The 72,089-nt window shown below is 41.1% G+C and overlaps 1 protein-coding gene and 1 long non-coding RNA gene across 3 annotated transcripts; one reads left to right on the top strand and one right to left on the bottom strand.

Annotated features, from left to right (window-relative positions):
- The first annotated feature begins 22,655 nt into the window (after nt 1-22,655).
- vvl (ventral veins lacking) lies at nt 22,656-67,319 on the top strand. 2 transcript variants are annotated; one of them, XM_089085432.1, is made up of 3 exons: nt 22,656-26,473; nt 63,907-64,165; nt 67,139-67,319. In XM_089085432.1, exon 1 carries the CDS (start codon nt 24,014-24,016, stop codon nt 25,370-25,372), a length of 1,359 nt encoding a protein of 452 aa, XP_088941558.1. In that variant the 5' UTR covers nt 22,656-24,013; the 3' UTR covers nt 25,373-26,473; nt 63,907-64,165; nt 67,139-67,319. The 2 variants fall into 2 exon arrangements, with proteins under 2 accessions (XP_088941558.1, XP_088941557.1); XM_089085431.1 differs by having other exon boundaries at nt 22,656-26,854.
- LOC105425183 (uncharacterized) lies at nt 32,579-42,722 on the bottom strand. The gene is made up of 2 exons (XR_967618.2): nt 41,933-42,722; nt 32,579-35,503 (listed from the first exon to the last, which is right to left on the bottom strand). It is a non-coding gene; the product is annotated as an uncharacterized LOC105425183 (long non-coding RNA).
- Nucleotides 67,320-72,089: the final 4,770 nt, after the last annotated feature.

Here is a 72,089-nt window from a genome sequence, read left to right as displayed (position 1 = left end):
TGTCGTTGCTATCAGTCTATAGCCTTTATAAGGATATGAAGAATAAACGAAAAAGAGAGAGAAAAAGAGAGAAAGAGTCTCGAACCCTCGATCGCGCCGCTAGGAAAGTGTGTCCAAATGATAAAAGAATATCTGCCGTTATAAAGGGAACGTGTCAAATTTCGTTGCATTCGAGGGGGAGTCGTGGGGTTGCCCTTCGTTGATGAAAGAGGTTGGAAGGGGGTAGGACAGAGAGGGACAGAGAGGACAAGAGAGCATTTCACGTTCGTAGAGAGAATTCAAAGGCGTGGGATTTCACCTGCATAAACGCATCGCTTTTGGCGAAAAAAGAAAGGAAAAGAGAAGAGGAGAGGAGGATCCTGCCACTGTCCTGCCGGGGTGACGTCTCTCCTCCCTAGGTGGCAGACCCATAAATAGTCCGGTTTTAGGTATTTAAGCGATAGATCATGTTTTAAACAAAAGTCGCGTTGATCCGCGCTGCAGGATGCATCAGAGAGGGTGCAGGGGGTGAGAGCGAAAAGAGAAACCATTGAAAGGAAAGAGATGGCACGAGAGAGGGGGGGGGGGAGGGGGACAGTGAAGGCACGCCCTCGCTTTTGCGTTGACCCGATATACCGGGCCGATCCCATAAATCCTTCATCCAACACCGACCGCTTCCATCCACGCGGCTGTTTTCTAATATTTTGATTTATGCCGCTTTCGCTGGGCTAATTTAGCGGCTTTTATCCTTTATTTGCGCGTTTAGGGGTGAAATTTGTCCCTCTGACGTGTTGCTTCGGGGGTTACCATCCGGGAGGGCAGGGAGTTATTCCCAGACCCCAGATCACAATGCTCGAAAACCGGAGGATCGCTTTCCGACGTGCCATTGTGTTTACATGCGACGTATATTTTTGTCCGCCGGCGATGCATCGCGGAGGTAACTATTGGGAGAGATGAAGGAGGTAGTTGCGAAACTACTACTAACGTCAATATAGCATACTAAAATATTTTCTAGTCGGTGAGGCAGAGCTCTTCGAAAGGCAGGGATGCATCCGAGTGCTTCAAATCCTCATCTTCACGATCCAACGCTGTCTCTGAATGCATTTCTATTTAGCGACATGAACATGATGATTGCACACATAATTTCGAATCGTTCGGACGTGGGAACCATAAAATACTACATTGTATAATTAAAAGATTATTGAGCGTAGTTGAAATCAAAAAGTATAAAGACGTACTAAATTTATATTCAGTGATCATTTCTATTAAATGAAAATGATTTTTATTTTTTATTGTGTCGAAGTGTAAACCGTTGATATTTTTAAGAAATTAATAATAAAATTCGTTTAGTCTCACATATTTATTTCTAAAAATAACAATTTGTTTCGAGTCCACGAAAATTTTCGTGATTAGTTTAGCTGAAGCAAATCAATAGATATTGATTTATTTAATTAGTTAAAAAGAAAAATTTTGGATTTCTTTGATTTTTCTTAGTAAATTAAATATTGTTTAAAGAAAGTTTACGTTGTTTTTTTTAGCATGATATTCAAATCGACCATTCTATTAACTAAAAATAAGCCGGGAATGAGTATCCGGTGCGAGGGTAGAAACCGGAGCACATTAGAACGGAATAACAAATCGTAAATTATTCCCGGTAATGTCCGGGATCCGCTTTCGTTCCGGCATCTCGGGTATTTAGATTTAGATATCACGTGGACACGTTGCAGAAGAAAAAAAAGGGAAAAACGAGGAGAGTGGAGAAGTCTGTCTTTCTCTTCGGCGCGTTTCGCAATCTCCGCGCTAAACTTCCTGAGGGTCCACGTGGCCATGCTATTGTGTCACGATGGCACTAATGATTCGTTCTGATCCGGTATGGCCCCCTCTTGGAGACCGCTTCCGCAACAACGAAGTCCCGCGACGTTAGAATGAATTGCACCAGCTTAGAGTGATTCTGACGAGGTGGCAACAATTTTTAGAAACGATGTATATTCTTGAATAATATTCGAAATACTATACATTATGAATAAATTTACATTGAAAGTAATATACAAATCATATTTTGACGATATGAATGCATTTTATAATAAATTATAATAAATTTTAATATATTATAAAATGCATTATTATTATTTTATTTAAATTATTTAAAACAAGATATTATTTTATTATACACAGAGAATAAAATATATATATATATTTTTAATAGATTCTTATAATTTAATTTGTAATATTCATAAAAAAAAGTTTTAGTTCGAACATTTATTGAACATTTCTTTATTATAGGAAAATTAACTTTAGATTCATGAGTGAATCTTCTTCTTTTCTATCGTATTTTTAAAATATTTGAAAAATGTCCTATTATTAATTGTTTCAAGTATCAATTGATAAATTGTGTGATAACATAAAGTTATCAATGAATTGAGTGTTCGTTTACTTTCGTGTGGTGTTCGAAGGGTGACTCTTTTAACAACTCGGGGTGGATGACTGGATGCTGAGTTGCCTACAGAGAAGTAATGGCTCGGTAATATGACGGGGGAGAAACACGCGCCAACCGGAAACGATTCAATCCAGGAACGGGGTCTCCTTTCACTGTTACTGTTAATTTATCGTTCGATAAATGACGCAGCTTATACTATAGCGAATAGAAGTATTGAATCGTGTAGGGATACATATATCGCTAAACTATGACAAAACTATTCCATTATTCTTATTAATACTTCTTGCAAATATTGATTTCTTATAGCGTAATATTCATATATTTAAAAAGAATATATTAAAAGATACATTTAATTTTTAACATCTTCATAATTCTAAAATTTTATTCTAGAATGTAAATTTTAAAATTATTGACTTAAAATTATTGACTTGGATATAAAAAAAAATACAAAAATAATTAATATTGCATTAGTAAATTAACAATTAATATTCATTAATAATAATGAAAATTCATTCTGTATAGTCTTCGTTTGCGGTTGCTTTTTATTTACGGCTGATTCGACGACATCTGCCTAAAAATCTTTAGTATGTCATTTTCTGTCACATCGCTGTAGGCTGTGTTCCTAAGCCGGGTTAGGATGCATTGAAGATTGGTATGACAAAATCAGGTCCACATCTTCGTTGCATCTGCCTGTCGAAATTAAAGAAAGGATTTAAGAACAATTTAAATGAAAGAGGCTGAGAGTATCAGCCAACGTTGCGTTGACAGAAAAGGGTTTATAATATTTTTATAAAGATTATATAGAAATAAATTGAAAATTGTGAGTTATCGCATCAAGGAAAAGGTTTCGTTTCGAATGAAAGCAATATATAAATAACATTCGGCACTGTTCAAGCTTAAAGCGCTAAATTGACTTCCACAAAGTACCTGATATATCTGAATAATTTTTTATGCCGGACGTATCGATTCTCCTAGTTAAAGCGTACGCGTTGTCCGAGGAGGATTAATTCCACGGGCCGATGATCTTTTATCCCTTAAACGGTGATACGGCCCGCCGACTGCCAACGTCGAGGAAAGAGAAAATTCCATTTGGACTCAGTGGAGAGCATTTCGTGGGTCCGCCAGAAGAATGGACCGTCGTTTATCAGCCGGGCGTGGGCGCACGCGGACGTCCGTAATAAATTATTTAATTAGTACGATATTTAATCAACGCTCTTTGCGCGCTCTCCGTAAATATCGGACAGGCCCCTCATAGGTCACAGAAGAATAGTAGAGGTCAATGATTGGTCGGCACCGGTGGGACCAGTTGGGTCCATTCTATTCGCCGAGGCGCTAGCAGGTACGAGTCTCTGTCGTCGATAAGTAGTCACCGTATGCATACACTTTCCATTTTGGTTTTAACGAGAACTCTCTTTTTGCGTGTTTCAATATCACGGCTAATTAAAATAAATTAATTTATCATTTATTTACTCTCATAGAAACATAATTGCTTTCAGAAAACCTTAAATGACTCTTCTTTGCTGCATTTACTATATCTTCTTAAACTTATCAACATTTTTTTCTTTCTCAATATTGGGATATATCTTTATTTCATTTGCTCATTTTCGATCTTGACGAAGAGAAATGCTTACTCATTCTTGTCATATCGATTTCCATTATGATCAGTTAATTCGCGGCAGCGCATAATCGTAAATTAAAAATGCGCTGTGAGAATGATCAGCACATCGATTATCCCGCACACTTTTCTCGACGAGTCGTTCGATCGGAGATAGAAGAGAATAGGACGGGGGAGGTTCGCGGGGGAGAGATGGGGATGGGAGGTTACGGGCGCCGCCGTGCGAGTTCCGAATCCAGCGTTGAAGCAGGAATATCGGAATATAATGCATTGGGGTCCAGACAGGCCTTGTTTATAATGGGTTGAACAAGGGTGCTAGAAGCCAGTGGGGGCTCCGGCCCCCCTAAGGCGCGGGTCTTATGGGCCCCCATAGGGACCGACGGTGTTAACCGGCGGGCAGTCTCACTGCGGTCGCTGTTTGCTCATGAGCCGCGCATGGTATTTAGGGATAACAAGAGGGCCACTTCATCATCGAGCAAGAACGACGACCCCACGATCCTTCGCCCTCTCTCTCTCTCTCTCTCTCTCTCTTTCTCTCTTTTTCTTTTTCTGCTTCTTCTTTCCTCCTCTTCTCCTATGATCGTTTGTCTTGCGCTCGCTATCGTCCTCGCCATATCCCTTGAATTAGTTCGCTTCTCTCTTCATCCTCGGATCATCAACTTTTGTCTTTCATCAACTGATGCATAAGTGATTGCTAAATTTTAGATAAAAGAATAAGAAACGAAATACGCGGTAAAAGAACTGCAATTTATTCAATAGAAATCGAATTGATAATTGATAGCTTTAGTAATCGATATTCTTCAATAATAATAATAAGAGATATGCTTACAATTTCGTAAGAATACCAATCTTGTCGATATTCGTATAACATTTTACAGTCTTGGAAACTTGGGTAACTTTAGATAGATTAAACATCGTTTAATCAGTCTAGCGATCTATTAACCATCATTCAGTTGCCGAGAGCCAACTTGGCGGCATAGCTTGACCGGACTGGCTTGGCTGAAAAAATGGATCGCTCCAGGAATAGGTCCCGCTTATGGTAATCCCGTGTTTATGCGTTGACAGTCGTTCGAGCTTCCGAAGCGCGGGGAAAGTATGCAAATCGTAGCGCAGTCAAAGATTGAATTTAATTTTCGTTGCCGACCGGTGGCGCAGCGAGGAAGAAAGGGTCGAGAAAGAACATGGGGGAGGAGGATTTCTCGGGCACCACTCCGGCGTTTGACACATCCGCGTACGTCGCGCAAGAGAGATAACCTTTCGTCACCCCGGCGAAATGCCGAGTGACCTTTCGACATCGCCGGCTTCCTGCTTCCATATGCATTAAGCCTGGACGTCGACACGGCGGCGTTGGACGACGGGTCTTTTGATATCGCGCCAGGTCGCGCGTCGACGCGACGCGACCGTTTTTAATCGACTGTGACAAATCTTCTCTAAATCGGAGCTATAAATATTGGAATACATTCGTTTTGACACTGAAATAAAATTTGATCTGTTCTTTTCCAAAATAATGAATAAAATTTTATTTTGTTAAAATGTCATAGTTTGATTCGTTTTTATGCCATGTTTTATTTTTTATTATTTCTTTTTTAATATTTGTAATACTATGTTGAAACTATGTTTATACCCATATATGTATATGTACGTAACAATTTCCAGACTATTCAATTTATTTATTTTTTTTTGTAAAAATCATAAAATTTAAAATTATAAATGTATTTTGAACAATTTTTATCCACTAGAATTATAGAAATTGAGGTATCCTTTATTTTTATTTTTCGATAAGAACCTTTTATCTATGTAATCTGTATGAAAATTATATGCAATGTACATGCTGCTTTTACGATTTGAATAAAAACAAGATCTGTTTCATTGGTTGATCGCCTTCGATGCATAAATGCAAAAGTGGACTTATTTGACCTACAGCTGGTTGCTTTATCAGCAGTGATATCAGCCTTTTCGACATACGTCGTCTAAAATCCGCGAAGTTTATACCTTCTGACATTCTAAAATTTCGTTTACCGGACATTGTAACTCGTTCTAATCCATTTCTAATTTGCATTCGATAACACGAGATCGCATGTCTATATATGTATAATCTTATTTCAGATTATTTTAACACATTCAAAATGAGATAAAGATGACATATTTTTTCTTTAAATTCTTTTATTAAAAAATATGAAAGACGAAATTTTTAAATCAATGTCTAATATCCATTTCTACTAATATAAATTAACTTTAATCTCGATTTAACTTTTTATCTTCATTTGGTTCTAAGAATTAAAAAAAGTAAACAATTTTTTAATCTACATTGATAGAAATGGACATAAATAAATAAATTGACACTTTTTTGCTATTTCTATCACATTTTATTTGTCACCATGATCGCATGTCTTTTTATCGCGAAATTATAAATTACGATTTCAAGACTTTGATTGAATAATGACAAAATTAATGGTACACCCTAATTGACACATTATGCTTTATTACAATCGATCGATAAAATCACTACATTGCAGCAATGCATCATGCAATTGCGTCGAGATAACGGGCGTCCGTAAACCGCCCGTGTGCGACCTATATTTATTCAAAATCGAATCGGGCCGAGAATTACACCAGTATTACGTAAATTTCCGTGCGCGCGGACTAATGTCGATGCGATGCGACGCGGCGACACTCGCACGCCTTGATCGAACGATCGAGATCTTCGCGGTGGTTCATGAATTTCAAGAGACGTATAAAGGAGGCGCGGTCGAGAGGAAAGAGAGGCTGGAACGAACCATTTCGACGGGCATAATTTTTCCATTTAGCTGTTGCACGAGTCCGATCGTGAGATCGTCGATTTCTGTCGGGCCAGGACTGACATGCGTATGTAAACAAACGTGTACTAATGCGAACTAATGTGCCACTGGTTGTAAACTAATGACCCGCTTAAAATGTCACCACCAGTTTGAGGGTACGAGCCCTTCTAGTAGCCATTGATTTTGATCCTTCGATTGTCACCGGTCTCGAAAGGGCGGCATTCTTCTTTCATTCTGCAGTCTGCATTCCTCCTGTAGATCACGTCAACGATCTGTCACTCAACGTTCTTACAGTCCTAGATATCGGCGATATCGTTTACGAATGGTCTGTTTCATCTCGATCGCGAGTCCATTCCCATAGAAGGGCCGACTCGTTAATATCTTCAGATCGATGAATCTCTCTCTCATAGTATTGCACGCAAAGCTCGCCGGATTATCTTAAAATGCACAAATAGTTTATCCGTAATTCTCAGAAGTGAGAGCACTCGAAGGAGTCAAGAAAAGTAATCAAGATATATGAGAAAAAAAATTTTTTTAATAGCAGTACTTTCCACTGCTATAATAGAAGAAAATATGAAAATTGATGAAACTAATAATTATATGCGTTCAAAAACGTTATTTTGATCTTTTTACATAATTTAAAGAAGTCTAAAAACATTATATAAATTTATTTTTAATATTATCCGTTTTATTCGGATAACTATTTAATCATATATTTTATTTTATTTAATGCTGTATTTTTTTGTTTTCTATTATATTATTTATCTTATAAGCTAAGCGTTAATTTTCGTTGTTGATGTAGCGACAAATTGTATAAAGCTCTCGAACGAGGTTGAATCAAGAAAATAATATCGTTTTCATCGATCACATTTTGCCAACATGTGTATCCTCGGGAAACCGAATTGTTCGTGACGATAAGATCGATATCGACGATCGAGAGATCTATCTTACTGACATACTTATCCATGATTCACCGATCATACAACTCTGAACATTGACGATCTTACCAACCCTTCGAACGACATCGACATCTTTGATCGCTAACGTGCGTGTCGAAAAATGTCGAGATGTCGAGACCGATTTTTAGATATTGCGCAAGCTATTTCTCACCGTTTTTATTAATACTCTGAGCGCGTTCCCGTGCCCCCGAGAGGAACTCCTGCCCCGGCAAATTAGGGGCGAAGCGCCATTCCACTCGTGAATCTCTTCGACCCTTCGCCCGAAAGAAGAGATGACTATCGTTTTGTTCTTGAAAGACTACCGTTGCTACTGGCGTGTCCTGCCGACGAAAACTCATGAATTTGCTGTTAATTTATTATCGTCGAGAGCAGAACTTTTCGATTTTTTTCTCCAATCAGCGTATCCGGCATCCAGGATGACTTCTCGATCTCGCAATTGAGACTCGTAATATATAGCGACTTCATTTCTAAATATTTTTTTTAATAATTATAATTATAATATAAGTAATAAGTAATCTATTATATGCGGAGAGATGTGCATTGTTATATTTTAATATTTTTTTTTGTTTTAATTCTGTGATCCGTTCAACTGTCTTTCTCAGCAGATTTTAAATGGCAGATGATTCTCGCGCGGAGGCAGGACCGGGCAAACGAGAAGGAGAGAAACTGTAGACGAAGAAGAAGAAGAAGAAGAAGAAGAGGAAGAAAAGAAGAAGCGCTCCGTGACGCGCTCGTGATTCCCTTTAGGCTCGAGCTACAGAGCATTCGCGATCCGGCGCAGCATCACCGATTCACACAGACACACACATGTACATACGAGGGGGGATAATAACCAATTATTTTCGAGTATATAATTAGAAAATTACGGAGTGAGCTCCGACACAACGCAAGGGACCCGGTCGGGCTCTCGTCGCTCCTTCTCCCCCACTCTCCCGCGCAATCTTTTCTTTTCCATCCCTATCCTTTCCCTTGGCTTCCTCCTTGGCTCCTTCGTCTTGTCTCTCTCTTTGTCCTGTGTGTGCCACCTTCGTATGTTACGCCGTCAGAATTGAGATACAGATACCACGACGCAAAGTATAGACCGTGTAAGCTCGAGAGTCGCATGTGGACGATCCCTTCATTCTCCTTCCTTCTCTTTCCTCCCTGCTATTCTCGCTGTCTTCTTATTCTCTTCTTCGTCTGCTACCAATCGTTGCTCTTCCTTCTCCTCCTTCACCTCCTGAACGCGTGTAGGTGAGGGAGTAGAGGAGGTCCGACCTTATGGCCCTGGGCTACCGGGCTTCGTACCTAGACCTTCGTACCTGGTTCATGTATACGGGGTGTTCCGTATTGAAAAATGTAAGCGCGCGCACAGATATTTTCTCCAGACATTTAATTATCGTGAAATCACGGTAATGGCGTTTCTCATTAATTCTCTACGTTATCTAATCCATATTAATTTCCTACGTAAGATTATTGATTCGAAATTGAATTAGGATATCAGATAATTATGATAATACTGCGTGTAATTTTTAATTAAATCATACTTATTATTTATTATGATATTTATTTTGATTTTGAATCCAATTTTCTATAAATGAATTGAAATGATTGCTGCAGGTTGGTCCTAACAAGACGGATTATTATTAATTATTTGAATTATCGTAAAGTCAATCGTAAAATCTATTGATATAACAACGTTATATTATTAAAATATTATTAAATGTTATTAAACGAACGTTATTACGAAATGTTATTAAAATATTGATATATATATATATATATATATAATTTTTTAACGCCCTCTATATTCGAAATAACTCACTGTGAGTCTCATAAGTTAAATTATTAATCCTAAATTTTTTAATCCTCATGATTCTTGTTAAGCGATTTCAAATTAGTTCCTATTAGACGACAGTCAACTGGATTAATCTTCAGATGATCTTACGCTCATTCTGATGCACTTGTAATTTAGAATCGACTTGTCGTCGTCCCAGCACGACTGGTCGTGAGTGGCAAAACGGGTTATTAGGCGTTTCGTAACGAAGAATCATCGCCACGGTATGATTAGAGAAGAAGCTGCTTGTTACCGAGAGGTAATCGACCGATATTCGATCGAGCCGATTACGTTTTATCGCCTTACTCCGGATTTCTCGAGCACAAATTGTGCCGACGTAATCCATGATTTGTCCGAAATCAATTGCGCATGATCGATGAAACCCCGGCAGTTGTCGAAAAATATTTTTTAATCAAATTTTTTATAAACCTAAAAATACGAGAATTATAATAAATTCAATTCAACAATAAATTTATCAGTGAAATTGGGATAATAAAATCCGTATTCTTCACGCATATAATTTTTCTCAAATATAATTGTGTTTAACATTTCTCACGAGTTATTTAAATCAAAATGAGTCCCCTAATATTTCTGATATATTTTATAAAAGTTTATGATTTATTCCACGATAGGTTACACACCCGGTACAGAAGCTTCACCACCCACTCGATCAGCAGGAACAGCCCTGGCGGATCGTGATACCCCGCGGACTAATGCCGATACTTGCATTTTGCAGATCGTGAATTCCCTCTTTTCTTCCTTGTCTGTCCCGTTCCTATCCTTGCTGTACCCAGCGCTCTTGATCTCTCTGATACTCAGATTCTTCGGAGAGAAACTGACTACCGACTACTGCTATCATCTTCATACTGCTGTATTTAAAGATCAAGAAACAATAAAGAAACATATGTACATCTAATCGACAAGTGGCAAAACCTTACATATTTTCATATTTTCTAATTATGGTATATTCTTTGACAATTATTAAGAGAGACTTGACACTTTCTTGTAGCTGAGAGTTAGAGATAAATTCTAATTGCTATTAATGTGGTTTGATTATGAAAGTCAGTTTATTCCTATCGCGCTTCGATTAGTACATTCCTTCTGATAAATCCTATTCTTACATAAGTACTTCGCATAATTTTCTTATCAAAGTCGGCAATCTCGGTGCCGGATTAATCCCCAGCGATTTACTCTACGAATACGGGTAGCATATTTTCCAAATTATATTCTACCACCGACTCGTTCCGATATGACATTCTTAATCTCTTCCGTAGAAATGTTATAAATAAATTGTATAAACGAGGGACAATTTTACGCTAACGAGTCACAGAGAGCCATGTCGATAACAGAACATTCAGATTAAAATCTTTTCGAGATCTTCTATCTGAATCATTGAGACGTAATATCCGTAACGTTTGTATTATAAATGTTACACTTATGAATAGATATCGATTGCATATCGATTGTTGTCCTCTCATTATAGACCCTTTTATTTATAATATGACCTTATAATAATATATAAATATAGATATAAATATAAATAAATATATATTTATATATTTATATATTTATATAAAGCAATATATTTTTGACGATATTTAAAAAAATATTTTATCAATAGTTTGTAAGCTTTGAAGTTACGAGAGTTAAATACATCCTTGAAAAAAAGTACATCTTCCACAACCTCAGAATCTTATCATTTCTTATCAAACGATCACTTCTATACTGATCATCTTTATAAAACAAATCGAATCGTCGCCGTTCCCGGGGGCATAACGACCGTTAAGAAGAATCAGCATGTTAAGTTGTCGAGGAATTCGACTTCTAATAACCTGCTTTCGTTTAAATTTATTGGAGCGTGTTTGTCAATTAATTACCACAATCGAGAGAGCGTTTTATCGATTCGCTACGAAGACAAGAATCGCAAATAATGATAATCGGTGATAACGGCGATATATAGGATCAAAAAACTGAAAGGATGTAATCCGCTTTTAAATCCAGAAATGAATAATAATCCTTCAATTTATATATAACTAATAAATACATTCTAAGATGTTGCAAGCTAATCTATGAGGATTAATAATTATTCACATTTTATAAAAATTTATTAGAATGATTGTAAAAAATTTTATAGGCACATCTTTTTAAAAGACATAATTTCTTTGTATTGCATGCATTTAATTTAGCGTTTCACAAATTTACTTCATCTTTCAAAAAATATGCTTCTGATTTTCAGTGTGCGCATCGCTTTTTTTTTGGTTAGTGTCAAAAAGATCCAAGATTTAAAATTCTTTTAGAAAATTTTTAATCAAATAAATTATAATCTTAGAGAACAAAATTTTACGCAACTGCTCGAATTTTAGTTTTTGAAGCTTTTTAATGTAAATATATGTAGTATAAATTAATGTAGTATATGGGTAATCAAAATAGAAAAAAAGCAGTGCATGTATGGTTGAAAAATTGATTAACATATTTTCCTAGTCATAAACAAACTTGTAGAACGATATGTCAGGATATTAAAAAGTAAAAGAAGTATATTAAAAAGTAATATGCTTAAATTTTCTAATATTATTCTATAAATTGATTAACTTCTAATTTACCCTTGTATAAGGTGTGCTTATATTGCAAATTTTCATATATTGAAGGTTTCTTATTTTTTTATCGACAATTAATTATCTCTTAAAGTACTTTTTTGAAGATATTTTGAAATTTAAAAAATCTTAAATCTAAACAAAATTATTTATGTAATTATGTATTTCAACTGAAATTTCATCAGTTTTTGTAAATTTCTGTTGAATCTTTGACTTTGAAAACGAATTCGCGACCCCAATCTTTTAATTCTAAAGATATATAACATTCAATGGGGATGAAAACGAAGAAGAAAAGAACAAAATAGAAGACGAACAGAGAGAAGAGGGGAGTAGATAGAAAGAGAGTGCGCGCTCCTTCGTGTACGTGCGTGACGTCAATATGTCGAGGGTAATAAGATGGCCGGCGATAAAGTGGTGGGTGTAGATACAAGATAACAATCAGCTGCAGTAGCTCCTGGCAATCTCATGATTACAGGCTTAGCCTCCAGTCTCTCCTTCTCCTTCGCTCTCTTTCTCTTTTTCCTTCTCTTTCTCTCTTCTGCTTGTTTCGTCTCGAAGCTACTACCTTCCTGACCGTGCCTTCTCGAACAGCGTCCCTCAACTCGTCGTTCCCTTCCTCCTCACCCTCGCGAAATTTTACGATATATTTCATAAGCGGTATAGATCGTTTGCCCACGAGGGCACACCGACATTCCCTCTTTCTTCTCCTCCTCTTTCTGCTCGGCGATCCTCGAGTTCTATTCGTCCTCCTTTCCTCTTGTAATTTCTCTCCCTTTCCGTCCTCCTTCCTCTCTCCCGACTTTCCGATTTTCGCACATCGAATATTATAGGCTGATGGTGCAAAAGGAGCAGGAGCCGTCAGGTTTTGGTACGCCGGCGTCGACGGCGATGCAGGGGTATCGAGGGGCTCCATTCCTCGGGCTCTCTTTTGACCACAGGTACCTCTTAATAATAATTTCGATCGGTAAATTGGCGTGGTGCATATTTCAGGCATCGATCGTTATCTCTCGCGAGACTGTCGGCTGCTCGTGCTCTCGCCGCGGTTCTGTTTTCGTGGGGGATGGAAGGACGACGCAGCCTCGGGGCTGCGCGCGGACGAAGGACGAATCGTTCTCGCAACTTCTGCTGCGGCTAGAGCACGAAGAAGAATCGAAACTGCTGTTATGTTACGGTAATTTTCGACGCGCTTTACAGACACGAAGAAAGATGTCTTGCGTCTGTTTTACGTTATCATTCTTCGTATGAAGATCAGAAAGATTAACATTCTCGTTATAATTCAATTAGAACTTTAGTATTTTCATGATCTCTGCACTTATCAAAAACATATTTTGTTAAAATAATATTTTTATTAACATTTTATTAATTTGTATTAACTTTTTTATATTAATACTATTCTATTAATTTCATTTATTATTTCACTATTATTCTTTGAGATTAATACTTATGTACTTGTGAATTTGTCACGTTCTCATATACACGTTTCATTCGTTACTCTTGTAGATAAATGCAGAAAATTAAGTATATAAGATGATCGTAGCAAATTGTCCTTATATTATTGTTACATCGTTTGATCAAGGAAACGGTGAGGGTGACAGGATGAATGCGTGCTAACTTTCAGCGGTAACATCGCGAGTTGGTGGCTCGCTGCATTAGGCAAGAGCTTGAGCGCGGCGCTTATCGTCTCCTTAATCAACCATACCCAAAGCGTCGAAGTTTCCGCCGCAGTTAGCGGGTCCTTAGAGTGCAAGGATCAAATAGTCCGCGCCTGAGAGAGCGTCGAGCTCAAGCGACGAGAGATCTCCTCCTCTTCTCGATTTCAAACGCAAATTCACGTACGGCATGAGGTCTACCAGACCGGCGAATCCCGTGCGAGTTTCGTTCGTTTCTGCCAAGGATCCGCGGTCGACGAAGTTAGTTGAGACCGATTCGATCTGCCGGTGATTATAATCGAATCCAAGACGCCTAATCTATTCCATGGCCCGCTCCTCTACCTCGACCCCTCATGACGCTTTAACGAACAGCTCGGCACCTTTCTGCCATCCGCTGGGAATTTCCATTCGCTTGCCTGGCTGGACACTGGTGGTGTAGTTCAGCATTCACTTATGGTGACCGCGAATTATTCGTTAATTCGAGAGAAGTGTCTCGGTTATGGATTACGATTTCTGCGAATGTCCGATGCGCGTGTAACGGAGGGATGAATATTAACTTGTGTAACCGAAAGGACATACATAATTGTTATTATTACATATAGATTTTATCAAAAATTTGCTCTTCTGTGAATGGTTTACATTGGAAGCGATTTATAAGATGTGACATTTTACAATGTTTTATGACAATTTCGTTTCGTTCGAAATTTGCACCCTACACTTATAAGGGGGATGTCAGTGATCTGGAGCAAATGCGGATGTTCGTGTGCCACACTGCGTGTCAGACCCACGCGGTGACGTCATCGCGGAAATGAATCGCGCCGGGTTCGGCGGCCGCGATCGTAAAAATTCAGATCACGGACCGGCGGTAGTAAATAAAACCATCGCTCCCTTTTCCTCTTCTCCGCCCGCTGACATATTTCTTCGCGCTCCTTACATCCTTGCACGCGCGAACTATCGATTCTTTTTCCGAGCGGCCTAACAGTTGCGCTGTGTGGCAGATCGAACTTTTTAAAGTGGAAATTCACGACGAGAGAGGAAACCCACATCTCTTCGTTCATGTCTCTTGACATGTGACTTGAAAAATCGTTTTAATCATGTGCTGATGAGTTGATGGACTCTTAAAACCAAAGATAAATGGAAATATAAAAATTATAAATAAAAATAAATTATTTTAATTATTTCAATATTGTTTAATATATGATTTCATGGATCTTATTTTCTAACGATGTACAAATTCGTTATTTTTTCTTACGATTTTTGTTTATATTGGAAGAAGTTAATTTGTCGCACTTCTTTCAAAATGCAATTGCAATTTTTATAATTATCACTATAGGCATATATATTATCTTCGAAGCGCTTTGATCTCTCTCTTTCTATGAAACTCTCAGTTTGTTCCATAGATGTCACCGTATTTATCAACGCGCCCCTTTCTCAAGCAACCCCTTCAAAGGGATATCCTATAAAGTTTCCCCTCTTTTTACGATAATACAGCCGCGCGCTGCTGCCATCTTGTTACAGTTTTACTTACTATGCAACAATCTCCCCCCTTGCCTCCTCAAATGGCACTCCCTCTTCTGTCCTCTCAAACCCTGTCCCCACTATTCGTATCGCTGCCTCCCTCCTTTCTGAGAGCACGTCAAATCTCGCTGCTCCCTCTCGCTACTCCTCTCGCGTTGCCCTTTTTCCCTTTCCTTACCTCCATGGGAGCAGATACCCACAATAGGGAAAAGCTATAGCGCACCATAAAATCCCTCATAGCGTATTTCGTATTAAAATATTAAAATATTCATTTCGGGCATAAAAGCGACCAAATTACGCCGGTTAACGTCCTCCATTCACATACGGGTGACGTGGCGTTCCCATCCGTTTTTTCTTTTTTTTTTACGACCATCACGACCTACGACACGTTCTAAATATTCGTTTTTACACACAGGCTCCACGGCGCGAGGAGTGCGTTGATTCGCAAGAGATCGTCACGCGTTTTATTTCAACGATCGTTAAAGTTGGATATCGGTGTGTGTGTGTGTGTGTGTGTGTGTGTGTGTGTGTGTGTGTGTGTGTGTGTGTAGTGTGTTTGTGTGTGTGTGTGTGTGTGTGTAGTGTGTTTGTGTGTGTGTGTGTGTGTGTGTGTGTGTATGTATGTAATCGAGTCACAACGATGGTCCACATTGTCACACACTCTGTTTTAACAGATGATCAAATTCACGCGAATTTCATGCGTGCACTCGCGCAACATTTTCCGGGACTCACGTATATTTCGGGAAAATGGACGCAACGAAATTTTTGGCGAATTTTTGGATCGGTCGATGGAAGCTGAAAAAAATTTACGCGTCATGCTCTACGCTTTCGATGACCGATGAAACGTATTTGCTTAACGAAGATTCTAGCGTATTTGCTTAACGAAGATTCTAGCGATATAACGCTGCTTCTACTCTTGTATCTTCAAGTGATTCGGATGTATTTGTATGAATTCCTAAATAAACCACCCATGACACATTTCAAAAATCTATGACACATTCCGAATTAAACGGAGCAATTGCAGATCGATAAAGATCTATCAGAACGTCGTCATGGCTTGAGTTTCGACATGTTAACAAGAAGCGTAATTGTAATTTTAAATATACCGAAAAAGATAACCCTAGCTAAGTTTTGTGTACACGTTCTATTATCATGGTCTTCCATCACGAGTGACAATTAGAAGTGCGTTGTATGCGTAAGAGTACGTTCGATATGCGTTTCTCTCTTCAAGTCCACAAGCGGATTTTGTACGCAAATACATTTTCTTATCCACTGTTATAAGCGTTGTTGCGCATTATTAGACGTCTGGCTGGAGGGTGATTATTTGGGATTTGAACGATACTTTCAAAACGTCGCAGCGCTAATTTCGATGCTAGCTCGACGCTACGTCAGCGCGAACAATTGTACTCGTATACATATTGAAATTAAGAGCGCAAAGGTCAAAGATATGTTTCGCTGCTCTGTAAACTTGTTTTGTCTTTGTATAAAGCTAAAAATATACTGTTTAATAAATAATATTGTTTCGAAAAAATAGTTTTGCTAAAAAATCCAAAAATTTTGTTAGATACAAATTTGAAAAATAATTTTGTTAGGCCATCAAAATAATTATATAGGCCATAAAAATTGTTTGCTAGAATATAAACAAATTTTGTAGTATTATTATCCTATATTATTATTTGGCCTACCAAAATTATACTTCTGATCTGTATATGGCCAAATTTTTTAATCCTTCAACAAGACTATTCTTTCCGTAATAACTTCTATTAAGTATTTGAAAATAATTTGTGTTTATAAGATTGCGATGTAATGTGATACGCATGAATGCGAGACTCTAAAAGATACTTATGTAAAATCGATAAACGTGAAATGAGGGAAAAATGGAAATTTAACGCCTAATTGGACAGAATCGATTTCATGGTGGTGTTTTACACAAATGTTTTCGCACCTTCAGACTTTTGATCGCAGAACAAGATGCATTCGGCTGGTCTGGACCCCCTCTAGATTGGGCTCCGATGAAAATGCCTAAATTATGCAAACAAATGTTCAGGTAGCAAGCTGTTTTCACATAGCCAGGACTAAACCGTTAGTTGTTTTCTGCGTTCTCTGCATCTATTCCTTTCTATGTCTTTCTTTCTCACCCTGCTGACTTTCATTTCTCTTCCTTCTTCCTCTTCAAGTTTATTGCATGCGTCGTGCGTGAAGTAGAAACCAGCTAAAGCTACCTGTCGGATCCTAAGTAAATATTTCACGGCAACATTCAATCCAATTTGACACAATGGGGTACACGAAATCGAATTAAGGGTACATTATGATGCCACGACCCACTCGATCGATCGAGACGGTCCAACGAGGAAATTTCACGAGAGCGAATAATATATCGTGAAAATAATAATCGAAAAGATAGAATAGATTAATTAAATAATAAATAAATAATAAATTGTAAAAGAAATCTCTTCGTTTAGAGCCTTTTTCGAAAAGAGAATTTACAAATTTTTAAATCAATATTTTTTAAATATTTTATATTTATCATGTTATTCATATGAATGTTGAAAATTAAACATTTTTAAAAGCTATCAATGCTAATTGTGTATGTGTGTATGTGTGTGTGTTTACGTTAATTCATTTATAAAAAAAGATTTATAAAATAAGATTTGTTTTTATTTGTCAATGTCGCAAGATGGTACAACATTATTTATAATATTTAAAATATTATTTATAATATTTAAAAAGAAACATTAATCAACAAAGCTTGCTTGACAAATCTCTCTAACTATAACCGAATAATTGAACACACATAATTTTATATTTTTCTTAATTCTAATACTTAACTTTAACACGTTCATCAACAGTAGATTGTATGCATTTTCTTTATGACGTAATAATTTTAAAAAATTTTAAAAAAGAGCATTAGACTTTCGGTCTTGCTTTTTTGACTTGTTTCGCCGGAAATATAGGATCTTAAAGAAACTTTACTTTCATATAAGTTAAAGTTTGTGCCCTTTTCTCCTCGGCCTTCTAATCCTCTCTGAACTCTCTTCCGCTTTTAGCCTTAGTATTATGCATTCAGTATTATATCTAAAGGTGAGAATGCGTGCGCGTGCGTCGTATTAAAATGCGTTGTGTGCGTCAATATCGTTTTGGTCGAACGAACGCTTTGAACGAGATCTGTCTTCGATATTTTAAACAGTGTCATTCATAATCTGTCAGTCCAATGATAGATATGTAAAGACAATTCTAATCGCTTCTCGTCTTCTTTCTTCTCCGCTTGTTTACTAGTGTTCTACGACGAAGCAGTAGCATTTATGGCAGCGAGCCACCGTGGCGCGCGTAACGAACGCGAATTTATACGCCTCGCGCGAGTCTTCTATCAGCCGCTCGTAGATCACCGTGGTGTCGGCACCACTGCGAAAAGTTGGCAGACAGCGAAAGATAAAAAGCGCGAAAAAAGGGTAGAGAAGACGGATGGCCGGTCTTTCGTTATATCTGGCTGACCAACCAGAATTAGTTGTACGGTAATGTGTTAATGCAATATGCGGGTCTTACAAAACTGTGGGAATAACTTTGCAACGTCGTAAAAATTAATACTTTAATTAATCCACTTAATCTACACATACATACACACACACACACACACACACACACACACACACACACACACACACACATACATTTGATAGTATCTTTATATAATACTTATGTAAGCATTTAATAATAGTGGAATTTCGGCTGTTTTGTTCAAGAACTCTGGAGATAAATCACGCGTACTCCTGAGTATTTACAGCAGAGGAATGGAGAAAGGGGACGAGGTGAGTGAAATTCCGGAGGCCATTCGCGGGTAACGCGGAATGCATAATTTCTCTTTCAGCGACAGAGCTTTGTGGTGCCGCTCGAGCGTGCCATGGCAGCGATAGAAAAGACACAATAAAAGCTGTCAAAGCAAAGTTTCGCGGATCTCGCGAACAACCGTTGTTGGCGGTGTCGACCATGTTCACGAAATATCGCGATATTTTGAGCATAACGGGCATCCACCGACACGGTTTCTCTGGCGCGCTAAGAGGGCCTCAGTTTTATCGTGTCGACCTAGAAACGCGCCACGGCCAACTGTTGCACTTTGTAGAAAATTATTTGGAGAATGCCTCATAGGAATTCTCCCGAACCACGGGACTCTTGACGTGCCCGTTTGCGAAGTTGTGGAATGTTTTAGCATAGCTTTTCTAACATTATAATAATGATCTCCTTCACGATCGATTTGTGAAAGATCATACCGTGTTAGAAGAAGCTGATTTCAGTATAAGTAGAATAGAATTTATTTGCACTCTAGTTTTACAGTCCAAAAAGGGGACTTTGTTTACAAAATTAATCACTTAACCACACTCATCCTTCCATACATTATTATCTATCCTGTTATACAATTATACTTGTTCTTACTACTTCTTTTGCTTTTCGCTTGCTTATAACTTTTGCTCATCTTTCCTATCCCTCCATCCTTATTTGCCTACTATTTACTTACTTATTGCTATCTATCGCAGCCTCTCTTATCACAATTCCCTTTTTGCGAAAAACTTATCTCCTCCTTTGTTTTTACTCTTGTTGTTTATTTTCCTCTTCTTTTCTTTAATTCCTTTTCCTTTTCTTTTCATACTTTTCTTAAAACTTTTACTTTTTTTTCCCAATCTAACTCTTTCTCCCATAATTTTCCTGTGATCGCCTCTGTTCCTACCTAATTCTATTCACCAATCTTTAATTTTCTGACATTCCCTTACATAATGTTCTATATTACTTTTATTAACTTTTCCTTCTCCACAAAACACATCTTCTTCTCTTCTCTCCTAACCAATATTTATTTTTTGCTCCGTCTAAATTTCCACATCTTAATTTCATCAGTGCTTCATCCCTTGATTTCAGTATAAGTAATTTTCGCTAAGGAATGTTATGAAAATAAGATAGTATTAATTATCGCTCCTTTAATTTTCTCTCGTTATATCGCTCGGATTGCGCACAAGGCGAGAAAGACAAGTATCGTGCGGGCATCTGTGTTTCTACTATTTTTTTCTTTTTTTTTTTTTTTATCGTAACGCTCGAAGCGCAGAAGAGCTCGCGTACATCTCGTACGAGAGCGATAATTAGTCGCGCTTCCTCGCACGTGCGAGTAATAAAGAATAAGAAAACGAAGGAAGTTAACGGCAACAATAACGCGAATGGCCACAGGTGCGAAGGCGCGCAAAACCAGTCGGGTAGTTGAAACAGACTACGACACAGGAGGATCCCGCGGCACACGATGATCTAACTCACCCCTCCTGAGGGGTAGCTGGCACGTACTGCATAATGCTGCTACCTGTGGCTCTTATTTAAATGTACTAAACCTCACTCACTTGCGCGTTCGTTGTCGACTCCTCTCCTCCTCTCTTCCTCCCTCTTCGTACATTTACTCGCTTTCGCTCGCTTTTTGTATTCGGCTCGTTCTTATTGATACTCCCCCCCCCCCTCCCTCACGGATCTTTCTCCATAATTAATCATCTCGAATGAGTACCTGTTGCTGTTGCGTAATCGGCAATCGATCTACCTTCGCTCGGATTCTTATTGAAAATGTTATATTTGCAATTTGATTTACGTCACAAACAGTAAAATGTCCTTTAAAAAATATTTACATAAAGTAAAGCACACATAAATATGCCACTTGCAATCTGTTTTTTTGATTCTCACAGAATTTCATATATTGAAAATATTTTTAATGCAGACGTCATGTTTTTTTATTCAAATTTTTTCCTCTCTCTGAGAATTTCGTTGGTCATAAATTAAAGTTTCACGACGCGGCGGATTATCCTTTTCGGTTTATCTTTTTTCCTCCCTCACTACGAGACGATGCGGGGTGCGGAATATCGATAACGAAGGCGCGTGTAATCAGCGAACGAGCCGAGGCCAACGGTTATCCGTACACCTGTTGCACCGCGAGCTACGCGAAAAGGAAATGAAACTGTCGACGGGGAGGATTGTACCGCGACGGTGCCTGAAAAATTGATCTTTCGTTTGCGTACGTGACGAGTATGCGATCGTCACGTTCTCATGAACGAATTGCAGGACGCAGTAGAGAGAACTCGCATATTCAGACTTGTGTGTGTGTGTGTGTGAGTGTGATCTGTTCCAAAAGCTCGGCGAAAACAATGAGGATCTTGTGATTTATGTCTTGATGGAGAGTTCTGTATGGTTTAGTTATTTTATATACTTTATGATGACTCAAATTAATAATGCCTTGCGCGTAATTCCCACATATGTAATTCTCATAGTTCCGGATATTCCCACAAGATATACTTTATCTCAAAGACGGGACTATTCGAACCGTCGCGATATCTACCGTGCCTTGTCGCACATTCAATTATTCGCTATTAAATTAGTACCTGTTGCGTGCATGCGTGCATGCGTGAGAGATCGCGACAATGATCGCCGACCGTGATCGTGAAAATTTCCTAAGGAAATCCATCGTTTGAATAACGAGATATTTGACAAAATGTATATGAATATGGAAAGTCGCATAGACGTGAGAAATTAAATGCACCTGAGAAGTAAAGTCGCGGGGAGGAATGTCACATAACGAACATGGACAGGTGATGAGCACGTCGACTCGAATCGCGCTTCTCCTAATCGCGACGGTAGGAACGAGACAGAACGGAGCTGCCGCGCAGCGCAGCGCAGCACCGCACGGTGGTGGCGCGGCACGGTGTGGCGGCAGTGGCGTGGCACAACGGCAGCAACGTCGGCAGCAACATCGGCGTTGACGGTGGCGGTGGTGGCGCTGGAGGTGGCGGTGGTGGTGATGATGGTGATGGTGGTGGTGGTGGTCATGGTAGTGGTGGTGGTGCTGGTGGTGGTGGTGGTGGTGGTGGTGGTGGTGGTGGTGGTGGTGGTGGTGGTGGTGGTGGTGGTGGTGGTGGTGGTGGTGGTGGTGGTGGTGATGGTGGTGGTGGTGGTGGTGGTGATGGTGGTGGTGGTGGTGGTGGTGGTAGCGGCGGCGGCGGCGGCAACGACGACGGCGGCAACAACAGCAGCGTTAGCGAACGAGCATCGTTAGCCAGCGAGAGCGTAGTCAAACTACAACGAGGGGGGGTCGAAAAGGACTGGCGCCTGGGGTACCTCGCCTGCCTTCGTAGGCGCGGTCACAGTAGGTTCCGCCTGATGCTGACGTATGTCGACGGCCACCTTGCGAGCCCGTCCAATTGCAAGCTGCGCAGCCAATGGTGGTAGGGATGTGCACGACAACGACGCGCATGACGAACCTCCACCACAAGCAGCTCCGGGAACCTCGGGAACCTCAGGCGAGCTGCGAGGCGAGGCAGTCAGTCGCTCTCAGCTACGACATGCATAACGCATGAGAGCCCGAGCGAGATCTTTCTAACCCGTCTCTCCTCCGTCGCCATACACACGTACACATACACATACACACATTCACATACATATACTCTCTCTCGCTCTCTCTCTCTCTCTCTTTTTTCTTATACTCTCTCACCCACACGCTTTTCCACATATACACGTATACCGTATGTATACGCACACGTACACTCATGTAAAGAGAGGGACATCTACCATCAGAAGGAACATACACGCACGACATCATATACCTACTCTACTCCCGCCGAGTCGAGTCTCTTCCGTTCCGCGATTACCGTCGTACGTCCCTTTACGCCGAGCCGGTCGGTCGGTTGCTCGCTGCTCGGTCGTCGGTCCGCGGTGGCAACCCCTGAGTGCAGTCGCGCCGTGCATCGTCATCATCGGTACGCGTCCACTACGTCGGGACCGCAGACACGACGCCAGTGTGGAGTAAACTTCGCATCGTCGTAGACATCATCGTCGTCGTCGTCATCGAGCCAAGATTAGTGATTACTCGACAAGTTTGAATCCCCACCAGGGATGTGTGACCTCGGCTGAATCGATATCCTCGCGAGTGACTTTCCGACTCGACTCGAGGGTTGGCCAGAGTATATCATAGCCAGGAAGCGAGCTTTCATTTCACGTGTGATTATCGTGCGGAGACGAGTGAGACGCGACGATAGAGCTGACGATAGAGAGAGAGAACGAGAGGAAGAACCAAGTTTTGGAGCGCCGCGGCAGAGCGGTGCTCCGATTCGGAGACGCGGAGACCCACCCCGACCCCGGCGGAGTAGCGAGGGAAAGGCGAGGGAAGTAGTATATCGACAACCCTTTCTCGTCGCAGACTCATCGATGTTTCCGTGTTGTCGCATACATGACATTTTCGAGAAACTATGGACGAAACTTCGTCGCGAGCGACGACCAGCTTCGTCTGGTATCCAGTGTATCGACGCGAACTGTGGATTGTGCGACAAGTGATCAGTGACTAAGAAATTTTCTTCTCGAGGATCAATTGATCGTGAGATGACTAGAGATAAAACATATAACTGACAACACCGGAATCTATTCTATTCTGGAAGAATCAAGGACAAGAAGATTCTATCGATAATCATTACTAATTCTCTTGAGACTTCTTTGCTTACATAATCTTTCTGTCCACTAACAAAAGTCAAGATTCAGAAGATTATTTGCGAAAGGGGTGCAAGTGAGAAACATACCCCGTGGAAGTTCCACGGCGGAAAATCACACGGGAGAGGGTTTCACTAAGCCTCTCGACGAGCGGGAAGTAGATGGCCGCTACTACGTACATGCCGGTTAGTAGCGCAGTGTCTACCGACCTGGATGGTGGTTCAGGTACAACGATCGGGATGAACATCGCCGTGGGTGGCTACTCTTCGGGCTCGCCCCGCAGCGCCGCCGACGCTGGCGAGATGAAGTACATGCCGGCGCCGCAGCATCATCATCACCATCACCATCACCATCAGGTGACGTCTTCGCCGTCGCCGAACGGACTCTCCCATCCGGCGGCGAGTCTCTCGTCGGCGAATCCCTGGGTGAGCTTACAGCCTGGCAGCGATCCCTGGGCGGCTTCGATGGGCATGCACCATACTACCCATCATCCGCACCACCATCCCCATCAGGCGAACGCGAGTCTCGATGTAAAACCGTTGACCGCGGCGGCCGCGGCGACCGCGACGGACCAGGGTATGCACCATCGGGGCCCGCATCAGTCCCCGGGCATGGCCTCGCCGCACTCTTGGCATGCACCAGTCGTCCCGTCGGCGCATTACAACCCGAGCGGTGGTGCGGCCTCGCCCACTACCCTTCAACAGTACCATGCAGCGATGAATGGCATGCTGCATCAACATCCACATCAACATCCGCATCAGCTGCACAACCATCAGACCGGTCTACCTCATCATCTGAGGGATGCGCACAATCACAGTCCACCGTCGGGGCATCCTCTGCACGCGGGCCATCCTCTCGATAGGGATCATAGCGCTGGTGAGGAAGACACGCCAACGTCGGACGATCTCGAGGCCTTTGCCAAACAGTTCAAACAACGACGCATTAAGCTCGGCTTCACCCAGGCGGACGTCGGTCTCGCGCTCGGTACTCTCTACGGCAACGTCTTCTCGCAGACGACAATATGCAGGTTCGAGGCTCTACAATTGAGCTTTAAAAATATGTGCAAGCTGAAGCCGCTGCTGCAGAAGTGGCTCGAGGAGGCGGACTCGACGACCGGCTCGCCGACGAGCATCGACAAAATCGCCGCTCAGGGAAGGAAGCGAAAGAAGAGAACGTCGATCGAGGTATCAGTCAAAGGTGCTCTTGAGCAACACTTCCACAAGCAGCCGAAGCCTTCGGCCCAAGAGATCACGTCGCTAGCGGACTCGTTGCAACTCGAGAAAGAAGTGGTCAGGGTGTGGTTCTGCAATCGGCGGCAAAAGGAGAAAAGAATGACGCCGCCCAATACGCTCGGCGACGGCATGATGGAGGGTATGCCGCCAGGTCACCAGAGCCAGGGCGGCCTTCATCAGGGTTATCATCCGCAGGATCACCTGCACGGCTCGCCCATGGGCCACAGTCACAGTCCGCCGATGCTCAGTCCTCAGGCCCTTACGGCCCACTCGCTCGCGGCTCACTAGCGTTCGCCGGGGCCTCCCCCGTTGGGCCTCGCGGTAACCTCGCAGAACTCGGCGAATGTGTCGTCAACGGCAGAAACGACGACACTGCCACCGTTCTATCATCATTACCTTCAGGCACGCACCGGCAGTTACACGACCTCGTAGCTGACCGACTCGCGGCGCCCTTTCTATCTACCGGACGGCGGCGCTCGTTATCAAGACGAGGGTACGGAATGGTGGCTCCTTCGACGAGGTTCAACGGGGTTTAACGAGGCCGAGACCGGTCCATTGGGGAGGCTGAGAAGCTGACGCGCTCGGTCGGTGATTTTTTGCCGACCTTGACCGCGCGCATAGACCCAGAAAGAGGAGGATAAAAGCTGCGGACGGAACAGACAGAATAAGAAAAATACGAAATAAGAGAGGATCATCGCCGTGAGTGTCACGGCCGTCGATGAACATCGTGGTCATTCTTCGCCCGAGTTCTTCATGGTATCTTCGTCGCCGAAGTATCATTCTCATCGTTATCGAGACTTCACCGTTCCTCGAACGGCATTGGCTATTTTTCCTCCATCGACAAAGTCCCGGTGATAAGTGAAATGTCTTCATCGTGTTTTTCGCAACGTGACGCAAGAGAAAACCCAGTAGCGTTCTCTCAAAGGGTACCATTGACGGCCGTAGTAATGACGTTCCTCCTTCGCGCGGCCAGGTCGGAGCTCGTTCGTCCGTTCGTAAAGTCTGATCGCGGACCTGTTGGCTGTTTGCTGTTGTTATTGTTGTTGTTTCATCGTCATCGGTGAACGGAAGTGATTTACTTGGCGGTCTTCGATAGGGACCCGAGAAAGAATGGTTTAATAACGAGGTGCGCGGATGCAAGGTGGACTTAGGCGAGGGTGCGGCTAAAAGGGTGTTTTCTATCTCTCGCCTGCGAACAAAGTGGGAATATCGAACACGGAACGCATCGCAAGGGTGCCTCCTCGCGCGTGCGATTCTCCCTTATCTCCCGCGGAGTCCGAAATTCGCGGCGGACGAACGGGCGTCAAGAAAGGAACATACGTAAGGAGCGAGTGCTGTGTTCGCGCGGGATTTGCTCGAAGTAAACCCGGCGTGGATGATGTAACATAAGTAAATATGGATTGTAAATAATGTACTAGATAAAGCTAGTAAGTTAAGTGAGAGAGAGAGAGAAAGAGAGAGAGAGAGAGCATGAATCGTCGTCGTCGTTGTCGTCGACTACGAGCGAGAAACAGACGCGGGAGCTGGAATAAATGGAGGAAGGAGATATAAGAGGGAGAAAGACAAGGAATAGCAACGCGACAAAGTTAAAAAAGGGACAGATTATATATATATATATATATATATATATATATATATATATATATATATATAAATGGGAGACAGGGCGCACACCGAAGAGAGATCGCGTATTGGAAAAGCGCGTGCGAAATCCTAGCGAGACAGCAAGACAGTTCCCCCCTCACGCGAAAAACCCCTTCTGTATAAAGAGTAAGTATTCATAAATATATATGTATATATGCACACGAGTCTATAGATGGAAATATATTATTATACATAAATAGAAAAAGGATATATATATATGTATATGAAAACGCGCGAAATGGCGGTAGCATTCGCGAAAGCTCTATGTCTATATATAGATCGAAAAAAACTTTAACTAGATCTTATTATTATTGTATTATTATGTTTATTATATTACTATTATTATATATTATCTTAATTATTATTACATTATTGTGACGTTCATTGTCTGGTCTTGAAAAAAATGTTATAAATGTGACACAAATCCGGCGTTAACATGGTGAATTTATTATTATCGCTATTATAATATTTTGCCACTATTATTATTGTCACTTATTATTATTCCTTATTATTGCGATTATTATAATTTTAATTATTATTATTGTCATCGTCAATGTTATCGATACCTGTATTATCCGGGAGTCGAACGCGGAGCCAAGAATCTCGTGTTTTCGCTGCTGGGTATATCGAAGAACTCTCCCTCTCTCGCTCTCTCATTCTCTTTTTCTCTTTGTCTCTCTCTGTTTCTCGTCTCGTTCGTCTTCTCTCTTGTCTGGATTGTATTTCTTTTTTTTAAAGAGCTTTGGCAGATGCGAAGCTGACATACATGGTTCATACAATACCATTTACTGAAAGTATCTTACGTCATGAAGTATAGTACTAGATGATGATAAACTATGTGATTTACATAAAAGTTATTAATTATCCGATCAGTTTATAGTACAGTGATTATGTTACAAGAAATAGTATGGGACATATAATCTCATATTCGTCTCCTGTTATTAAATATTACTGTCATTTAAATATCAGCATGACAAAAAAAGTAATAAAAAGTTGAAATATTTACAGAAATCATAGAATCGAGAAAAATCCATATTTCTCGCATGGATGATTCGTTATATTATTTTATATAGGATTTTAAATTACTATATAGATCAGTTGTGCGCTTCTACCAAATCTTTTTTGATCTGTCTGCCGATCGTTTCTATATAGAATTCCATAGAGTTTCTTTTTGCCGTTGCTGCTGCGCTCATAGTTAATTCGCACTTGTCATGCAAAAAAACAAAGATACCTGGTCAAAGGTGGCGAAGCTGTCATTTGCCGTCGGTAAAATTAAATTCATTCTGTGGTCTTTAAATTAATAAATGAACTTAGAATACTGACAATAGGCATGAGAACCTACTTTAAAATTGTTATTTTTTGTAATAATTTCGTATGACAATGTGAAATTGCATATTTTGCAATATTGTATTTTATCATTGACATAGGAAGTATGTTCAATGTTAACTCTCCAGAGATAATCTCGAGATTCTTTTTTTCCTTTGCGAAATTTAATTTATACAACTACATTTATTTAATCGAGCTAATCTTCGACGATATTTTATTCCTTAAAAAGGATCAGGTTTACATCAGTTTTACGGCAGATTTTCTTATGGGAAACAAATGTAATTTATATTTTGTGTAATTTAGATTTCGTCTCTCAAGCAGTCACACAGGTTCGAAATCGAGATGACACTGATATAATCTGCTTTTACTTTCGCATTTTAAGATTTCACTTTCTGTCTTTTTTAATGATTTTTAAACTATTCTATGCATAGGCGATTATATGTCTCTCGATACTGCATATTTAGGCACTTGTATATTTGCGACATTGCTCTCTCTCATTTGGATAATCGCATTGATTGATTGCAGTAATCGGGCGATTTTGACATTTCCAGCTCATTACAATACTTTCCATAAATTTTTATATTATCAATTAATTATTAGTCCGGAATTGCGCTCTAGATTCATCATGCATTGCATTTACGGGAGAAGAAACTTCATTATTTCTCCGACCGTTATCGCATTTTCTATTTTCTCAGTGTCGCTCTGTTCCGCCGTTATATATTTATGTATATTTTCTTTTTTTATTTTATATATAAAATCCTCTCGCCACCTTTTTGCGGCTCTTCCTTGGCGTCGTGGAACGCGTAGGTGGTCGCGCGAACTCCGTAGCGCCGACGCACACCTTCGCCTTCTCTCTAGCGATTTATTTTCCGCCTCAATCGCTGTGTGGTACTTCGTTGATCGCGCCGTACCGTGTGCCCACGCGAAACGCGGCGTCATCTCTTTTTCTTTTTCATCAGTAGACTCGTTATGCGCTGTATCGCGCAGATTCACTCGTCTGGCATCATCGGCTGCCGTTATCTATCGCCAGCGCGTCCGACGCAGGTGCTGTTTTCCGCCGGACGTATGTCCGATCAACTTTCTGCGACAACGAGAGTTAATGGAAAATTCCGGATACGAAGCGATTTTGACTTGCCAATCGTTCCGTCGCAAGTCCGATTTTACGTGTCGAAATTTTATACCAATGCAACGACGAATGATTCTTTTCCAGACGTTGTTTCGGATGTCGGATGCTTATACAATTTTTCAACTTCTTTATGGCTCCCATTATCCTGACACAGCATTCTTTAGTATGTCGCGATGAAGTACAATGTTAAATATCATTATTAATTGCACGATTTATATGTACGCTGTATATTTTTTGTCCAGAATGATTGACAAAAATATGATGGCAGGTACTAGGGACGCATCACGAGTCGGGTCACCGCCAAAAAACACATATGTCTGGCAATCGCGGTCTTATTTGAGTAAGGTGGTTCAACGAACCCGTCCGTCATCGTCTATTAATGCCGAAACCATTGCGTTGACATTACGCGTATTTACCGAAATACCGACGGTAATTTATACACTTCCGCGGAGTCGTACTTGCGTCTGGCAGCCGGGGTCGTATAACGATGCATTAGGTGTGTATAAACTGCCCGGCGCGTTAATAGCACCTATAGTATCTACTTGGCGGGCTAAAAGAGTCGTTTAGGGGCGCAAACGCGCGCCGAGGCCGCGGCTTGTAATTCACGGCTCAATTTGGGAAGAGAGAAATTTTTATGGGGACGCGATCGTTCCGTGGAGCGCGCGTCACGGGGCTTTAATAAGGAGGGCCTGCCGGGGGAACTTTACGAACGAACCAGCGTTACACCGCCACCGCGTGGCTCGCTAATCATCCGTAATTTCCGATCGTTATAATGCGCTTAACGCATCGCGGGCTATTCATTTCCGTAATACTTCGACATTTCGGTAATGGCACGGTATATCCCGGGCCCGGGTCGCCAGTTCTGCTTAGAAGAATTAGCCGCGGCTCATCTATAACTATAAATTTCGAACGTTTCAGGTGAATCTAGTCCTCAGCGGTATTATTTATAGAAAATATATAAAATCCTGCGCTTACTTAAAATCCTGCCTTTACTTTGATAATAAATGTCGCGAAATGTTACTTATGGAAAATTTATCAAAAAAATTAATGGGGCATTTCAGCAAGTTGAATAAAAAATTGTTCAGAATTTTAAATCCCGAAGATAAATTATTTTAATTCCACGGGTCACGTGCATTATCATTCGTTTATGCGTTCGTATAACCTGTATTCTCACGAGACTTTACATATTACGGCCTTGAAAATTTAGCTCATTCATTACCATCGATCGCAGCACGCGTTTCCCTTTACGGATTAACATTTCCTAACAAATCAGTTAACGTGCATTCGCCCTTCGTACTATCGTGCGAACGCTTTAAGGTCTTATCTAAGACTATCATAGTGGATCGGTAGAAGCATATTTGCCTACGAGACGAGTTTCGGAATTTTATGAGATCCGATATTACGCCGTTCATTCTCTTGCGAGGATAGAGTCCTTCTCGCATTAGCGTTGCTCGTTAGCCTCCCCGTTCGTTGGGATACAGATGTCCTCCTTTGACATAATCACCGCGCCATCATCGAGAACGAATCCAAATCCTATCCTTGTTAGGTCCATTTACCGACGTCGACGTGATAGAAACGTATTCATTTCGGCAGGTTCGCTTCAAGAAATTTCAAGCCTTATGTCGTCATTAAGCTCGCTAATGTGTCTTTCGTCAGCTTTGTATATATTACGATTTTCCCTGAATATCTTTCTCTCTTTTATTCATATGATTATTGTAAACTGACAATTAATTCAGAAGATCATCAGCTGTAGAATACGTTTGGAGAAATGTAAATCTTATGCAGCTTCGCTCGTCAACTAGAAACCGACTTTTTTATATTTCTCCACTAATAATGATTCATAATACAAATATATCTGTTCGCTAATGAATGAAATTCGAATAAATTTACCGCTGCGGTAACAATTTTGCATTCCTAAATCCCACTTTTAAAGTGGGAAAGGTTAAACTCAAGTTAAATCTCAAAAATTTACTTAAACACATCGTATGAAAATATTTCTCAGTGTTTTATTAACAGATCTTTTTTTTCATTATGATAAAGAGCTTATCTTTTATAATTAGTAACATATTAACTTTCTGCTTAAAATAGCAGCTATGCTATATATTACGTACAATAATGATTACCGCAATTATGTGTGCTATTATCAGTTACACACATATAGCTTCTGTGATTATTTGCTCAATTGGTCGTTGATGCTTATCGTCGAACTCTTTTCATATTTCCTCGATTAGCGCGATATATTTGATATGTCAAACATATCTTCGATTTGACAGGATTTATTCGCGCTTCACGAAGATCGAGCTACTTTCCGAAAAATAATTGTCCAACGTAGAATTGACATAAGAATCTTTCATATTTTCCATATTTTTTTATCGGTCAAACTCGGTGTTGGCGAAATAACATTAATGAAAACATTGAACTCTTCACCAGTACCTGTTTCCAATTTCAACGAGAAGTGCAATCTCGGTAATTTTAATCATGCATATAAATAATTACCGTTGCCGGATTCAATTTAAAAATGCTGCAAATTGATCCGTAACAGCGTAAAAAGGTTTTATGAATGTTGCAGCCGCGAATTGACACGCGACGCTCATTATTAAAATGATTCAAAAGATTTCACTTGCGCCATTTGCATATACATATGTATATTTTTTTATACGCTGTTCCGCATAATTCAATTGACGCTCGTGAATTATGAATTCCGCGTTGTGGAGATTGCACTGCACGTTGATGTTATGATGTGATCTTTTTTATTGTTGCATAAAAAGCTGTTAGCGAAATGAATATTAGAGAAATCTTTTTCCGAGAGGCGCATCGGCTGCAAACTTTTCGCATTACTTAATTAACCGCGTATTATAATAATAATAAATTGCATCATGTGTACAAATGGTATTGAATACGTTAACGGAGACGTTAAATGAAAGTTGTATGTGATATGCGCGATATTTAATTTCAATTTGTTGTTGCATGCTAGTTTCTGTCACTTTTTTTCTTCTTAATGAATAGCAAAGGAATGCACATGTAAACACACACATACACGCGCGCGCCACACACACACACACACACACACACACACACACACACACACACACACACACACCACAGAAGAGGGCGAGAGACGAGGAAGAGAAAAAAAATGAGATGCACGAGAGAAGATTTGTTGAGCCAACAAATCATTTGCGGTTGTCTTTAAATTTGTCGCAAGAAATAAAATAGCGCAAGCTCTCTCCCTGTAAAATTCGGCAATATCTTACACTGTGTTCTTTTCCGTTGTGTAATTTGATTTTGATGTATAAATATATGTATGTACATACAGGGAGGGAGGAAGCGGATACGTAGTCGGCAAAGTGATTTTGTTGTATCGACAAACGACTTTACCCACTGGCATCGGTGCGCGATTGCGGATCGCTGCGAGTGCGACGGACGCTTATAATTTAACTCTCACGCAAAAAGAATGGGCGTCCCCGGGATCGAAATTAACGGTGATTGATCGGGCTGGGTGATTTTATTGGCTGAACAAATCGGATCGTTCGTTTTTTTTCGGGCGCCGACACACAAGAGCGAGGGAGACTGATGCGAAATTGCGAAACGATGAATGAGACGCTGCGCAAAATTCGGTATTATTTTTTTCTTTTTGTAAATGCAGAAAAGGAGGGATGAGAAGGAAAAGAGCGCAAAGTGAGCGAGGAAAAAAGTAAGAGTGCACGCGTGCGATTGGTGGAAAACCATGATGTCGAATGTTGCGATCGTGGCATCGTACGACTGCTGGCGAACGTATTCGGAGATATAGAGATCGAGGAGCATGGTTGTTCGTTAAGGAAATTAAGGAAATCCTTTTCCGGACGAATCGACGCGCGCAAACGCGAAATTGGACAATTGCTAATTGGATCTTGTCCCGAGGCACGTTTGTATTTTTTTTCTTCCTCTCTCTGGAATTGACAATAATCATGATTTCGCGAAACAACCGCGCTCTTCGATTCACGTTCTATTTCGTGCAAAGAGTGAAATCGGTATAATTTTGATAAGTTCAATTTATGTTGTGCGTGTATGTATCATCATATATATATATATATATATATATATATATATATGTATATATGTATATTTATAAGACAAATATTCAAGACAAAATAATTGTTGAAAAATATTTCAAAATTATTCTGTTTGTATTTTTTTTATGTTTTGTATTAAATTTTTACTTTGTTTTTTTACAGATATTTTTCAGAGTTTGTATATCATATATATATATGACTCAGACATAAAAATTTTAATTCATATATATATATATATATATATATATATATATATATATATGAATTAAAATTTTTATGTCTGAGATAATCAAAAAGCGAACTCATGAATATTACACCGATTTCGAACCATGATTTTGCGTTTTCTTGACATATTAACGCGTGCGGATGTTGTGGATTATGAACAAGGTGTAAATGAGACAGATGTGACAGAAAGCATGTAAAGGTACATCTAGAGATATACGTATACACGAAACTGTTAAATGGTACACATCTGTAAACAATTCCTTTTTTCCCCGCGCCCTTCGTTTTCCCATGCTGTATATTATTAATATAATTAAATCTTAATTATTATTAACGTAAAAATAAAGATCTGGCGATCTGATGATGAAGACATTTTGTTAGAATGGCGGAAGCTAAATTACTATTGAATTTCAATTAATAAATGACATGAAAGTAATGTGCAACATACACCTGGCGTTTTGCTTTATTTGCCGATCATCATCACCTATGGTCGAGAAATTCTCATTTCTCTTTACCTCGTCGATATTCTATGTGCGTCAGTATCGTGAAAATCGAATCATCCTATGGTTTCCTCTTGTAAATTACTTCTTGTTGTATCATAATGTTGATTGTTCAAATAAATGCGAAAGTGCGCTATTCCTATTTGGTTTTGATCATTATTGATAATCTGCGTAATACATTTCTCAATGATCGCTCGATCGACAAGCATTCCGTACGCGAGATAAGGTCATTAGATATTCACCCAACTAGAAAGGTCTCGAAAAATAAATTTTATAGAAAAAAATATTCGCGAGAAACATCACTGATCAAAATCAGTTGTTGTCTGTACGGATTTTGTAATGGTTACGGTTTCTGCAGGATTTTTTGATTTCACAATAGATAAATCTGAAATCTCTCAAGCTTTAAAATCTTTTTTTTTTCGAATCACCGTGGGCGAACACTTTTACTCTCGTGTCTCATTTCCATCCGTGATGTATCCATGAATAATTACGGTAAAAGTTCATTCGCGCGACTTAACCGTGGCGTGGTGGTATTGAAGTCTTTCATTGCATTAATTAAGAGCTTAATGAACAACGTGAGCGACGTGAGGAAACGACGAAAAATATGTATTCGCACGCATAATCGATCGAACCTGAATAGCACTTCATCTCTCCGAGACCTTTTCCTCGCGATTGTCTCTCGTTTCCACGAACGAAGTCCGGACTCTGTTTGTCGATCGACGGCGAGAAATACCTCGTCCGATCGCTCGATTATTCTCTCGTACGTCGCATCGTGTATAATTACCGCACGATATGACGAAATTGCCGTGACGGCCAAGTGACATGCGGGATAATCGCACGTTGCAGGAAAAAAAAATGCTTGAGATAGTGACGCGCGTCGATGAAATCCATTAAACGTTTATAATATTCTGGGATAGGTATGTTCTATCGTTCTATCGTTAATAAAGATATTGTTCAATTCGTGCTGAAACAACAGAGAAACGATCGAAAACACACGTCAATACGGATTATTAATTACATTTACATTATGTTCTAATTAAATTAATTAATAGTAGATTATCTAATTAGAACTACATGTGCGATTTGATATACGCGCGTATCTAAATCGCTAAATCGCTTATCGGATGATACGCAATCGACCTTTAAATAGCAATTTCAAGTTTATTTAATGGTATAACACTCTTATATTAGGCTTTTCATTATTACACATTAATTTCTGTTTATATTTTATATATTTGTTTAACGCTTGTGTGCGCGCTTTCAGTTGCTTCCGCAAATTGTTTTATCACTTAGAAACAGTCCATTACGCAAAGAAGCCATTGGAAAACATTGTTCTAACGTTCGTGAGATTCCAGCGAGATCTTGGTGTTTGCTCATCATCGAACGTATCGGACTGACTCCGAAGGTGTTTCTCGCTACGCCTACGGTTACGCGTCGAAGGCTCGTGTCGTTGTTGCTTATCGCGAAATCGAATATCGTGGCACGTTTTACCTTGAAGAAGCAGTCGTCTCCTCCCAGGGATTTTATTGCTCAAGTCGAGTGATGCAATCTGAAACGAAAAAGGTTTCAACATTGCTTTCATTCAGTAATAGTTAACACGTAGCTTTTTTTTTTTTTTTTATTCAAAAGAGTCCGCGATTCAGATTTGTAGTTATTTAATTTCTTGCCGTCGATAAAAAGCCTTGTGTAGCCGGCCTCGCTGCTTGTAGTTAAGCCACTTAAAATATCTGACTTAAAAGATCTTGACATCTTGTTATAGTTATTATCACTTATTCTGGCCGCTCTTCTCTTTATCCATCCCGTAAACGTCAAATAGTTCGATCAATTAATAAACCGGTATCGACGTAAATTATACAAAAGCTGCACTACACACAAGTAAAATGGTAACTTTAGACGAAAGAAGGCAACAAACATGTTTATATAATCAACATGTTTATATTTCCAAAAAAATGTGCAATATGATTGAAGAAATGAGAAAACAAGATTAGTGTTTTCTTAATAATTAACGACTTAATTTCAACGTAGGAAACGATCGACCGGTTTAACGTTTTTTAATTCGAGGCATTATTTCAAAATACTTTGACAGCAGATATTGACGCTGCAATTTCATCGATCGACGTTTAATAATCATGAATTCTTAATTGTGTTTTTCTCCTGTTTGATGTCGCCGAGAAGCGAATTACGAGAGTCCGATGGAACTAATCGTTACCATAGATAGCAAATAGTAAATTATTATCGTAGCCCGAAATCGTCCTCGATTTAGCGTAACAAGATTCTGCTATCGCAACCAATATCGGCGTTTATTGTATTACAACTGATCTCATGCTGATGCTTTCAGCTGAAATTATTGGTTGGCGCGACATGCTAAATCTAGAACGCAAAATATTTAGATCAATACGCGTCGTGTCCGAATGTGATGATTTGTCTGCGCTATTTCTATATGATTTCTCCACAAAAAGACCGTGAATTAATTGGAAGTATACCACATTTGGCCCAATTTTTGCACGTTGAGTCCGCTGGAAGGGAACAGCCTCTTTATACGACGAAAACACTACATTATTAATTATGCGGAGAATGATTCGCGATGTACCGCTCGATTAATCACACATAAATAATGTTGTACACATTCTTTTATTAAACCGAACATGTTTGATTCAAATAGTATTAAATTATTAAACGCAAATTGCACAAACAAGAGATCTTGTTTAGAATCCAGTACACGGTCAAGTCGATCAAACCTGATAACAAGCCGATGCTCCGATGGGGAATTTGCAAATGATAATCTGAAATTTTGGAATCAATCAGCAGTCAATTATTTTTCAACAATTTTCTAGTTTCGTTAGAACTTTGTCTCTTACAATTGCTTCTCTGAAGTAGTACGTCTAAAATATTTGATGATTGAATACCTTTCTATTCTATGATTTCAATTTCCTTTCGATTATCGATTCGCCATGCAAAATTAGCAGGTGTAAGAGCTCTTGATGAAGGCGTTGTCTTTAACGTATCGCTAAACCATATATGTAACAGTATACTTTTTCCAGTCGAACATGACGACCAATTGTGTAACGGGTTTAAAACTCTTTAACCACCTCTTGCGCCACGTCGAACGACGCGGAAATACGACTGACCGTTATATTCCAAACGCGTGCGTTTGTCTCGTAAATCTCGATCGAGTAAGCCATAGTATCGTCTTTTTTTTTTTTTTTTTTTACAACCCACCGAATCTATTCGGGGGTGTAATACTCCTCCTCCGCCAGCACTTTTCACGGTGGAAAAAGTCGCACGGGGCCATCACTCCTGTCCGTTCCCGCGTTTCGTCCGCGATTGCGCGCGCGCGCGCGAGAGTATTTTTACAATCGGTTTTTACACGCATTGTTCGCGGTTTATGTCGCGCTTATTTTTACGGCCGTTAAAGGCGAAAAATATGATCGCGCGGCCGCGAAACAGCCCGTCGATTTCATTGCCTGCGTTCGCTTCCTGCTGCGGCTTCCCCGCAAACTAATCTGATGCATTATTCAGTGCTTCGTCTCTTATTTAAAAAAAAAATCACAAATAATTCTATTTAGAATATTAATCAAATTATATTAGCTCAAGCAATAAAGAGGATAGACTTTGTCTCAGAGACGTAGTATAAACAAACAATTTCGTTGATTTTAGCATTAAAATTTTTCGGTTTTAGTTTGGGAAGTGCATTGCAGATCGTTTTATAAATTTAAGTCGCGGACAAAAATGCGTTTATAATTCCCGGAATTAATTCCGAAAATAACACGTCGCGCAAAACCCTGGGACAATAATATACTCACGGGGAAACAACATAAAAATCTCCAGGACATTAATATGCAAATTTCACGCGCGACAATTACGCTGGTGGTAAAGATCCTGGCTTCCTGACGCGCGGCGATCTCCGCCAATCGAGGCGAATGGGCGTTACGGTGAAGGTATCGCGTTACAATCTACTCACTTCGGAAGCGCGCGAATATGCTTCGGGTAATCTCTGCCGAGAGAGCAAAAGACAGGCGGGGATAATACCGATAATCATAATCGCGGTCGTCAATAACCGCGGTAGGCCTCGCGATCTGCCGCCATCGCTCGGTTCGGCGGCTGTCGGGATATATCAAGCGTGTCGATTTTCATCGCATTGACTTGTGAGACACGTTTTCTTTGACGAATCTACAATCAACAATTTTTTTCTCAAAAGAAATATCGATACTTAATGTTATTTTTTCTGGGTGATGAATCACCGAAAAAAGTGACTTTTTGAGATTTGAACCTTGAAGCTAAAAAACTTTGAAATTAAATCTTATTCTTGAAAAAGAATGATTAATAGACTTGAATAACATTACGTAATACGAGTAAACAAATGTCGAAATATTTATTGATATATTTGCTGATAGAAATTAAAAATCTATGCCCATATTAAGGATAAATCCGTTTCAGATTACAAAGTGTTGTTATGGTGATGCGAGCAAATTCTCTTTTCGTATGCCGATGCACGCACGAATGTGCAGTTCGCAACAGAGGTGACGATCAGGTGGCTGACACGTGCTTCCGGTTCCTACCGACGAAAGAACGGCGTTCCCCGATGCGCGACGTTTAAGTGCCCGACGCTACCATCCAAGCGTATCCACGCGAGGCAGATTATTATGTTAATGTGCGAATTTTGACTTTAATTATGTGTGGAAATATGCATCCGATTAAGATGTATCATGCGAGAAGTGGGGAAATCGCAGAAAGCCGAGATTTGCAGCGGAATTCAAACGCTTTCCTGGGCGCGTCATTGCTTCTCGGCGTAGAATAAACGAAGTGCGATGCATTCCGTGATTAAGTCGTTAAATGTATAGGTTTTAAATCGATCGATTTGAGTAAGAGTTTACGAGAATCATTTTAAAATATTCCAGAATTTCCGTCAATGAATAACGAATTAGATTCATCATTATGACAATTTTTTGCATTTTTATGAGATTATTAAAAATATAAATTTCATATAAATGTCTCTCTCGTCTCTTTCGAAATCGCATTAAGAGATGATAATTATGCCGCAAGATGATGATAATTATGACGCCGAATATAATATTCAATATTGCATCTGGTCTGATTGACCGTGATATACATATCGCAGGCTTCACAGATCAATATTAAATTACGAGACAGCCCAGCTATTTCGTTATTATTAATATCAATTATTTAATTATATCAAGCAGCACGTGGCAATTTATTGGAATTATATAACGCAGCAAATCCACGATAATATATCCTCGCGTGAAACATTTAAATCCCTCCTTAAATAGTGAACGCAAAAACACGACACCCTTTAAACACCGATGTTATAAAACCACTAACCATCTCTCCCGTTCTACCGATTCACCCCCCCCCCCCCCTCCAGCGATGCTACTCGCTCCCTTGGCTGAGATCACAAACGTACTGATTTGACGCTACACCTGTCACACCCTCGTTAGCCCTGCTCCCCCGCCATTGACAGTGACATCGGTCATTTCGGAAGTCGTTCTCCCCTTTCCGTCGTCTCGTCACGATCCACCGATCGGGTGCCCTCCGACTGGTCAACGGTAACAACGGCTTCTATGATGAAAGCAGACAACAGAAAGAGACAGGAAGACAGAGAGGAAAAAAGCAGCGCGCGAAACCAGGTGCCAGCCAGGAAATCGTCGGATGGTTTCACCTCGGCGATGCGTGACACGCGCGAACAATGAGCGGCGCGTATCGAAAGGGGGTGAAACTGACCGACAAGCGGGAGAAAAAAGGATAGAAAATCATAGACAGAGACACTTGACGAGAGAAGGAGTGAGGCAGGGATAAAATCCGAGTTCTCTGAGGAGAAAGAGAGGGAAAGTCGAGAGAAGAGAAAGGGAAACGCAAACGAGGGATGGACGGACAAACGAGGAGAAAGACGGGAGACGACGGGAAAAACGGGATGGACGGAAGGGATGAAAGCGACGAGGTGCGGAACGAAGGGAAAAGATGAGAAGAGGGGATGAGCAGCAGAGTGGGGTGGCTGATAAGAGAGGGACGCGGTTCTAGAAGAGGGAGAAAAGGGAGAAAGCGGAGAGATGAAGTGGAGGGACTATGTGGCGCGCAGGCGCTAATCAACCCCTATCAACCCCTTCGATTCACGACGGGCATGCGCTCTGGGGATCGCGTCCGCGTTTCCTCCTCGTCCTCCCCCTGTGTTCTTCATCCCTCCTTCGGTGTGGTTTCGTTCACACCTACTGAAATTATTGTTATAGGCGTAGCGCGACGTCTGCATGAACTCACGCGTGCAATTTGCGCTGCGACGCTTCGTCCTCGGATCTGTGCCGCTTTCTTCGACGATACCGATCGATCGACGAAAGCCGGCCTTCCTAGTTTCTAAAATTATAACGTCGACTTCTTCAATATCTTTATTTAAATCTCCGATCTAAATCTCTTTCCAGTATTTCATTTGCGTTTTCTACGATTTCCGCAATACATTGCGGTAATTTTTCCTTTGTTCTGTTTGCGTAGAATTTTCTTCAAGATTTATTATCTATTACATAAGCATATGTAAATTTACGCATTATACACATAAGCATACGTAAATTAACGCAAAAAGATCTTCATAAATCTCAGAGACTAAAGTGGCCAATTGTAGGAAAAAAGAATAACTTCGTGAACTTCAGCACGATATATCCCTATTTGAATGTTAAAGTATTAGGATGGTTCAATGGAATCGACATATAGGCGGATTCCAATTCTCTCGAGATCTCGTTATCACGGCGCCAATCCCGATCGCCTTCCTGACATTCCTCGGATCGCGCATTAGCGAGGCGTGAACACCGTGCCGCGTGAACGGTCGGTATCGCATTGATTTAATAGCCGATTGATAAAAGTAGCCGTTCGTACAAGAGACCGGTAGCCCGTACGAAGTCGTTACTACACGTTTCTCGACCTTATCTGGAACACCATAATTATACCTAGCGACACCTCTCTCACGGCGGCTCTCTACTGCATCTTCATCTTGGATCGCTGCCGTCGCGCGCTTTGTTCGTCAACATTCCATGCGCGAGATACGAGCAAGCCTCGATATTTCAAACCACTGATAGAGGCTGTTCCAGAGAGAACAATCGACATTTTAAAAAGTTACTGATCGTCGAAAACAGAAAATCCCCGTTACCTACATATTTTTCAACATTTACGACGTTTGTGCACTTTTAAATTTCAATTATTACATTTTTCAAATATATTAGCAAATATGTGGCATTTTTTCTATTCTTATAACGAAAGATATGTTATATACACAACTAGAGACTAACGCCTATTTCAATTGTAGAATGTATGTATCTATCTCTCGTTTGCCTGTCTAACATGTCGTTCGAATCGGCAAATTGTTCTTGCTTCTGTTAATTAGTTATTGACGAACATTTTATCTCTCGCTTAATGGCTGTCTCTCTCTCGAGAGAGACACGGCATAAACGAATGTAGACGCAATCATTCTTGCTCGCATATACATATATAGACGCTCATACGCGATAAGGAAATGGAAGTGCGATCGTTATGAGAATAAGCACGTCCAAACCGCACGGCAAAACCGCTATCCACATTATTAGTTGAATAAGTCTTTTTCCTGAGTGCGGTCGCACGCAGATTATTCATTCTTCATTCCTCATTTCACAAATAACTTAAGCGATCAAGGAAACATTCTAAAACATCTATTCCTTTCTATTCTACCGTAAGGGATAAGGCAATTAAAAATAGAATTCTTACTGCTCGCCAACGCGCCATCGCGTTTATCGGAGCAATCTGACTTGTCGATAATTTCTTTACTCATATTCAATAAGAAATGAAAATTAATTAAGCACAAAGTTTAAAGCTTAATTTTAAATGTTCACTCACGTTTTCACATTTGAGAGACATTTTGCATGTTATTTTGACGACATTTCCGCGGCATTTAACATCTTAAAAAAACCTCCAAGGAACTCGCCGGAAGAGGTTATCTTTTACTTACCCTTATGGCTCGCGAGATTTCCTACATCGCAGCCGCGACAGCCTCCTTCTCTCAAGGTAGTCGCCTCGTTGACATTCCACGAGTGTATTAGCGAGGCGTGAACAGATCCTGACACCAGCGCATTGATTTAATAGCCGATGCCCACACTAGGATCTTCGTCGTTTTCTTTATACGAACGGACGTAGGTACGTACCTACGTGCATACGCGGTACGCGTGTGCGGAGGAAACAATTGAACGCCATCCTTCCCCCCCCTCTCTCTCTCTCTCTCTCTCTCTCTCTCTCCCGTTTTTCTCTCTAGATCTCTTTCTCTCCCTTCAACCGCTGTTCCGTCGAGTTCTCTCTTTCCCTCCCTCTCTCTTTCTCTCTCGTTGTAATGCCCTCTCTCGCACTCCGAAGCTTAATAAGCATCGCTACCTACATTCCATTTCCGGTGACGCTGACGTCACTCAACAATCCGGCTACGGAGAGCGAGCGTGAGCCGCGTACGCGAGACATCGGCTGCGTTCCAAAATTTACTGCTAATACTGAAAATCTATAATATACATGACCTGAACCTATATATTTTAAGTACTAACAGTGACTGGATCGGAACGCAGCCTTCATCTATCGTTTACGTATCTCTGCACCGAATTTTCCATCGCGATGTTGGGCCTTAAGAAACAGCGCAGTTTGCAATTAAGTCGAAAAAAAAGACGATTAATTTGAATGAATTGAAGGATAGTAAAGGTTTCCTTATATTCTCTCTCTTTCTAAACTTTTATATATTATTCTTAAATATAAAAATAATTGATTGACTCCATGAGAAAACAGATACATGTAAACAGACAGAGATAAATCTCAAGATTTCACAATGATTTTAATTGTTTCGTCGTCTTCAGACCTTTGGCAGAATTTAAAAGTCAATTCTACCATCCAGTCGATCCATCGTGATCGAAAACACGTCGACGCGAAACGACGTCACCGTCTAACGATCGTCTTCAGTTCCATTCGAAACTCTTGGGACGTGCGAACTTGTCGATGTTAAGTACCGGATCCACTTTGCGAGAGATTCCTTGGGATCGTCCTTATGCCAACCTTGTTCACCTCTCGGATATTCTTTTTCATCAATTTTCTGTTTTTCTCTCTTTTTTTTTTTCCTCGCGAGATTGTAGTGGTCCCGGCGAAACGGAGCGAGGGAGAAAGAAAAACTAAGAAAGAGAGAGGGAAAGGAAAAAAGACGGGAAGACCGAGGTGACGGAGACAAACGGTAGAGACGGACGTAGCGTAAGAAGGAAAGGAGAGAACCGATCGTGCGTCCGACAGCAACATAACCAGGTAGGCCTTGAACAGAAGAAAAAAAAAAAAAAAAAAAACTCGGGGACCCACGCGCATACGACTCTCTAGGAGTGTTGGCTCGTATAGAGGCATTCTCGACTGGCGCTGCCGGGCAAAAGACAGATAAATAACTCAGCTATGGCATTGGCTAAGTAAACGAGCCTACGCATGCGCTCGTGAAACGTACACCTGTACGTCCACGGTGTCGTGTACGTGCGTGTACACGTGTGCAACGTGTGTGCACACGCACGTCACGGCGAACGCAGTACATCTCTTGTACGGTACATGCTCGCGTAGGCGGACTTATTCGTGTACATCGCGAATCTTTTTACTTCTCGTGCACACGCGCGTGCGTAGGTAAGTGCGTGTCCGTATATACACGCTCGAAAACGTGCGCTCGTGCGTGCATGCGTGCGTGCATCTGCACGTTTATGCGCGGTTCGCAGCGCGATAAAGATTGAACGTTCCTCGAGAGAGCGCCGCTCTTTTAGGTAGCCGAGATCACGTCGGGATCCGCCGACGCTCGCTTGACTTATGCCCGCATTACCTTACACTGCCCGCGGAAACGCACTTGGTCGCGGGAAATGACGGGACCGACGCATTTGTCGAAGTGTAAGAACGTGAGAGACGGGAGACCTCTTTGCGTCACAGTCCCGTTCGGCGAGATTATTTCATTGAGATTACTTCATTTTTTAATATGCCCATGTTTTATTTTGAGGAATTATCCTCGACTCTCATGCAAAATTAGGAATTTAGAATTTTCCGATCAGATTCCAGAGTATTTTAACTCACTTCTTGAAAAGCAAATAAATTAACACCTATAATGTAGTACTAAATTTATAAATTGATAGCTAAATCATCAGAGATGGATATATTATACATAATATATATTCATTTTCTTACGTTATATTTGTTATTTACTTCTTGATTGCTTTAATAAATCTTCTTTAGTTATTATGTATCTCTCGTCTCGGAAAGAGGATATGACGAACGTATCATCGCACATGTGGCAAACGGAATAAGCGTTCCGTGCAAATAATCTTGGTGCGTGCATCCCGCGAACTCCTTCGCTCCTCTGTGGCTCCATTATACGCCAATAAAAGTGCCCAACACCCGGTAGTGAGATTTGGCACTTGTAGAATGAACATCGCATGCAATGGAGATACGAACGAACTGACGGACGGTCGGGCGCACGCCTCCTTACTCACTTATAAAGTTAATTGAGGGCAAACGTCCACCGCGGTCTACTGACTAACCCGAAAACATTCGTCGAGAAAAATTGCATAGGACCGTCAACATTATAAATTTGATTTTGAGAGACGTATCTAACAAAAACATCTCGTTTCGTAAAGTATTATTGCCACAAATAACGATATTACGTACAATATATTTCTTTATACATTTTTGTATACGTTAAACAATTACGTTATACAATTCGGGAACTATTTCGCGAAGTTTATTCCAGATGCGCAGATTAGACGGTTAAGCAGGAAATCGTTTTTTACTTACTTCGAAGTAAAGTGCTCGTGCATCATAAATACATCTCGATTTCGCGAAATGCACTCCATACGCGAAACGTGTAATGACAAGCTGACACGCCGTGACATAAACGCGACCCATATTCGTCAGCCACGAGAGACAGCCGGAATTGATGGTGTATATGTGTGTACGTGTGTACGTGTGTAAAAATAACAAAGAAGCTTTTCTAATAATTTACGACGAAAATTGACATACAGTCAAGAATTAAAAGGAATTAGGAATTACGGAATCATATATTTTAACATGAACAACCGCGCGTGACGTGACAAATCTATTAATTCTTTTCTTACGTACTTTGCTTGCTATTTATATAAATCGAAATTTTCATTATTTATCAACTGTGACGTTTCGTCAGTTTGTCATTTAATTGATTGTGAAAATATCTGTGCGCCTCATTGACCTTCGCGATTGCTACATTATTCTCTAAGAGTCTACATTTTACGTTGAAAAGCACTCACGTTAAGTTATTACGTTACTGTGGCCTTCGGCAAAGCTGGGGTCAAAACACAGATATCGAGTGTGTCGAGACCAGTTTCTGCATTTTTCTCAAACGCGGGCAAAGTTTGTTCTGAATTATTTATGAGAGTAGTGTCGCAGCGTTATGATTATGGATTTACAGTGGGTGGACCGGTACTTAAGAGCGTGCAACAAATATGAAAGTTTTGTTAAATATTACTTATTTCTCACTCGCCTGCAACTCGAAAGATACTCGCGCTCCGAGTATACCTTTGTTAAATTTTTAAATTTGAGGCTCCACCTCCGAGAGAAACGGACGTGTCACAATTTTTAGTAGGCTCATTAGGATCTTGACGTGGCACGATTGCCAATGTCGATATTGCTAGTCACTTATCTAGATGACAGCGGCAATTAGTCATACACCCTGCAGGTTAGCTTTTTCGATACTCGAGGAATTAATTCGCCCGTCACGTCACGTTTTTATGACTATCCTCGTTCGAGCTCGTTCGTATTACGCTGACGTATGTTCATTCATATGTCTCAATGCGGGATTCATTTAGTTACATCGGTGAGAGGTGTTGTGAGATTCGCGGTAGCGGGAATTTACGGAGGATGATCGCGCTAATTTCACCGCGGCGTGCAACCCGCGTCGCGTATCAATCATACATTTTTCGCCCGCGGGGCGAGATCGAGCTAACAAATCGCCAGATAGACGCACGGTCGTCCCGATGAATTATAGTAACGGCGTGACAAGCTACAAATATTGAATCTAATTATGGTAATGCGCCAGCAATCTATTTGCATTGCTGAATAATGAAGACACACAGGTGGCACGGAAAGATCCTCCACCCCGATCGTCGCCCGAATGGCGGGGAGACAAAGGGAGCGGGACGGGAAACCGGCGGAGAGGTCGGGACAGATATACAGAGAGACCGAGACGTAAGTAGGATGATTACCGGATCAGCCGCAAGTGAGATAGGGAAGAGACGAAAAGTCTACTTTGGAGCTCTCTCTCGTTGCTGCGATCGCACTAGCGATCGCGAGATGATTTCTCTACATCTGCGCATTTATATGAGTAAAGATCTCATAGTTTGAATTCTGCGAATGCGGGAAATATCGGGAAAAGTAATTTAAATTATTCCAAAATTATTCTAAAGGATCTTTGGAGAAATGCTTTGCTTCCAAACAACGAAAAAAAAAAAAAAAAAAAACGAAATTACCTAGCGCGAACTTTGATAAATTGTCATTTATATTGAAATATATTCTTATCGGGGCATCGATGTGCCCTCATTTTCCCATTTTTTTTTATCGTCATCATACGGATCGTTGATCGCGTGATTGATCGCGCGTGCATTTAAGTCCCTTCGCCGGTTTTTATTCTTTCTCCTGGATTACTTTTGCGCGCACAGTCGTCACTAATGCATGCAAATCATTAATTAAATTATGTGTCACCACGGATTCGTGTCGTCACGCTTCAAATTACGGAGCAAGTGGCCACAGGCCGACTTTTTCCACATTTCGCGGCGCACAAAACTATTTCTTAATAGTACTCACGAGGCAACACGTGCACGCATTCGCGTGTCGCATGGCGGAACGCAAAACTTTTGCGTGTGTTCTGTGTTTCGACGTGACCCGCGGGACCGATAAAACGCATTCAGATTAGAGCTCGTTCCTAGGAAACTTTTCGTAAATCTCGCCGGACTTCTTTTCGTCTAATCGAAAATCTGTCGTAAAGTTTTTGCCTTCGGGATGCCCCGTTTGGTGTCGGGACGATGATAAAGTGCCTCTGAGTGACCAATTCTGAATACAATATCGTACAGTTTGGAGAATACTCTTCTACGATCTTCGAGGTCGGATTTGCTCGTTCCTCCGGGGAACGATTATCTTGACTTATGCGTTTTTAATACGAGTGAGGAACTTACGAAAATATGAGTCATATTTTATATGCAGCAAATTTGATACAACGCAAGGCACTGAGAACAAATTGTTATTATGCATAAATCACGTGTATATAATTTTATCACATGATCGTGATAAAATTATCGGAGAGCTTATCTCTTCCGAGTTTCCCGTTAGACGAAGGTAATATGTGTCGGAGGCAATCTCCATCAATTTTCCCGGGTAAGGCTCACTCCGACGAAATCGCCATCGAAAGAACCGCCCCGGAAGGAATTCCGCTCCAGGCACGCTCGGTGGACATTTAAAAGAACCAAACGACGGGCGCGTGTCCGTCGTGCCGCGTGTGGAACGCGTGTCTCGTGCCGGCGATGCATTCCGCATGCCCGCGGGAGGGCGATAAAACGTATGCAGATTAAAACATTTTATTTGAATGATAATATAACACTTGTTGATGCAACCGCGTTGGCCTAGGTTAGCATAATAAACATTATGTAGATCTCCGTGCTGCCGCCGTCGCCGCCGCCGCCGCTGCCGCTATCCGCTTCATTCCGCCGTTACACAAACGTTAAACTATCCATGTATTCTATCCATATGTGTGTATGTGTGTGTGTGTGTGTGTGTGTGTGTGTGTGTGTGTGTGTGTGTGTGTGTGTGTGTGTGTGTGTGTGTGTGTGTGTGTGTGTGTGACTATACGCGTGTGTACGTATTGCGTGTACACGCGTGCACATGTACTCGCTCTTCCCATTTCACGCCGTTCTTCGTACCCCTCCTCGCTCACCCCGTCCTCATGGAGCCCCTTATGCTCCTCTCTCTCTTCTTTACTATATTCACGAGACGTTCATTCATTAAAAGCGGCAGACCGCGTGCATTCTCAATTTTATCGATGCTCCGATCGACTTATTGCCGCGTTCCCCTTTCATTCCCTTCGACTCGCGGATCTGAACAGTCGGGCGAGAGAAACGGGCTTTTCTCCTCGATTCTTCCAGCCGTAACTGGCCCCTCAAATTTCTTTTTCGCGCGATTGTCGACGTTTCGATAATCGTTGTTCGATGATTTTGTGTCGAAGTTACGACGCGATTACACGTTTCGTATGCAAGATTGTTCGCCAACATCTATGCGTAGCGGATTTACCTTTATGATATTACGTCTGCTGCGTCAGCTACGTTTTACAACCGCCCTGTTGCTCGTGGCTAGATTCCTTCGGAGATGGAGGGAAGGAGGAAGAGAATATGCACGAGATGGAAAAATATTTTACTACAACACGGTCTGTCAGAGATGTCTCGCGAAATCCCTCGGATTTCACCTGTCACTGAACTAATTTTCAAAAAATACATGTTTTATGTACGATTTGACTTTAAACAATTACTTGTAAAATATATTTTTATATGATAGTCTGCAAATTCTTTCTCTACAACGAGGATTGCGAATTTGTCAAATATTCCTGAAATTGTAAGGTTTTTAGAATTGGGAATACAAATATTCTATGCCAGAAAGAAAAGCAACGAGAAGTTTTTTCAAGTACGAAAATGAAACGAAGTTGTAAAATAGCCGGTTTCATATCTGGAGAGGGAGAGGGGGAGCGATTTGAAATAGGTCGAGTCGAATTACTATTGTATTCTCTCACTCGTAGGATGAACTTCAGCAACGGACAGACTGGTATCGTCATTCCGGCACCAAGTGGCCGCGATAATAGGACCTATGACACGCATATACGTGCATACACGCGCGTACAGCTAAGTTAAGTGGACGGTACTCGCTGAAAATAATGTCCAATTCCGACGTAACTGCACCTATGACCCTGACCCCGTGATTTTACCTTGAGCGCTCATTCGGATATCCCAAAGAATATTTTCGTGTGCGTGTTGTTGCACTTCGATCATTCTTAATCTTAGAAACCTTGATATCTAATTCTTTCTAATAATCTATCTCTTCCCAAATGTGCAATTTGCAGGATATTAAGTATTGATATCATATTATTTCATTGATATGAAATATGATGATTGATTATATTATTTTTCTCGTTCCGGGTTTTTTTTTTTTTAGTATTTAATTAATTTAGCTTAAATTTTTTTTCAACTTTTTTATGGGAAATCTTCTTCGTTAAAACAAAGTTCAATTGGAAATTCCAATAGAAGTGATCAATTTCGATTTAATCCGAGATAAATTAACATTATTGCGTATGTGTAAATTTAAAAGAATAAGTTTTATCAGACGTAAAGTATGTCCGAGAACGTGACCTTGCAGATTATGCACACGCGAAAAGTAATTGCGAAAAAGCAACGTAGACACGTGCACGCGCCAATGAATTTATTGATATTGTCACGGTAGAAATCGCGTAGAATCTCGGAACAGAATTACGATCATTTATTAGCATATGTCAATTTCTTTTACGAGTTAGCGTTTCTCATTAGATCATGATAGCATTTTATTCTTTCCTCATTTACTTCGTTTCCATACATTTTTCATTTTATTCTTTTCTCATTTACTTCTTTTTCATACATTTTTCATTTTATTCTTCTCTCATTTATTTCTGTTTCATACATTTTTTTTCTAAATGCGTGCCATTACCCGTCTCAATACTAACATATAAAAATGATATTTTATTTTTTGATTTTTATAAAATCATAAAAGTTTAAAAATCATAGACTAACATGTAATTTCAACACATATACACGTTCTACATTTCTTTTTCTAAAGAATTTAAGGAAAGTATAATTTATATCTCACTCGTGCTCATATGTCCATTGGATAGAAATTGGGATCGTTTGCCGAGCAAACGAACCTTTTCCCAGTCAAATGGCGGGGCACGGCTCCCCTCGGTTCCTCTTTGACTCGTCTGTCTCGTAAACAGCACTTAGCCGGGCGCGAAACGCAGCTCATTGGACGGAAGGAGTCGCTGAAACGTAGCCGGTGCACGCGTCGGAGTTAAGTGGCTAAAATAATGTCTAATTCCGACGTAAATGCACCTACGCGTCCCCGATCCTCCGGCGAGGCGAGGCGAGGGGAGGGGACCGCTCAACCCCCTCGGTTCCCTTCGCCCTTCGCCCTTCGCCCTACGCCGCGCGCCCTTCCTCTTCCCATCTCCGGGTCCCACCACGACCGTGCTCGCCGCTTTCAGCCTGCGTTGCGCCGCAATCGGATGTAAATGCCATGCAAATTTCCAACGGGGGAGAGATAGAGATAGAGAGGGCCTCCGAGCACTCGGATGCAGGTACACTATCGGCATACCCGGCTACCGAATGTACCGGGTGGCGCGATAAACGGGCCCGCTGCGCCGCACCTCTTGGCCGCGGGGGGTAGCCACCGACCCCCCGGGGGGAATCGAGCACGAATTCCGAGCGTGGAACCTGCTGACAAATTTAATGGCCGTCCATTAAATCGTCTAAACCGCGATAGCGACGAAATATTTACCTGCGGAAAAAAAGGTGCGTTCTCTTCTTCCACTCTTCTTTTTTTCGATCTTCATTCTTCGTTTTTCTGGCGGAGGTAATTGAACTAAGTGCGCTTATCTCCAGCGCACGCGGTATAACAAGGATTTATGTTGTTCCTCATTTTACTAATTATTTAGTAACCGATTTAATGTCATTGACTTTATGTGCTCGAGGAGTGATTAATAAGGAGGATATTTTTTACACAATTCGTTTTTATATTTATTTACAATATGTTTAATGCATATACGCATTCCAATTTTCCAAAAGTGTACTATCTTTTATGCTCTCTTTCCGTGTATAAGGAAAAACAGTCGACTTTGCGCTGCAAGAAAACTACTATGGAGTACTCAAGTTTCTTTCGTCGGAACTCAATTTCTTACACTTGCTAGTCTGTCTTTTTCTCTCGTATGCACGCGCGCGTCCATCCTCAAGAGGATTTGCCGTAGGATTTGCATTTCCATCGCATCGATAGAAGCTTTCGTGAGCGCATCGGCCTTCCATGGACGTCCTGTACTTTCTGGATGCTTTGCTTTTCGCTGTCTCGCACTTCATTTTTCATCAACGATATTTCCCAATGACGTAGCATCGTTTATCTTTAAACAAGAAAACATCGTACAAGAATCTCATGATGAATCGAGAGCAAATTCAGAATATTCGATTATAATTTTTAGCTCGTAAGAAGCTTAAATAAATCTGTAAATTTACAATATGTAAAATATTTAAAAAATATCCTTCTTTCATACTTTTTTATATATTTAGACTGTATATTGCGAAATACGAGACGCGGAAGCGTGCCGGACAGATGGAGAGAATAGTTCGCAAAAGCTCACAGTGGCCTCCTGAAATCCAATTCCGGGATGGTATAGTCAGATCTCGTTCGAGGGTAGAGACGTAGGGTGAGAAAGCTGTGATGTATCGGAGCAGGAGGGGTGAGAGAAAACGTGAGGAATTAGCGGTCGGACGCGTGCAATGTGGACGCGGCCGCATTGTTGTCCGGTAACATTAGCGGCGGTAACAATATAGTAGGTGAGAAACTTCCTCTCTCTCTCTCTCTCTCTCTCTCTCTCGACTAGCGATACATAGGAAGAAAGGCATCCCCGCACACAGCGTATCAGTCCTTTGTCACCTTTGTTATAAATAAGGGGAGGCAGAATGGGGCTCGCGTTGGTCCGTGGCGCCATCGAGACTTTTTTCAAAAGTGCCCATTCTTGATAGTGCCATTCTCGATAGTCCCATTTAGATAACGAGTGTTCTCGTTTATTATCTTTTTGTTAGTGATGTTGTGTCTGCTAGTATTTGTATTATTCCATTGTCTGTAATCTACACTTCCTCTCCCCCTCCCCCCTAAAAAAAAGAATAAAACGTTAGTCTCATATTATTGCTGCAATTTTTTTTCGATTTTCCTACTAGAGTTGTAACGTTACGATCGATGATCGGTGGCATTGCAGCAGACTAGAGATATCTTCCTTCATCTCTCGCGGTTTCCCGGGCGATGTTCCGTGACCAAGGATCGTCCACTTAGACTCATCGTGGATTCGTGACTCGTGCAATAGCGTGCGACGAAGATCGTCGTGAGTCACAACATCGGCGATAAAGTTGCAAGCGGTAGAATCGCATCCTTAGATTAATCGACTGCGGTCTAGCGCGGTAGTTTCGCGCCGGTGATTTTCCGATCGTTGCTTCGCGATTTATGTTATCGAGGCTGGTTCTTGCCGCTGTTTCGTCATTTGCATTGCGCAAAAAAATACGATGATTGGTTAGTTTTACATTACAACGTGCATAATTGATATGTGATTCTCACTTAATAACGAATAATCGTAAATTTTTGTTCTGCAAAAATTGTCGGTCGTGTTAACGTAAATTAATATAATTGTAAACTCGAGTACATAACACGATTTTTCTATCTGTACGGATTCGCAAGATCGTAAAGACATAACTATAAAAGCAGTTTTATTACGTATCATTGCGGTATCACACCACGTATGAGCTCGGAAATATATTCCATGAAATGTAATCGCGAGAACGTAAGCGACATTTCCTTCTATAGACGTAGTAGATTTTCCTGATTAGGCGCCAGCATGTTTCACATGCCGCTTATTTCCGCAAATTATTTTTCCCCTCGCCTTTAGACGCGCGTCGTGCTTATTACACGAAAGAGCATTCTACCGACATATGATTAAATAGAAATTAATTTACGTTCACGACATCGTTTAATATGCTCGCCGTTAACCTCTATAATTTTCAAAAAGAGCCCGAGATTACCGCCGTCGCAATTAACTTGTCGTATTTTTAACGCGTTTCTCATTATTTATTCTCATTATCTCATTATTACTCCTCTTTTTCCTCCCGTTATCTTGATTAGCTATGTTTTACCGTCGTCTATGATATAAAGCGGACGGACGATCTTATCAATTTCGGTTATGCAATTAAATGATGAAAAACCAGTTGAGCCTTTTTTTTCCTTAATCGTGAAAAAGATACGTATTTGTTATGTATAAATGTAACTGTTAAGGAGAGGAGAGCCGATGTATCATTGAATCGCACGGCGACTATCGGGTGTCCCTTTACTACGTCACTGCGTCGACGTGAAATGATGGAGCACGTTTTGCCGAGCCGATTTTTGGCACGGAGCCACGCTGGCTGTTCTCGCTTCGATCGACACCTTTTGTGGATACACGCCGTCACAATGTGGCCATTGTGCGCGATCCATAGTTTTTGTCTGCGCGCATTTCCGCGCTCTCGATGGCACACGTCGTCGTCGTAGTTTCATCCACGCTGTGGGGACCACCGTTTAAGGGGGTCCACGAAGCAGCTGTCCACGGTGAGCTAGTGTATTCCATCGGAAAACCGTCCAAACTGCTCGACTTCGAAGCCGAAAGACTTCCTGTTCCTCTTTGACATGCGCTCGCTTGCGGCTTGTCGCCGTGAAATGACATTTTTATTGATAGGTCGATAAATTCTTTGATGATTTTTAATAAAGAGATATATTTAGAGATTTGTAATGATAACAATTAAATTTATGTAAATTACGAACGTTAAAATATATGCTTTTTTGTGATATATATATATATATATATATATATATATATAAAACATTAAAGAAACAGATCTATTTTTGGTAACAGATATATAGTTAAACTTGAACAATTTAAAATTGGTATTATTTTTCGTTAAAATAATCTATAATATTTTATTTCACTCGTATAGCTTTGGCACTAAGATTTATTTAAATGATTAGACCACATACACCGTGATACTTGTAAATTTTGGTATTGATAAATAACGTGCTATTCAATTATCACGGTAGCCAATCACGCGACTTCGATAATTCATTCCTTTTCCCGTATTACGAGAACGAACATAAATTTGCTTGTATCCGTGGGCACGATTTCGATCTCGGTCTTTCCATAAAAGAAGAACCCTGCGCCCGTAAGCGTGCAATAATTCTCCCTATTCTACACGGTGTTCATTAATTACGGATGGTACGCGCAAGAGAGAAAAGAGAAAGAGGAATTATGGATCCAGCTTTATCCATGCATCGCTCAGGTACGGTCCAAGGCAAAAGGGATGTACGCGCTCGCGATATTCATTTTTTTTGCCGGCGCACGTCGTGATAAAGCTCGCACCGAAGGATATTTATTGCCAAAAAAATTCTTATGGCCGTTCATAACCTTCCTACTTGCGTTTGGACACGCGAGAGTCAGCCATTTATGAAATGTTGTTTAAACGATAGAGGATATTGCTCACTTTAGGGTGTTGTTAATTGATGAGAATTATTGATGAGATATTATTAATTATAATACACGGCATTACAAGAAGTCATTCGAATCTTTATTAAGCATTTAAATTAACATTGTATAATATCTAAGTATAATTACTATGACAGATTTAGATTTTTCGAAACTTTCCGTTTCGAAATTTGATTTATGTAAAAGTTTGTTAATTTTAGAATGAAAAATCAAGTAAATATTTTAATTATCGACGATGGAAAGGTTTCTCTTCCGTCGATATTTTGTACCAGCAACGGCAAACTGCAAATGCAACTGGCGTTTCATCGGATTTATAGGACAAAAACGTTCAGTCTTTCGCACGCGCAGCAGGGGTCACGAGTTTATGCGAGAGAAGTAGACAAAGTAACGAGCAAAACACTAATACCAAATAAAAATAGTTTATAATCCGCAGAAGTTAAGATCGTGCGACAATGGAGCTCGCGGAGCGTATTAAAGGGTGCTTATAGGATTACATGGCAGGTAAACACATTCGGTGCGTTTCGTAGTATAAGGATTCTTTTATAAGACCGAATAAAGAAGACGACGGGTAATCGTAGGGCTTTTTTGACAAAATAGTTTATCGGAGATAATTGTATTTCGCACGACGTAAAATTTTGTTTCTTTCAATTTGAAGAAAAGAAATAATATCGCCATGAAGGAGTCTGACATAAATCAAATGTACGTAAATAAAAAAATGCATTTTTGCGATATACAAACTTTTTATGAAGCGAGCAATTATCCTAGTGGTGATCACAGTTGCGAGTGAATTAAAAGTCTTTAATGCCAATAGACATAAATCGTTGTGGTCTTTGAATATTGATTCTAATATCGGCTAACGGGAAACCATAACAATAACCGTAACGAGTCGCGGATAGCGAGTGACCATTACAAGAGATTTCGCGGAAAATGTAATAGCAATAAAAAAAAATCTACATGGAGGTGACGTAACGCAGAGTGTGACCGAATACGATCGATCAATAGGGCTTTTCCTCGTGCGATTAGTAGACGAATGGCGTTTACCCGTTAAATACGACGTTCGGTAAGACGTAACAGCGGTAATTACCGTATCAATGGCTCCGGCATCAATAGTCGCTTCGTATTTTCCGCCATTTAATTATGTCTCTTAAGACGTCGAGAATCAAACTCGGTTCGTGAATGATTATTCTCTTTGGAAATTATCCCACTTTTTGAGATGAAAAACACATATATGTGACTGTTACTTTGTATTTTACTCTTGCCGAAGATGACTCAAATTTGATGTCGAAAGGCCGTTTTCCGTTTATATGATGACGTCATGATTTTTTACTAAATTAATTATGCATTGCAATCTGCGTTAGATCAGCCCGCTTTATTTGTTATTACGAATTTTTTAATCTTCTTATTGCGTATACTAATATTTTCTCCTTTTCAATTGTGTGTAATAATAGAGAAATAAACGTTTTTTCCAAACGTTTTAATTTTTTGGTTACACTCTTCTGCAGAAAATTCTAAAATCTCCTTAACGTTTAACCCCAAAAAACACCATCGACTCTCTCTCTCTCTCTCTCTCTCTCTCTCTCTCTCTCTCTCTCTCTCTCCGCGATACAAATTGCTACCGGCCGCGCGACAAACCCGATGGCTTCGCGCATACGACAAAATATGGAGTCCAAACAAGGCGAATCTGAATAATAATGGACGTTACAATGGCGCGTCAAAGAGTTGCCGGCATCTCGCTCCAGGACCGACAGGGCCTCTCTCAGACGACTCTCTCTTTCTCTTTCTCTCTGAGAACCTCTGGTTCCGATCTCTCGGCGTGAGCAGGCGCACGAGGCGCAGAACTCTCGCAAGGTTCAAAGGGAGAGCGCCCGGCTCTCGGCCCCGGTCCCTCTCATTCGCGCCGTTCTACATCGGGAGAGAAAGCGAGAGCCTTCATCGAGGAGCAAGGGGTATCTCGCGCCACGCAGGCATACCTTCCACGTACGTGCTGATGGCGTGGTCGTGGTTGTAACGATGTCGAAGGAGGGGTGGTGGCAACCTGGTGAGACGAGGTGAGACAAACCGAAGCGATGGAAGTTGGGATGTGGATAGGAGGGCGAAGAGGGCGAATAATCCTACGAATATGACTGTCGGCACGATCTTTTTCGGGTACTGCCTTGCGAGAGTATACCGGCGATCTCTCAGAGAGGTATCTATCGGCAAGGATCCGATGGATTGTCTAGAAGATTCAGAACGTTAGTTCCCCTCTCTTCTTCCGGAGGATTTCAGTCCGTAGCTGTTTCAAAAGATACGACCAGGTTGGGTCGTTAACAATTTTTGTACTTTATAAAGGAATACGTGCTTTCCTGGCCATTTTCTCTAACCTGCTCTAAGAATTCTGGTTTAAATCATAAATTTATGTCACGACAAACAATTAATATGTTGAATATCACTGTAACTTTTTATTTTTTTTTTTTTTTCGATATTTTCCATTCTAATAAGGTTCTATTCTAATATTGTGTTTGTTGAAGAGATCTAGAAAGATTTAGGGAGATCCGATGCAGAAGTCAGAAAGAAAAAAAGTTTTTTGTTAGACTGTAAAAGAGGAATCATACGATTGGAAAACGATGTGATAACAATTGGAAATTGCGTTAATAACCAGGGTCGCATATTACATGCGTTATTGCGCTGACGATAACAACGGGCGATAACATCGCGGTATCTGTTAGAGAGATCGTTACTGTAAACTGCACTTGTAACAACCACATCGACGGAGATCAGAGAGAGTTTACTGCGTTCTTGTCTTCCGTTTTATCGTGAAAAGTGTCCGCCATTCGCGTGTCCGCGAGAGGGAACAAACAATTCGGTGTAAGGTTTCCGGACGCGAGGGCGCGAGATATGGCCGATCGGCCGATTAAGGATTAAAAAGCCAAGGCAAAACGTGCGGAACCGGTGCGGATAACTTTGTGGACTTAACAACTCGTGGAACTCGTCGGTTCGTTTCGCGCTTTATCGTCACTCGTCGATGTCTTTATACCCTTCGTTAAGCAATTTCGATTTTCGCCTTCTCCATTCGACGATCATCTTGGCCGTTTCCTGTAAGAACCCGGCCTCATTGCGGCCTCGAGATATGGAGCCTGGCCGCTCCACGTTTCTCGCCTCATTCGCCTCTAATTTACACGAACTTGAGTTAATATCGTAATCCTCGAGAATGTATTGAGCGCGCAGATCGCAACTACCTACGCACGTTCGTCGAGCTTTAGAACTAAGCGTGCTCGGAAAGAATAATTTTTGCTGGATGCAAATCTACAAATTTGATCAGATACAGACTTGTCGGACCATCAAAATTATTATGTAGGACGTTTAAACATAATAATAATAATACTGCAAACATTTTTTACTTCTAACAATCAATTCAAATGTCGTATATAATAATTTTGAAAGCCCAATAAAATTATTTTCAGATCTATATCTAGCCAAATTTTTAAATTTGTCAGCAAAATTATTCTTTTTGTGTGACCTTTTCCAATATTCCATATATTGTATTCATGATGCACGTCTTGTTGTTTTTAAACTTGCATGTAACAGATGCAAGAATCTGCCAAGTTAGAATGTTCTTAAATAATTAATATTGACTGTCGATGATATGGCACAAAATGTTACTAATGACAAGGCGAAGTTTGAAAATTGTGTTCGACCGTTCGCAGTAGTGTGTGGTATTTTTACTTTAAAATCTAATGATGACAAATCGATCGCAAGATCGATCATAACGATCGGTGTTTTTGAAAGGATCATGAAGCTTGCCCTTACATGTGGTCCCTTTGTCACCTTTCCGGCATAGTCTCGGAAGAATCTCGAGGAAAAGAGAGAAAGACGAGACGAGCTGTCGTTCTCCGCATAGTCCACGGGGTGATTCGTCACGGGCGTGAGCTAACGACGACGACGTTCCATCCTAATCACGTCATCGATGTCCGCGACGCTCGATTTTTTTCCCCTATATATCGAGATGCTATCTGGCGTTATAAGTTGTTACCGCATACCGTCGTGTCCTCGCTCGCGGGAGCCTTCGTTTTCGTTCGGACATCGGACTATCACGCTACCGGACGTCATCGACTTGATTCTATTGACGTAGAAGGATGATGGAATTTTTCAAAATGAAAAATCTAACTTTCGCATCGAAAAACACTGGTTCTTTTTAGATATATTTAGAAAGAACGGTTTTTGCTGAAAATTTAATCAGATCTGAAAATAATTCTGTTGAATTATTAAAATAACTATGTAGAATATTTTTAAGCGTGATAATAATGCAAACATTTTTATGTTCTAGCAACTAATGTAAGATAATTATTTTAATAAGTTTAGAAAATTATTTTTAAATCTGTATCTGATCAAATTTTTAGATACCTCTGAAATTCGTTCTTTTAATATAAATACAATATATATGACGCGTAAAAGAAATTGGTTTTTTTAAGCAAGAAAATAATATGTTTATCAAATAGCATATGACACGTATATGTGAAAAGAATGTAAAAAGGATCTAAGTTAAAACGGATATTTGCGCGACGGTATACATTCTATTGACTCATCCGAGAGATTTATGAAGCTCATCGTAGAATTTATCGCATGCTTGGGAAAAAAGCGCAAGATATGCTGGCGGAGATGTCGCGAGCGAGCGCGCGAAAAATATATCGCGCCAACAACAACGATGGAGTGAAAGGAAGAGTTAGTCGCGAGTTAGTTCGAGCCGCATCCGTCATACCGTTGGTATTTTGAGACGTTCCCCGCGAACTGCAAAGATTGTCTCCCTCTCTCTTTCTCTCTTTCTCTCGAATGTTTTTCCGTTACGTAAGAGCATGGTGGTTACACGACAATGAGAATCCGCCTCGCTCTTCCGACCTCGAGAGACGACAACGACGGAGAGATTGCGGTGAATTTCCCTCTGGCGTGCAGTGCGAATAATTACATGAAATATCGATTTTCGACGGGCGACGGAACGTGTTCGGTTTCTTCTCCGTCTTGTCTACCATGCTTTCAGAAACGCTGGATAGGTATACTCGAGTGATCGAGAGAGCGAGGTCGCTCGGCGAAGGAGAGACGGACAGAAAGTTGAGAGGGGGGGGAAGAGAGAGAGAGAGAGAGAGAGAGAGAGAGAGAGAGAGAGAGAGAGAGAGAGAGAGAAGAGAAGGAAGATCAGGTAGAGGATGGTCGGCAGCCTGGAGTGACCAGCGGGTGCCCCGGATCTGACTGGACCGGTTTTGCTCGGATTCCCTAGGAGTTCTAGCCTTCGGGAGTCTGCAAGACTGGCTTTCTGGGATTCTCTTACTGGTCGTCGTCACCGGTTACCAGCCACTACGACGCAGAACACTGGGATAAGCACTCGTCGCTCTCTCAGACTTCTCTCTTTCCCTCTCTCGACTTCTTTTTTTCTTCTCTCTTCTGCGTCTCCGTCCGCCGGGGAGGAAGTTTCACGCCACATTGCCGCTGGACGGTTCCAGTCGTGCTACCACAGCTAGATTTCAACGTATCATTTATCATCAGACGAGGGCGGCGGCCGCTTGCACGTGCTCCTGCCATACTGATGACTTGATACCGAAGGCAACGGTCTCACGACATCGATACATCAGACTTCCATCTTGTCCGTGTAGACTGAGCTAATTCGAGATTTCATAAGTACGATTAAATAGAGGAGTATGGATTAGGATTTGTCAAGGATTTGCCATTTGTTGCGTTGCGATTCTTTTTCGAGCTTGTGCTAAATTAATTGATAATTAATATTAATATTAATAATATAGAAGTAAGTTTGTCATGAATCAATTCTCGACATTTCCCATCGGAAGAAGACTTTTTCGCGATCTCATAACTCGCTCTCTTCATCGCTCGCTTCGAGATGTTTTGTCGAGGTGTTGTCAAAATCCAGTTTAGGAATCGAGTTCAGCCTCCTGAAACGGTCCTGAATGACCGTTATAAGTGAGAACGGTAGAGATCTACTCTGGAAAGGTGGACTGGCCAGCCAGTTGCGTCGCGGTTTTGTCTACTTTGCAATATGCGTGAAAAGAGGTAGTCGTTGAGAAAAAGGGTTGCACGCAGGTTTTACTTCATAGGGTGGGCAGGCGATCTTTTGCCTCATTGTGGGAACGTCTTGATGATGGATTTGGTCATTAATTAAGTCAGCTAAGTGAGCCTCCCGGCTCATTTTTTACTCGCGTTCGGAATACGAACTACTTTGGATACACGACATTTATCCCCGTCGTTTATTTATTATTTAACTGCGGAGATTAATTTCAGAGCTTCTAGCTGCTTATTTACTCTCTTAAATCTTGATACGTCGGATTAATTAACACGTTTAGTACCACCATGAATTACCGCTGGCGAGCAATAACATAAGGGAATTATGCATACCTGATTTTTTTTCGCGCGATCACGCAGCAAGTCACGCAAAATTTATGCGCTATTGAACCTGCTGAATTATATAATTATATAATTATTCCTATGTAATAAATCTTTTTACGTGTAATACTTTATAACTGCTAGTTTATTCGCATTAATTTCAAGGGACTATAACTTCAACTCTCTGCCTTGTGCGTTAACAACTTTATTTACCTTGTAATCTGCACGAGAGCTTGTACTTGGAGTCAAAGTGCAGAAAATAGGAGAGAAAGGGGGATTACAAGCGGATGTATTGTATCTAAATCTCGGTCAACAACAAGATTTCAGATCCTGTGATCAAAACAATAATTCAATGAAATGATTTTTTTAAAAAGATATAGGCAGAAGCGGAATGAAATTAATACACATTTAATTGTTGGTCGAGAAGTTATTCGGCAATCAGAAATTCGGCGCACGTCCCCGTAGAAAGGATCGAGTTGTAGGTTAAACCTCACTAAGTCATCGGGAATTATGCTACCTGCATGCTAACACATTTTTTTGCGTTTGCGTGCCCGCCGCTCGAGCGCGCGCGAACGACAGGTGACACGCGTGACGCCCGAGATTTCGGGAAATCGGGTATACACGGAAAGGTGTCCGTGGAGTGGAACATCGGGATTATCGTCGTTGTCCGGCGCTTTAAAGGTGCCATTAGCCACGGCACGTCACGCCGATGGTAAAGGAGCGCGCAGCTGATGAATAGCGCGATGATCGCCGCTCGCGTCGCGTCGCTTTCGAAGAGGGTAAAGTCTACTCGACCGCGCCACCGCACATTTATTATGCCACTCTTTTACGAAATGAAACCGGATGCACGCACGACGCTTCCGTAATAGCATTTACGTAATTACCGTGACGAATAGCTTTTGAAAAAAATCATTTTTGACGTGTGTGACTAGGACACTTGTTAATTGTTAATTTCGGATATGCTTAGGTTATTTTATTTATAAAAAAAATTTTTTAATAATTGTCGAATTAAATTATCGAATTATCGAACGGCATTTTAATGTGACTCGTATCGAGATGTCATTTTGATGAAAAATTGCACAGTTAGGGTCAGACAAATGTCAACGAGGCCTCTCGCGTTCTTTGAAATTTAATTAGGGAGATAAAAAAATCAGGGGTGCATCCATTTATTTATGCCATCACAAAACGGCCTGTCGGCTACGACACTTCGACACTTCGATGTCGTTAAACCCGCGGCGATCGGCTATCAAAATGATGAGTAAACAAAGCACTGAATCAGAAATCGATATAAAATGAGGCGTTATACGGACGGCATCGGGCGGCCGTGATTAATAGTAAACGCACTGGCTTTTTTCTCGTCTAATTTATTCGCCCCGCCAGATCACATTTTTCCCCGCATACGCCTTAATAACCGTTTAATATTGTGCTAATGACTGCTCTTTGCCGAGACTAATGATTTTGATCGTCCTGCGTTAACGACAGCGTCATCGGCATTCAACAGTAACAGGGCCGCTGTGCAACCGCACACGTCGAATTATGTTGAAGATGAAGATTTATGTAAAAATATTCCACCGCTGAATCGTGCTAATAGTACGGACTTACTATTTCATTATAAAAACCACTGACTGTCTCAGGCCAACCTCTTCTAATTCATCGTCTGCACGATTATACTTGATAATAATACAATTAATATAATCTTAATGATTATATGCTATTTAAACGGTTAGATAATATATATAATCTGTTACGGCATATATTATATTGTGGTAGCACCGAGTTCGCTGGCGATCATTAAAGCAAGCGTGTAGCAATAACGCCCGTTACGCATATTTAACATCGCATTTATCCCGTTTCGGTGAGAGATCGTCGATTCGATCCGCGATTTTCGCTAACACGGAAGAAGAAAGAAAGCATGACCGACTGTTTGAGACTAATTTAACAAAAAAATATGAATTTATACACACAATAATTTTTTTCAATTAAAGCGATATAACCTCACGGTAAACCTAAAGTTATTTTTTCCAATTGTCCGACCACAACGGCTGTGTGCGAGAACAACCGTTTAAACTATATTACCTCTAATTGTACTTTTACCGATGCTTTCAATGCACGTATTGAAATTTACGAACCGATACGCACGATTTGCATGTCCGAGAACACGCGGCGAGGTGATCGCGGACAACGGGCCTCGTTTCCTCAAAACGCAAAAATTAGCGTTGCCTCCGGGCCGGAGGAGGAAGGCAAGATTGAGGTAGAAGAAAAAAGAGAAAGACACCGTCCGATGCGGCCGGTGCATCCATAACAATGATAATTACAAGTTGTTGTTTTCATGCGCACCGCGCACAATCATTCGAAAATAAGCGTTTGTAATGACATATCTTCCTTCCTCTCCTCCGTGGCTTGCTATTCGGCGAGTCTTTCTTCGGCGCTGCCTTCTTCTCTTCCGCCTTTCGTCCTTCGGGCATCGGGATGAGAAGCCACCATTGGCTATCTCTCGACGATCGCGCGAGAGTCGCTGCATATTTTGATATAGCACGCTTCAAGAATGATATATTTGTTTGATCGTTGCGACAGAAGGTTCAAGTTCATTAATATTTCTTAGTGATTGAAGCATAGTTTTTGATTTCTCTATTGTATATATATATATATATATATATATATATATATATATATATGACGTAAACATAATTTATTATTTTTTGTTCTATCTAAGCTAAAAAATTAATTTATAGCGCAAATAATTTATAGTGAATAGGTTACAACAGAAACTTTTTTTAAGAGAGGAGATAATAATTATCGAAAAAGAAATATTTGATAGCGATGAATATATTTGGAAAAATATTTTGTCGATTGATCTCGTCGAGCAGCAGACTACGCTGAATTACGAAGAAGTTTTGCATCCGCCTGTATATAGTATATATATCCGCGGATTCCATTTCGTGGGCCCTACGGTATAACAAGCGAACGCACGTAATGATATTAATCAGGGCGGTGTGTTCGGCTTCCTTAAAATTGCCGGCAGGCTCAATTTCTCACTTAAAATCTAATTAGAGCTTGCCGGAGCTCGAGCTGCCGTAGGCCGACCGTCGGGATTTAAGAGGGCGTAAGGGGAAACGGAACCGAGAGGGGTCCCGTTCCCCTCCTCGGCACAAGTGGGCCGCGAATTTGACCTCGGAATAAAGACGGATTCCAACCTAAGGCCCTACTTTGCGAAATTGCAGTTTCCTGCCCTCGGATTGCCGATCGTCCCGCGGACCCATTTTCGGACCCACCGAACTCGTCGATGGGCCCACCAGCCCGGCCGCCGCCATCGTCGCCGCCGCCGTCGCTCTACCGGACTCAGTCGGGGCCCCCGAAGATGCATACAATCACAGATCGGTCATCAGGACTTTCGGGACGTCCGGGACGTCCGGGACTAGTCGTCCGTCGATCGCACGCAGTCAGGACACTCGGGCAGGCTCAAATATCATCGCATTTGAGGTGAGATATTTTTTTATCATTAGAAACACTTACTCTTCAAACATAAAATTTTGTATTTAGAAATGTTACGCGATACTCCGAGACGTAATACATCAATCAAAATTTCAAAATGTTACAATAAGAAATGATGAAAAAGATTTATGAGATATTTAAGATTATTTATTTCATGGAAAGAACAGTTTTTTGTTGGATAGATGGATCTGGAAAATAATTTTGTTGGGCTCTTGAAATAATTATATAGGATGTTAAAAATTGATTGTTAGAATATTAAAAAATTTTGCGGTATTATCATTATCAAGCATTCTACGCTAATAATAATAATTTTCATGGTCTGACAAGATTATTTTTCAAACCTGTATGATCAATATTTAGATCTTACAGTAAAATTGTTCTTTGAGTGTAGTTTCAATATATTTCCCTTCAATATATTTCTCTTATTATTCTCATGTTTCCGTTGGATTTTTAAAAAATTATTGGCTTTAAATTCAGGATTGTGATATTTGATTGATGCATGGTCTGCAAATATTTGTGTCTGCGTGGGGACGGGAGAGGGGGAGGGTTTCACTGACGTTGGTAACGATAAAATACGTTTGCATTCCGCGATCGACAGGCTGGTGTCACTCGTTTTCAGAATACATCGACGTTTAATGCATAATTATATGCATCGGACGCTAAATCGCGAGGGTCGCGCATATCGGGGATGCATATACAACGATAAAAAAATTGTCCAAAGAGGGAGAAGGGGAGGGAAGGGGGAGGGGATGACAGAAGCAAAAAAGACGGCCAATCGTTAGCAAGGTACAAATTTCGCCATTTGCCGCAATAAACCTTCGAAGCCGCTTGTAACTTCTTCTTATGGGAGGCATGAGTAATCGCCTTGTTAGCCCTTATGGCCTATAGCCCTCATGCTTGCTCCCTCATCCGCGGGAGGGACAACAACAGCAACAACAACAACGGACGGATGCACGCACCGATATGGAAGAAATAAAAAGAAAGGGGGAGAAAGGTGAGAGAAAGAGCGAGAGAGATGGAGAAATAATGGAGGAGAGGAGGAGAAACGATAGGGGTACCAAACATGCGCGATATATGTACCCTATCGACAACGGGTATATGTGTGTAACGGGTGAAGCAAAGAAACTGTCGATGTAAAAGGAAAAGGAGGACGGGATAGTGGAAGGAAGAAACAAAAACAAGAGAGAGAAAGAGAGAGAAAGCCGCGTTGCAAGCAGGTAACAGGAAAAAATCAATGGGGACGACAGATAGAGAAAGAGGAGTATAAGGGGCGGAAAGATACAAGCGGATAAGAGGAACGGTGGATCTCAGATATATTCCCCTGATGCCTCCGCGCACTATTCTTCCATTTTCCACGTTAAAAAATTGAACTAGACCGTATATATCGCCGCTCGCATCTACGGTATCTTTCGCGTTTCGCGTCGCTCGTTTTCCACGCGCTCCTTAATTAATAGCACATTAATTGGAGAAATAGTCTCGATAAATGAGAGGAGCGAGACGCGTCTGCGAAACGCATGCACGCGATGTATTTTGATCACAAAAACATTATATATTTTCTCCTTTTTTTTTCATCTTATTGATATATCTTTCTTTGACAAATTTAAGTTGTCCTGTTTTTTAATAGTATGTTCAAGGTTATAAAGTTTGGAAATAATATTGCGTGAAAATGAGATTTTTTTTGTCGCGAACGATATGAAACATGGTAAGCATAATTTTTAATATGAAAATAAAAATAGGAAATAAAAAAAAAAAGACTTCATTCTTGGCTGTATTATCCTTGTTTTTTTGTTGTTATCTCGATGCAATACGATTTATTTATCGCATCGCCGATCGTATCTGGATTATATCAAATCAAGGATTTTCCACGCCAAGTGACCCATATATGCCAGCCTTTTAATTAACAGTTAATAATGTTAATATGTGCGCATGGGAATTATGGTACCCGTTAATTTCCACTTGATAATTATCGTAATGAATCGTCCCTTACGATTGGTGATGATCACGTTTACGCGCATCAACGCGAAGATTATATGCTATGACATAAGATAGTTTTAACGGCAAAAAATTAATTTTAATTCTGAATATCTCACGCTCAGACGCAATAGTTTTTCCATGAGTTGAGGTTTTTTGCTACATTATCTATAATTATGACATAGACATAAAGAATCATTTTTGCTTAGAAAAAGAACGCGTAGAGATTCGGTGAGGGGTAAGTTTCAAGAAGTGATCGTACACGTTTATAATCTAATTATCCGATTAAGTTGTAAACTTCTTTTAGTCGCAATGCAGTGCGCGATCATTATTTTTATCGGAAAGGGAGAGGGGGGGGGAGAGGGAGACGTAAGAGATGTAAGAAGATGATGCGTGTCGTATTTCGTGCGGCACGAGGAATTTCGCCCGGAAACGAGTTGTTTGTTCGTCGGGCGTACGACGCGCCCTCGAGATTCCTTTTTCATCGTAATTCTCACAGGACCTCCAACTTCGCGATACACGCACGCACGTACACGCGCGCACACGCGCGCGAGGAAGTCGCGTGGCCCCATATCTTAGGACGAAGCCAGGGGGGGTCCAGCCGAAGGGCAGCGAATGGGGACTAACACTGTTTTATCGTGTAGCCAATTAATAACGTTTCTCCAGGGTTCCTCCATCTTCTCTCTCTCCGCCGCCGCCGCCAGCAGCCTCCTCCGCGAAGAAGAGATCTCGCTTTAGATATCCGCAGGACTCTCTCGTGGACCCCCCGAAGACGACATCCCGGGCCCCGTAACCGCTCGATCTTGCTTTTTATTTGCGTGTCTCCCCCCCGCGTCGTGCCGCGGGACAGTAATGACTTAAAACCTCACCAATGCAGAAATATTAATGATTTCGTATTTATGTGCTGAAACATGCGAATTAGTTGCGAAAATAAGAAGAACGCCAATCATTCGAGGACCTCCAATAAGAATATTTGCCTTTGTGTTTTAGCTTACAGAGTTGTCTCGCATCGTCCTCCTGCAAGCAATCGTTCCAGAATCCAGTCGCAGCCAGGCATCGTGTCAGTGTGTGGAAATACATAATTACATAGAATTACGGTATAAGTTGTGTTAAATCAATGTTAATCGCTGTAGCGAAGTGGGGTATTATAATAAATACATTATTTTATGTATATTTGTCGCCTCGCTTTCTTCGGAGAAACTACCACGTCCCAAATATTTTAAAGCATAAGTTTTAAGTCATAAAAGTTTTAATGATCGAGTGAATGACCGTACGTCAATTAACGGATGATACCTGGCTGGATCTCTGACATTCGAAAATTAGCGAAATCCAAAAGTAATCCGAAAGTCAGGAAAAACACCACGACTAGACTTGTTGTTTTCAGCGATCCGAAGAAGAAATCTCATTCGAGCGCATCGCGCGGCGCACCATTTAATTACAGTCTCTCGAAGTCGTTCGGAATTTGGCAGCGGGTTACGCGTCCTACGGAATTTGTCGAACACGTCTAATTCCTCTTTCTCCTTTCGCGCGGTAAACGAATCGTGTTACGATTACGAGGCACGGTAATCGCTTTTAAGGGCACTTTCAGAGCTTACGGCCCGGAACTTTTCCTCGAGCTACAAAGAAGCTCAGCTTTTTTTCTACGATCGTTCACCGTGCACCGGGAGGGAAGAGTAGGGCTCGTAAAGAGCGCTTGCAATAGCCCGGCATCTGCGATGCGCAATTAACGAAAGGGTTTTCGCCTTCACCCCGACCGCCACCATCCTCCTTTCCCTCCCGCGGCAGCTTAAAGGCCAGCCGCCACACCCGCTGACAAGGCGTTTGATTTATAACGAGCTTTTACTTTTTAATTCCGACGCAAGTGTCACCGCGTGTTTTTTCTCCTTCTCGAGCTGCCGGGAACCCGTTGCGTTGCGAACGCGCGCGTTACGAGACAACCTATAATTTATGCACGGTCTTATTCAGCTTCAGCGTCACGTAATAGTGTTGGACGTCAGTGCCGAGATTAATCGTAGTTGAAAATCTCAGTTATACTATCCATCGAATCGCAAAATTAATACGTCGTATTATTTGCAGACAAAGAACATGACATTTAAAAAAAAAAATATATATATATATATATATAGTATTTTGTCATCAAAATTTTTATTTTAACAGTAGGCATAGTATGAAAGATCGAACATCACTTGGGCTGTAATATTATATTCCTTGAAAAAAATTTTAATTTATATAATGCGTAAAAATTTATTTATTTATTTCGAGATAAGTTTCGAAAAGACTTATCGTGGTTCGCCGCAAGTTGCAGAAATAATCGACCGCGTCGTTTCTCGAAATAACTTTTCAGTGAGTATCAGTTCTGTAGTTTTAATTGTCGAAAGATAACACCGAAGAAAGGCAGACGATGAAACGAGGAAGGAAAGAGAGCAGAGATCATGTCGTGAAAGTTTGAAGCTCTCGGTGGGTTTGCGCTTAACTCGGGATTTGGGACTCGAGGGGTACTTAACCCTCGGGATGGGTTATGAAATGACTTTATGGCAGATCAGAGGCTTGCTGTAGATTGCATAAGGGGGTCCAGGAGTACGCGCGTAGGGGTACGCGTTTCGGTCTCGCCAACGTGTCCGAGCTGGGAGGACGATCTCTACGGTATGACAACGAGGAGCCAGGCCCGAGAGAATTCCGCAAATGGAATCCTGATTACGAATAACGTCGTCCTATGACCTTTCGAAATCTCTACTCTTCGAACGCATTATTCATATATCGTTGGCTTCAATCCGTAAGTAAAAAATTTTACTATACATTACTGTTGAAATTTAATGTGAAAATAATTTCTTGTATGAATAATTACAGAAAAATATATCGTGATCGCGATGAGGTGTAATACTATTGTAGATTGCGTGCAGCGTTGATATTTTGCAACGTTTGGTCTAAAAATAAAGCAAGATTATCCGGTTTGAGCACCTTTTTACAATCTTAAGCGAGCTGACTGGACCTGACGTAGCCGGGTTTGTAATCGTGGTACGTTCAACATCAAACGCCTGACTTTGCGCGATTATATGTGATACGTTGTCCGTTTATTGCATCTTGACGCTGTGTAAACTAATCTGTTAAAAAAAAAAAAAAACAAAAAGTTGAATGATAGAAAAGTCATGTTTTCATTAAATTATTATTTTTCTTACTTTATGCACATTTATGTGTAAATCGTTACAAGATAAAAAAGATGTAAGCACTGTGTATCAATTCTGTATTTATTAAGCAACGATTAGGTATTAATGTCAATGTTATATTATTAAGTAACAATATTTGCTTCAGTTTAAATCACAATTCAATACTGGTTTTAGTATTTAAATTTAATTGCAAAAAGAATTGATCGAGGAGTAATTACAATAATCGTAATTCAATATAAAAAAAATCTGACTTAAATTCCTGCGCCAATTGTATAATTTCAAGTTTGCGTTCTGTGCACAGAGGCTTAGATTATTTCATTATTTAACGTAGTTCCGCAGGTTTCACAGCGGTAATCGATCGATTACGTCGCATCACGTCGGTCTTTTTTTCCAAAACGAAACACGCGTCGCGCTCGGAATTTTCGCAGCAACCCGTCGTCTCTATTTGCGTGACGGCAGATACGCGAGATAGCTCAGGTTTGAGCACCTCTTTGTAATTTTACGTTGCCGTGGGGTGGCTAAAGCTGACGCAGTGGGGTAGGTGGTCGGTGGTATGCCCAGTAGCCAATTCCCGGCTTTGGGCTCGACTCGGCGGGTCCATTCATCGCCGTGCATTACGTGACCGGTTTACCAATCCAGCCCTCCTCCTGCACCACCACCGCCGCCGCCGCCACCGCTGCCGCCGCCGCCACCATCGCTGCCATCACCACCACCACCAACGCCTGGTCTATATACCTCTTTTCCATTACGAGAGTTGGCGAGGGCCGTCGGTTACGTACCTGTGTACGTGTACGTGTATCTGCCAAACAACCCCCAGAGTCATATCGACCGGCTGCAATGGTCCGAATTCCCTTCGCGATTCCGAAACTCTCTCGTAAATGATTTTCCAAGGTTTGACTCCGTTTCGCTAAAACTGACGCGACGGCGGCTTCTCGTCTTGTCGCGTATCCTTTATTTGCGTCGCGTGTGAAAAGGTTGGGTCGCATTCGCGATTCGAATCACGCGCGACCACGCGAATTTTTACGTCGTTGCCCGATGACCGATGATCGCTCCGTTTACTTAAACCATCATTTGAAAGAAGAAAATTACGTATTTATATAATTCTTTCTTGAATTTAGACGTAAATCATCAGTCTACTGTCTAAGTTTATAAAATGTAATAATTATTTTAAATAGAGACATGTAATCTTAGACGCTAAGATCGCGCGACGATACTCGCGCTTAGAAAGGATGGACTTCGCCGCAGACAGATCGACTGGCCGCCGCAAAAAGGACAGCGCCGACGGGTAGACGCATAGGGTCCTAAAGTAATTATTCCGTCTATAAAACGGCCCGGCACGAATTTCCGTGACGAATTGCCCGCGATATCCAGCGCGAGCAAACGAAACGCCCACGAAGAATAGGCCGGCTGAATCCGCGCGAGAGGAGACTTTCAAGAGGCAAGTCTTCACAGGGGGGCGTCACGTCTCTGCGTCTGATGACGACGGCACGTTCGACTTGCGAGCCTTGGGACGAGCAGCCCGGCGAGAGGGCGAGGGGAGGGGGGGGGAAGAGGAGAGGAGAAGGTTCAGCTCGATCAGCTCGGTTTCTACACGATGATGACATGTTAATGTATGGACGCGTAGTACATAAGCGTGTCTGGAAGGAAGTGCCGGAGGAGGGCAAGCATGCTGGTGCCAAGCACGAGCCAAAGCAGGCAGCCTCCCCTCGCCCCCATCACCCACCGCCGAGCCCCGCGACACCCCTTTCGTGGCGGATGGGTTTCTTTCGGTTCAAGACGAACGGGCCCAGGTCCCCGATCGTCCCGAGTCATTGTCGCCCTGCCTTCTTCATCTGCATACAATGCTGGAGACATCCGCGGCAAACTGAACTGTCTCCTTCCTCTTCGCTCTTCCCCTCCTGTTAAACTGATTCCCGCTTCCCCCTCCCCCTTTCCGACGTATCATCGGGATGTCGTTAATGCGACCGCCCGTCGAAATTATCGAAGGAGAAACTAAGATTCACAGTGGGCATGGCGAAGCAGCTCGGGTAGAGAAACCAGGTTTTGGATTAAAGATGACGTCTAAATTAATCCAGCGGATTTTCGAAGTGGTGGGTGTCGCAAGAACAGTCGAAGAATTCGTACTGCTAGAGGAGTGGCTTAATAAATAGGGAGCGTCGAAAGTTCCTTCGGTCTCCTTTTTATAATCCTTTAAGATATTTGTGACGACTGTAACGAAAATAACGTGACCATTCTGTGTCTAACATTGTCGACATTCGACCACAGGCTGTGATTTCAGGCAAGGGGGAGGAACTCGATTAAGAATCTGACGCAGGGATCATAACTATTAGTCGCGCTCCTATTCGAACTAAATAGAGGCAACAGTTGCGGTTTATGAAATTAAATCGCCGCTGACTTCTGGAACGAGGGTCAATGCTACAACTTTCTGACACTTTTCCATTTTTGAAAGAATCTGTTTTTGTTTAAAGAATATCTTTGGCGTATATAATCATTATTTTATAGATACTATTTTACAGATACTATTTTATAGATACTATTTTATAGATAATATATTTTATAATTTTTTAGAAAAAATTATTAATTTAAAAAATTAAATTAATTTTGTCGCAAATATAGGAAGCAACATTTAAGATGATACTAAAACCAGAATTCCAGAATGTACTGATGTCGCTATCGACTTTTTGAAATTCTTATTTTAATAAAGATTTAACATACATAAAGTAAATCGTTCTCACATCTCCGCGTTGCTCCAACGTCTTACTCGGAGAAAAATAATG

The sequence above is a fragment of the Pogonomyrmex barbatus genome, unplaced genomic scaffold (assembly GCF_055798465.1).
Source record: "Pogonomyrmex barbatus isolate J1 unplaced genomic scaffold, ASM5579846v1 scaffold1, whole genome shotgun sequence".
In the NCBI taxonomy this organism is placed as follows: Eukaryota; Metazoa; Arthropoda; class Insecta; order Hymenoptera; family Formicidae; genus Pogonomyrmex; species Pogonomyrmex barbatus.
This window is presented reverse-complemented; position numbering and strand designations above follow the sequence as displayed.

Excerpts from the sequence above, each read along its gene's own strand:
- vvl (XM_089085432.1), top strand. The coding sequence starts at position 24,014 with ATGGCCGCTACTACGTACATGCCGGTTAGTAGCGCAGTGTCTACCGAC.